The sequence below is a fragment of the Carassius auratus genome, chromosome 29 (assembly GCF_003368295.1).
Source record: "Carassius auratus strain Wakin chromosome 29, ASM336829v1, whole genome shotgun sequence".
Taxonomy (NCBI): domain Eukaryota; kingdom Metazoa; phylum Chordata; class Actinopteri; order Cypriniformes; family Cyprinidae; genus Carassius; species Carassius auratus.
Genome location: NC_039271.1, coordinates 1,811,361 through 1,883,449, shown reverse-complemented (window position 1 = coordinate 1,883,449; position 72,089 = coordinate 1,811,361). Strand labels below are relative to the sequence as shown.

Here is a 72,089-nt window from a genome sequence, read left to right as displayed (position 1 = left end):
AAGATTCCCACCCCTAATAGATGTACAGATTGTATGACAACATTGTGATGCATTGATGCATCAGTAATCATAATTTAAACGAATTGTGGGCCTCTGAATCTCAATCAAATGGTATTAATGAGATACCCATATATTCCCACCCCTAATCTCACACTGTCCAATAGAAAAATTAGATGATCTTACTTTACAAATTGTAATAGCTTGAAATGTTATTACAATGTCTGTATCTACACACACTTTATTCAAATCATTATCTGGTTTAAGAGGACTCTTTACACATACACAACATGGTATATAAGGTCATAGTTGTAATATATACAAATCCACATTATGGTTTATGAGGTCAATTCTAAAATTCTTTGAAATCTTCATACAGGCCTTTTTTTATGCATAAAATAATCATATATTGCCTTTGTTTTATGAGGACACTGATATGTCCTCATAAACCCAAGTGTCCTCATAATGCTGGTGAGTAACCTGACATTTTGTCCTTATAAACCACATATGCCAGTTCACACACGCACACACACACACACACACACACACACACACATATATATATATATATATATATATATATATATATATATATATAAACTGGTAATGTTGTCATTTTTATTGTAATGCATGGTAAAAGTTGGCATTAGCTATTCATGCTACAATTATTTTTACTCTGATATATATGAGGGATTTAGCTGTTTTGGAAAAAGTCACATGAGAAGTCAATGCATTACTTGAAATATGTGCTTGCATTGCACTGTGATAATGCGGGCTGAGGACAAACAACAAAAAAGAAAAAATGTATGTGGTCTGACACAACAAGATCAGCACACCACAGTAAAGCTTGCCATTGAGGCCAGCAATCCTAGTGTTATATATATATAAGGCACACTCTTATTAATTTAATTCATTCATTTTTAATCATCTATAGCACTGATCCTATCCTGGAACAGCTGGTTTGTTGAGTGAGAGGCTTTAAACTTTTACGAGTACTTTGTGTTCTAGGTTTAATGGAATGAGTGGAGACACACACATCTTATTTAGATCAAGACATTTATTAGAAGAACGGACCGTGTTTTGCACTGAGCACAAACAGCACAGGGTTTAATACACCACCTAACTGTGCTCATAACAAACCATCCAGACAAGCTTCTTTTCCATGGATGCCGTTTAAAAACTCTTACACAATACTGCAAATTATTTAAACTGAGAATAACATTAACATTATCAGGACGATCTTATGTTGATGAAGGCACAAATCAAGACAATCATAAGTCAAAAAAAGAGAGGCAAATAGCCATGGCAATGTACAGAATATAATACAAGACACATTAAATAATACAATTTAAATATGTAGTATATCCAGTCAAGCTTTCTCAATGACCTATAGTAGATAACCTAAAGGATAAACACAATCTTTTTCCAGTTAATTTCTTATATATATATATTTAAATGGTTACACTGTACTTCATATATAACTGCACTGATGCTTATGTTGACAGAAATGCGTTGTACTGAACTGTATATCTTGATGCAGATTTAAAAAATTAAGCACATACTTAAAGTTTAAAGCTAGACTATTATATTTCACGCTTAACCCACAGTAAAAATGCCATATGCAACCAATATTTTGAAATGAAAGCCTGTGTGAGCAATTTAGGAAATTAAACTAGAGGAATAAGCAAAAACAAACAGAATGTAACAGAAAAAAATGGCGTAGAAAATTTATTTGATCTTGACATGCCATTGTATACTGAACAATAAAACAATTGCACGGGCACAATACATACCGCATCCTGAACCCATTTTTTAAAGTGAAACCTTTTCATTTTCAGAATACGTGTCTTTTAACACTCCACCTTGTGAAAAGAATAGTTTGGCATCTTTTTCCTGTCTTAAAAAGCATGTGCTGTTGAGACAAGGGTCATTTCTGGACCAGAATTTCACCACAGGTCAAAGCTTGTCTTTCCACACTTTCATGCTTCAGGGAGCTCATATAATTACCCGTGTGCACTAGCATTGTGTGCGTGTCTGTGTGAGAGAGAATGAGAATGTAGGGTATCATAACACTGATGCAACCTTTGCCCTTTGACCTTTGCTGTGCTTTGTGTTGCATTAGTTGCTCTCTAGCTGATCTCAGAGATATGTCAACATTTGCACTGCTCTGTCCCTGCACAGGTTAGAATGAGCTCAGTGTATTTTTGGTACCTTTTATGACATCTTGTTCCTTCCCTTACAAAAAAGTATCATGGTTAAGTGAACGTAATATCATGGTACTTTGATATATACCATAGTAAATACTGAAATGAATTATACTTCAAGGCAGAGTTTTTGTAACTTAGAATTTCTTATTTTATTTTATTTTTACATTTGTTTAGTTTTATATTTTTTAGGTACTTGTAATTATTATTTATTAAATTTTAGGAGTACCAAAGTTTTTTTTTTTTATAAAAATAATAAATTAGCCCCACACCAACAATACCATGATACATGTTCAAAAAGCATGGTGGTACTGTAGTATAGTACCTTTTGCTACTTTTCTGTAAGTGTTGTCAAAACGGTTTACAAAAGACAAAATGCTCTTTTTTTTATATAATAAACCTACAACTTTTCAAACTCTCAAAAAACACTCCTGAACTTTAAATCTTAGCATTACTGATACACTGTTGTGCATGCACTTCATTGAAATTGCTGGTATAATACAATGAAAATGTATTATACAGATGTTTAAATGGCGTTTGTCTAACACTTTTCATAATTCATGACCTGTATTGATAAAAATCGCTCTCCCATAAACTATGAAATGGCCTTGGTGTTTTCAAAGTGTCCAAACCACGAATGACAGATAAATAATTTAAATAACACAATCCCAGATGTCATTGTGCTGCATCTCGGAGAACAGACGCTTTAAAGTGCTTCGGTTGTTCTCCCTCAACTGTCGAGTCTAAGACGAGGATATCATGAGAAATGCTCATCAACACGAGTTGGTGAATGGAGATTTGAAATGTCCCGCTTCTCGACCTGTAAACATTTACCCAGCAGCACTGTGATGAGAAGGACAAGCTGGGAGTCATTCACTCTTCCAGTCTCTCTGTCTTTTTGTCCAAGTCTAGCCTAGCTGGCTGCTGATGTCCAGGGCTTTCTGGTATACCTGGGTAACATCATCCAGATCACCCAGTAATGAGAAGCTGCCATTGTCTCCAGGGGAACCGGGAGGGCTGTGAATGCCCTTTACACTGGTCTGAAGGCCCCTGAACCCAGCCATCTGCAGCAAGTCTTCAGCCGACAGCGAGCCCCGGATGTTGGGTTTGGGAGAGGTGGGAGGCCAGTCCAAACCAATACTGGAGAGACCCGTCTCCTCGTACAAGATGCTAGATGGTCTGCTTTGGCTCCGTGAGATGGTTGATTCTGCCGAGATCTCCCCATGGACTCCCACGGCACTGTGTGTGGAATATTTCCCATTACGCTTCAGTATACCTTTTCTCCCGACAGTCCGTTTGGGCGGTGAGCTGTTCGGAGGCTGCACAGTAGCACCCCCTAACAGTTCGGAGGACTCGCTGCGCTCCGGCGAGGAGTAATATCCAGACTCACGCTGCTGATTATTTTTCAGAATGCCTTTCTTGGGTAACATGGACACTATTTTGGCTGGCGAGCCACCCAGTGTCTCCTCTCGCTCTGGACTGGAGCTGGACTCGATGTCTTGGTAGCAAATGGACCGCCTGAGCTCTACTTCGCACAGACTCTGGGACCGCTGGTCTCCACTGGTCGCCCGAGTCTTCAGGATGCTCTTTGGTCTCTTGAGGCCTGGCTTCTCCTCTGCAACAACCCACATCGCACCATCGTTCTCCTTCATGGACTTTCTCAGACGCCGGGCTGGAGTCAAGGCTGTTGTGACATTGTTAATGTTACCAGGCTCTGGGCATTGAACTTTGCCTGAACTTTTGACCTCGGTGCGGTTCTGCCAGTCAATGAAGCGGGCCAGCATTGGCGAGCTGTTTTCCCTTTGTGTTTGACAGTCGCATACGCTGGTTTTCCAGCCCCAGTTCACCCACCAGTGATTCGCAATGTCCTCAACTGTAGCCCTGCGATCTGGATTAACCATCAACATCCAGCGGATCAAACCACGAGCATCTGAATACAATGGAGAGATTTGAACTCACTCAGGAAACTTGGAGACATGTGGGTTAAGACGAATTTGAAATACCAATCAAGAAGACACATACAGTACCTGATGACTGTGGTGGTTCCCTGTATTCTCCATTGCTGATCTGGCGAATGAGTTTTTGGTGGTCTCCTCCATCGAAGGGCATTGTTCCGTAGACGAGAGTGTAGAGTAATACACCCAACGCCCAACTGTCAACCTGTCAAAACAACCCCACACTGATAAATTTGTCCACTGAAAATGTTTTTTGGAATTCTTTTGTTTGTTTGTCATAGTTTTTGTCTATGAATGTAGTCTATGAATTTAGCAATAGATTAAAAGGTTGTGTTATTTTATTCTCCTGCCTGGTCCATAAAGACAAATCTGCCTATATTTATAAACATCTAATCAAGATGTCATTGTACAGCTAATGTTTGAGAACAATAGGTAATCTCACATATATCTCCACAGAAACTGCCATCATAATTCCTGCTCATTATTTAAGAATTTCTCGTGCCCGACATCGTCTGACCCTGCTGCACCTCTGCTGATTAGCCAAGGGTGCAGGCCTGGAATGAGGAGGTTTTTAGGGGAAACAATGGCTGATTACAGCACAGGAAGCGTCCACTCCCCAAACTCCAGACCTGTCTAACCCTGAGCAGAATGTGAGGAACTCTGTGATTGTTGGCCCTGATCCACTGATCTCTGACCAGCCAGAAGAACGCTGCCTTTCCCATGGTCTCCAGTTATGTAAGGAAGTCTGAGGGACCAGGGGGATCATTTTAGAATCTTGCATGTGTCATCATACATTAGAACCGAGAAAAAGTATGGGAATTTTGATATATTCCTGTGTTCCAGACAGACTTAGTGTTTGGCTATTAAATATGGGAAAAAATGAAGGGGCTATAAGAATGCTTGATATGCTGAAAATAGCTTTGGGATTAGTCCTCCTCCTTTTTGGCAAAGCGTTTGTTTGTCACTGGCTTATGGAGGATGTTGGGTACACTGACTGACTTGGCCTGTGAAGTGATTCCTGTGTGGGGAGTTTGGATGTGGAATGAAGGGTGGTCTTGACTCCTTCAGATATGAGTTGGAAACACCATCTCTTTCTCTTTCTCTTTGTTATCTGTTTTTTGTTCTATCTTATCTTTTGAGACAGGAAATAAGTGATTGTGTTTCCAAGCCCACATTTTTTAAAGGTCAAAAATGAAGTCCTCTTAAATGGCATTGTAGGGTTGCATAACTGGGAAATATTAGTTCATAATGCACCTCTGGGCCTCTATATGGTCGTCCGTTCACAATCTCAGGGGAAGCGTAGAGCGGGCTGCCGCAGAACGTTTGAAGAAGCTTGTCCTTGTGGTAGAGGTTAGACAAACCAAAATCTGCAATCTGGAATATAAAGCAGAGTCAGAAAAGGCTGATATTGAGAAACAAATGACTAGAGGAAAATCATAACAAACCTTAATGTTACCGTTGTCATCCAGGAGAATGTTTTCCAGCTTGAGATCTCGGTGTACTACTCCGTTCTGTAAGACATCATCAAAAACATTGTTTTTAGATCAAATTCTTTCTCATAGGCATCATACTGTATAAATAAATAGCTGGCGGCTAGTTTTGTCATATATAATGTCCTACAAAACGTTGTAATGAACAATAAATACATTATGCTCTTGCTATTCTTTGAAGGCAGCAATATGTTATGTAACGGAAAAGTGACATTTCTCTTCATCCGGTATAAGAACCCGACTGTCAAATGGCCTGATCTGTGTATCTCCTCCCTTCTTCTGGGACGACCTCCTTGGAATCCCCCAGCTGAGTTGATGACATCATCATCCCAGCTGTATAGAAACAAAGGCCAAGCCAAGGCTGAATATCCCCAGGGCGTTTCATTTTCCAGCTGACACGGCCCTGGGTACCGGCTGACCCTTTGTACTGATCTAGGAACGACATCTTCTGCATTAATCCTACACTTAATCTTTATAAAACTAGAAAAATATGCTCTAAAATGTGAAATAAAAGAGAAAACTATGAAGAATGTGCTGTGTGCTGGATCAGTGTGAAAGGCCAATTTGAAGTATATCACTCTTGGAAAGTGGGAAAATTGGAGATGAGGAGAGGGTTTGGCGTAAGGACAGAAGAACACAGCTGCTCTCTGGCTCTGCAACCTTTCGCATCGAGACATTCTTGGAAGTTTAGTTTATCCCTCTCATATCATGTCAAGTCCTCCTTCATCCAGTAAATCATTTTATTTACTCTATAGAGAACTCATGTGCGACTGCACATGAACATTCCACAGATGTCAGTTGTTTAGTTCCAGAGGCTGTGCTATATTGTAACTGTAGTCATGGTTAAAGGCTAAGTAACTTAGCTACATAAGGTTAAAGACAAGAAATGCAGTAGAGGATATATTTACAATATTCCTGTTGAAAACCAGCTAGTTTGCTGGCCTTAGCTGGTTAAAGCTAGTCCCCAAACCTGCCCAAACTTGTTTGGCTAGGGCTAGGGTGGCTAAGTTGATCTGAAAAGTGCAAAAATAATTTTTCCCCTCCATAATACAGAAAATATTTGTATTCATTTTTTCACCTAGTTTGACCTTTATGAATTTTTTTTTAATGAAACACAAACAAAATTATTTAAAAGAATGTTTCAACTGTTTTCGTTTACAATATATATTGAAAGTCAATGGGGTCCAAAATATCACCTTTCATTGTATGGACAACAAAACCCACATATTTCAGAATATCTTCTTTAGTGTTTCCAAGTAGAAAAGGTCAAACCGGTTTGGAATGATATGAAGTTCAGCAAATTAGTTTTTAATTTGCCTCACCACGTAGCTTCACCGGTTCCACCCTCACCTTGTGGCAGTAATGAACAGCAGAGACGATCTGTCTGAAGAAGTGCCTGGTCTCCCTTTCGCTGAGCCTTCGGCGCTCGCTGATGTAATCGTACAGCTCGCCCTTACTGGCATATTCCATCACGATCACAATCTTATCCTTATTCTCGAACACTGTGAATAGAAGCAAATACAGCAGCGGTCGATTAGATTACTCAACATCATTGCATTATAGGCATTTGTATGGTAAAGAGAGATTTCCATTATGTCCAGCTTTCTAGATTAAGCTCTCTGTCACTGACTGTTAACAGTTTGCCTCGAGCTTTTGTTGGGCCGCTGCCAGTACGTAGGAGTCAAAATCTCCAACGAGTCTGGCTTTAGTCAGTGTCAAAGTGATTAGGAGCTGTCTTTGCAAGCGAGACCACAACTGTTAACTGGTGTTAAGTGCAGAGAGGAAGTGAGATTTGGTGTACATGATCTTGGATGGTGGCGTAAACATTCCCGTTCTAAGAAAAGGTATGTGTTTTGCACAACACAGTATTCTTAGTAGCAGCTCTCAGATTAATAGCCATCATTTAAACCAATCAGAGAAGTGTTTATCTTGCAAATCTTGATGGAAAAAATAGGACCTCAGCAAATCTTTGTTTTTATTTTGCAGGGGAGTGAAGCTCTTGCTCCATTCAGATCCTCCTCCACCTTCTGCTGATACAGCAGGAGCATCTCTATAGTGACTCTTCAGTGTTTACTGCCCGGAGGCTGGTTGTCACAGTGATGGCCAGTGGACCAAATAGACAACGAAGGATCCTTCTGATCAGGTGGGTTTCATTTGGCTCTCATGGTGTCACTTTCAACAACATGTGTATTTGGACACCTGCTGAATGTCTAGGACAAACCAAGCTTGTTGAAATAACCTTCGAAAACCAGTTAAGTTCATGTTCAAGACATTGAACCCAATCCCAAACCAGCGCTAGAAGTTAGCACTGAGTAATTACCTCTCTCGGCTAATCCGTATTAGACACAGGAGACTGAACGCTCTATGTTTTGGCACCGCCTCTCAGACCGATCCAGGGTCAGTAACAATGGCCCTTGGCTGACAGTGCGGCATGAGTCCACAGCCGTGGAGTCTCTATCTGTCAGCGTGGAGATAAAGCAGCTTTGTCAAGTCTTTGTTTTGAGTATCACGTTCAAGGCATGCTGCGCTCGGGGCCTAATTTGATGGGTTTTTGATTTATGTTCTGAGAGGCAAAGCTACATGTGTGGGACATTTTAAACATGCTGATTGCTGGACTGTAATGACTTTAATGCATTCGCTTCATCTCCATTAGAGAGTTTATACCCCTAACAACATTGTTGCCTGATCAACACCCTTGGGCTAGCAGGGCGCAGTCAGAATGCATAAATAAAACATGAGGGCAACTGATCGAAAGATGATTGGATGTTGAGAAAAACCACGCTGGGCAGCAAAGGGTATGGAGTTGACACATGTTGAGAATCAAAGTGAAGGGTTTTGTAGACTTTTGATGTGTGCTCGGTTTCTGAATTCATGAAGTGGAGTTGTGGTGTCTCAGTGAGAGTGTTTTAAGATTAGCGGTGAGAAAAAGACCTACCTTCGTATATAGAGATGATGTGTGGATGACGGAGAGAAGACATGATCTCAATCTCTCTGCGAATGTGCACCATGTCTTGTTCATCTTTAATCTTTTCCTTTCGGATGGATTTAATTGCCACCTGAGAACCAACAAACATGTTAAATCAACTCTGAATCCTACTTGAAGGACATCAGCGTTCTGGCAAACTAATATTGATGATTCTTTTGACTGGAGTAACTAGAAAATATTGATGGATTCCTGGTTTAGTTACTCAATTTTTCAGTTTGATTGAGCAGTATTGATGAGGGTCAAAAGTTGCAAAAACTCTGATTGATGATTTTTGTGTTCCAGTGGCATCCTGGCTCGGGGATCATAGATCATAGAAACAGAAGAGCCTACTCCCTTTTATAGTGTCAAGTAGTTCACAGGAAAGTACTTCCTGTCTTAGGTGGTCGGGTGACCCACAACTTTGCTGAACTAACCAATCTAGTAGTAGAGACACTCTTTTTATTTAACCTGCAGAGCAGTTTATTATAGTGGGTTTTAAAATGGACTAGGGTTATAATAGTTAACTAAAACTATTACATGAAATAAAATATAAAAAAAACTTAAACTTATTTTGTGTCAGCTAGTTGCTAAGGCAACATTTCTTATTTCATTTAGTTCAGCTTGTACTAAAATAAACTAAAATCTATATAGATCCATTTAAAAATTTATAAAAACAAAAAATTATAAGCAAATTATAAAAACTGAATTCAACTGAATTCAAAATATTAACAAAAACTATAATAGTGTTTCTTTTATAATACAATATACATTATTTTGGACTAAATTTTGTACATAATGTTGATTACATTATGGACTAAACAACATAGTACCTTCAGAATAATGCGATAAAATACAATAAATGTAATTAAAATGAATAATATAATATTGTACGGTGATAATATGCTTTAATTATTATGAACTACGTTCTGTATATAGTAATTTAAAAGACAGCATAAATCATATAAATTATTTTATTACTTATAGAAAGCATTGCATTTATTACAGTACTTTTTTTTTTTTTTAAGTTCTGGAGAGAGATGTTTTTCTGGTAAGCTGAGGGAGTCTAGATCAGGAGTTAGTCGCTTAACCTTGTGCGAAAATGGGTTTCTGTGGAGGTGAATGGCTTTTTTGGGAGAAGGCGCACCACAGAAGTTATTTTTAAATGTCCCATTTACCAGCTCCCAAACAGGCTCTATCATAGAGATTTGTCAGTGCTCAAAGGCCTGCTTTCAAAGAACCTGTTTTTTCATTTTTACATATTTATTTATTTATTTTTAGATAATGCAATGTTATCTCTAGAATAAACCATTTTTGCTGGTAAATTAATTGTATTTTCTCTATATCTCAAAGTCTTCTCCTTTATATCCATGCTTGAGGATGCTGAGAAGATTTCTGCCTGGCCAAGTCTGAGTGGTCATGAGGAGGGATTAAATTTGCAGGAAGTTTGCAGCCTGTTCCTTCACTGACTCATAAAACACCCAGAAGGGGAAGTGGTGCTGACAGAGCTGACTTCCTGTCCACCTAGTGCAGTTCACAACCCCGATATACTGCCAACCCAAGCCTTTTAGGGGCAAAATTGTGTTCATGCAATGTATTGTTTTATTGTCTGATGACATATAGAATGCATGCATTGCATGTTACAGCCTTATAAACGACTTATGTAATGCTCATAGTACAGAGCTTGTGATAAATGTGTTTAACTTGCCACTTGGATATGATCTGTGTGATTAGAATCTGGTGTCTGTAACTAGGATGGTGGATGGGCTTAAAAAGGCTGTAAGATAGAGATGTGAGTGTTCAGAGACACTTTAGTACCACAATGCGATATAATGTCTTATCCTCTCAAACTTTACCCTAATTACAGTGAAAGCATAAACTCATTAAAACTGCATTGCAGCAGACGGGCACTCAGGTGATTTTTTGATCTAGCAGAAGGAAGAGCACATGGTTGAGTGGTATTGTTACTCAGCCTGTGGCTACAGATCATTAAGCCAACCTGTGTTTGATGCCTCTGCCAGCTGGCTGTAGGCTTTGCTCTTCTCCAACCCCTGGCTAAAACTGAAGCCTTCTTATTGTCTAGACCTAGCCTGAGCCTCACACAACAGCTGTGTTGTTTTACCTGTCTGCCGTTTAAGGGGGAAAAGGGAGCACTTTTACTCACCAGAGCACTCGTGCGGAACAAAGTTTTGGAAAAATGCGCCATAAAAAGTTGAACAATAAAGGAGCAAAAAAAGAAAGCCTGTTGTCACATTTGTTGTTACTTTCCAACTTCCTCTGCCTTTTCCAACTTTCTATGTCTCCAGACGAATACTAGTGTTCTTTCAGTAAAAAAAACACATATTTTTAGATTCCTTGGCATAACCACAAAAATGAATTTCAACTCAACCCTCGTTTTTTTTTTTTTTTTTTTGAATGAGCCAATTCATAAACACTAAAATTCTGTTTCGACAATATAGCCATAAGATATATATATAAAAATATGCATGTGAAAATTATTTTAGTGTGGAAAAAACACTAAAGCTTTCCATTATCCCATTTTACTTTGTTGTCAAGCATGAAGCACATGCAAAGAGTCAAAATAATTGTTCTGGTTCAATTCATCCCACAATGTTAAAAATTCTTTCCTTTGCTAGCCTGAGTCATGCATTCCTAGATTCAGCCATCGGTTCATTCAGACAATGGACTGTGACTCCAAAATTTATCAGTTTGTGCATGCTACTTTATCAGCTGCCCCATCTACAATGTCTACCTGTCTTTTTTTAATCATTGAACCCCCATTAAAATAACAAAGTTCACAAAGCAAACGACTGAAGCTCATTCACAAATGTGTTTTTAAATGTATATGCTGGAACTTATTTTCCTGCTGCCAAAGTCATCACCGTGCAAACACTTGAGTTTATCTGCACCCTTCAGATTTAGAGTTGGTCATTGACACTGAAAACACAACCAGTTGTGTTGGTCTCCACAGAATCACACTGTCTAATGTTTCTGTCTAGTCGGTCGGTGCTAATTCTGAGGATATGCTCTTAAAGTGGTTCCATTATTAGGTTACCATGTCCCGGACGTGACTCTGAGAGCATCCTGCGCTCAAGCAGCTGTTGACATAAGGCCACATTTTTCGCCCACAGCTCTGACCCACTAGGTCTATATCTGCCCCACTCAAGATGCAGACCTGTATAATGGGAATAATGTGCTGACCTAGTTCCAAAACAGAAGTGGTTTATCCTAGTGGTTTTTCTCACTTGCTCTACAGATGTCTTGTCTTGCAATGGTGGTGTATCCAGAGTAATACGAAAAGGAGCTTCGGTTACTTTCAACATAAACATACCTCTCGTGCTTTGAAACCTTTGACCTGCTCAGCTCCTATATGACCTAAATGAGCTGACCCCTGTCACTGAGGAACGGAAGACAGCACTTGCCCTGTGAAATTGCGCATGTAATGATGGTCATTAAGAGCTCATTTACTTTTACCAATGTTTCAAAGGAATGTTTAATTAAGTCGACTGATAGCAAGTGAAACACTCTGTTCTAATATCTCTGTTCAATGTCATAGGACAATGAGACGAAGTGGAAACATTCTCATCTTCTGCTTCGCCATGATGACTCTTAAAAATAAAGGTTCTCTGTTGACATTGATGGTCCTACAAAGAACCTTTAAAATCCATGGAACCTTTCCATTCCACAAAAGGTTCTGTGGAAAGGTTCTTTAGATTATTAACATGTTCTTCTGTGGCATCACTATGAAAACCCCCATTTGGAACCTTTATTTCTAAGAGTGATGGAAAAAAAGACTTCAATTTGACAAGATGCAAAACTCATTTAATTCTTCTAAAACCAAATTAACTGGTTCATGGAACAAAATTAGCATTTTATAGCTCTGTATTTTCATACCAGTTTATCTCAAATAATTTTACAGTAGAATAAACACCTGAAACTAAGTTGGTACCAAGAACTTAATAAGATCTCTTGAGGTTTGAAAGAGCTATCTTGGAGTCATTGCATGTTGGTCAACTCACCACTCGTCCAGTGTGCCTCTCTATGGCTTTCTTCACTTTTCCATATGTTCCTCTCCCGAGCGTCTCGAACAGCTCGTAGCGGTGCTTCAGGTTGTGTTTGTGGTGATGCTTCTTCACGCTGGACCCACTCCGTACACCGATAGAGGCTGGCATCTCTCCTCCGGGATAGTCGACCGGTAGAGGCTCACTTTCACTCCCTCCGTTACTCCCTAACTGGGATGATTCCGTTTCCATGGTTTCCTCGGCGATGTGTCCGTATGCTCGATAGACCTTGAGATCGCCCTTTATAGAAGGTCACAAATATCCCGCACTCGGTGTTTAGTCGTTATTTAAGATAATGAATGGGGTCTGGGATTTGAAGGGGGCGTCTTAGAAGAGCGACCCGTCACTCATTCATCGGTGAAGTGCTCGTCTCAAATCTGCGCCAGAAGACTCCATGCTTTACCCGTCCATCCCACTACCGGCGTGTTTCTCCTCCCCTCCTCTTCCCTTTTCTCCAGAGTAAAGACTACAGGAATAAAGAATGCAGCCTGGATGAAACCAGAGGCGGAGTTAGAATAGAAGTGCAGGTCTCTCTCTCTCTCTCTCTCTCTCCTAATGGAATAATGACATAATGGCGTCACGGAGAACACTTAATTGTATTTTATTAGGTTTTGTCAGTGCTTTCCCTTCACCACCCTCTCTAAATTATTCTTCAATTTAATGTGCTTTATTGGGAAGTAGGCTAACTGTACATTTCTATGACTAAAGCATTTCCAGTTGCATGTAATAGCCTATGTGTTTTGCAGCAATTAATAGTTCAACAAAATATTTACAATATAACAATAATAATAATAATGATAAATGTCTGAACTGAGTAATGAGCAACAGTATAAAAAATGCTTGATATGATTTACATGAAGTGGCCTATAGGCTAAAAAAAGAAAAAAAAGGAAAAAAAGGAAAATAATGTGAAGTGAAAAGAAAAGAAACGAAAGTAAACAGACAAGAGGGGGGATTTTATTAGCATTATTAGCATACAAAATGTAATGTAAGCTCCAATTAAATAAATAATATCACGTGGATTAAAAAAAAATAGCCTACATAAATACAAATAAATAAATAATACATTAATGAACTTTAAGAATATGTACTATAAGTAGGCTAAGCTATTTGTTTGGATCTTTTGTGTAGCTACTTCCTATGCTGATGTTGACTAGGTTTAATGCATTGCAGGGCAGTAATGGCATTTCTAATGAAGAATCTCTGGTATGTATTTCCTTGAAATCCACTAGTCATAGCATCATATCCTTAATGTCGGGTTGTTCTTCTGTAGTCCACCGCTTGTGTTTGTTTGTGTTGCGATCCTAAACTTTGGTAGCTCTCAGGACAGTAGCAAACATTACACACAGTGAGCAAAATATGGCTCAGCAGCGCCCTCTAACAACAGCACGATATTTCTTCGTCTGCCATATAGTGGGATCATTTGGAAGTACTGCCACCATATGGAGGCAATAAAATAGGTTGTGTCCAGAATGCGTTTCTGAAGTGTGTGTATTGTGCACAGGATACTTAAGTTTGGCAAAACGGTTTGTATGCAACCGTTCATCTTGATCTCAAGACTCCTGTGTGACAGTGCGGTCTATGTATACTCTGCCTTATTTAAAAACAGTAGTGGAACTGATGACATTTATACCCTCAACGTTTCAAACAGTAGAATTTGTTGTTATATGGCCTTACTATATTTGTCACATGACCTCATTACAAGATATGATGTCCTTCATCCATTATATACTACAAATTGAAGGTCAAGTTCTTAAGGATTGTTTTGCATTTTAACAAATAAGTCATCCTGATATTATAAGCATGCAATAGCATTGGCATACTTTACTACATTCGCTAGCAATAATTAGAGTATAATAGCCACAGATTTTCATGGAATTTGATTTGTCACTAGAGGTGGCTGTGGGGTAAAGAAAAAAACGTGTATTTCAACAATTCAGCTAAGGGTAATAAACAATAAGTGCATTAAAGATAAACATCATAACTGAAAAAGCTCTAGTTTGATAGTTTAGGGCCTATACAGTAAATGTTTACACAGTCTTTAGTATGTCACAGAAGTGGATCATTGTCCTCTGGTATTCCGGGCTAGGTTTTGATGGACAGCCCCTATAAAATCAGATATGATGGCTAATGTATAGCTGATGTTACCAACCAGAGTCAGTCTGAGAGTTGAGCATTCTGGGATTTCTCAGTCAGATGACAAGTAGGCAATACCTCTTCTACCCTAAAAGATTAAAAAGGTCCTGATTTGATCGCTAGAAGACCTTGGGTGTCATTAGCTGTTATTACATCAGTCAGATCTGCATTAATTTAATCCTTGTGGTGTACAGGAAATTAATAATCATGGTTTCTGAATGTACTGTGACTGGTGCTTACTGTCTTGCCTGTGACACGTCACGTGTTGTACATTACTATAACATTCTTGATGTTCCTGTATATTTCCATTTCTGTCATCCTAGATTAGTGGTTTGTCTCAAGGGTTTGTGTCATACACACTAGCCACAAATACAGGCAGTCTGGAGATTCAACATTTTGTTAGACTTCACATGAAAGCTGTAGTATTGAGTTGCATATTAGTGTAAATTACAATAGCAAATATATACAGTCTATCCATATATTATCTCTGACAGAGCTATGAATGGGAATGCAATCTATGGTAGTGACTTTCAGATTTCCTACACTACCAGTCAAAAGATGTGCATATACTGTACTTGTTTCTAATTCTGAATGTTTCTAATTCTGAAAAATGTGTCAAGAGTGTTTGAAATATTAGTTTAGTAGAAAAATATATCAATAAATAATATATTATTATTATATTATACATTTTGTTTTAATCAAAATACAGTAAAAAAAACAGTAATATTGTGAAATCGTTTTAGTGCAATAACTGTTTTGAATATTTTATTTTGTATGTTTATATATAAAAACAATTATATATTTCATAAATGTAATATATAAATAATATATTTCATATTTCAATGTATTTAAAAACTATCATTCTTTTTCTGATGAATAGAAAATTCATAACAGAATATTTTTGAAATAGAAATACAAAGAAGTTTCTCTGTCTTACTATCACTTTTGATTTGATGAATTTTTTTTTTTATATAAAATAACATGTATTTATTTTAAATACATTTATTAAATACATATTTTAAATAAATATATATTTTTTATAAATATATACACACATTACACCCCAGTGGAATTCGTCAAGCAATGTATATAACCTCAACTATTGTTAAAATTTGGGTGCAATTTCATATTTTAATTGAAATTTTTATGAGAGTAACAAAGGCAATCATTATATTTATGCTTGATATCAAATTTATCAGTACAAAGTCATGTCATACTGTATAACAGCATCATTATTCTAGTGTTAGTGTATGGCAATGGCCTCACCCTTAAAAATAAACTTTGTTTTGCCCTCTGACAGAGTCTCTTAGTTCCAGAGACTGGCGAGACCTGAGCAGTCTGACATGTAGATGAATGGATGAGCATTGTGCAACACACACAGGCCTTCCTCAGTGTCCAAACATACTCACACACCCTGCAGGCACCCAGAAATGTCCAGATATGCTGATCTACATTTTTCTATTCTTACATTTAAAATGATTTCTTACATCATTTAAATACGTCAGCAATCTTGTGTCTTGATTTTAAAGTCCACATGAAATGGCTTGTCAGATGCAGTTTTCTTTCATATTTCCTGTTGAAATGTGGGCGGGGAATATCAAAAATATTTTTTTTATAGATGGCCAACAGTCTCGAGTCACGTCACAGCCACAGCCACAGCCACAAACCATCATGTGTCGAGTCGGTTGCAGATAATATTAGAAAGCATTTAATATGACAAAATGTCCAAGATTTATGAATACCTTTTATCCAAGAAGAGAACATCTATAAATTTGGCAAATTTTTATGCATGTATGATCATAAAACTAAAAGACATGGACTAAAAGCTACAAAAGTCAAATTTTGGGTTCTTGCGGTCCTTACTATGGTTTACAAATAATGCAGTTTTTCAAAACAGAACTAGACTTTTTCCTCCTTGAACATGACAGTGCACCTGAATCTGTGACACATGGTCTGGTAAAATGGTAGAGTTCAGGCATAAGCACAGGCTCCAGTAGTGTAACTCTAGTGTAATTCAATGCCTTTCTGTCCTACTGTATGAAGATTAAGCTGTCATTTACATGCAGAGAGAACACACAACTCCCATCCAGATTTAATTAAATAATTATTAATCCCAAATGCACGTGCAGGTTTGCCTAGCCCAAATTAGTGATGAGGGAAATGTTTGTTCAGCACATTACGTGTTTTTTTTTTTTATTATTATTTTCTTTTGGCAAAGTAGATAAAATAAGAGATAATGAAATCAAATGAAAATGTAAAATATGTATTAAAATATGACTTATCCATAAATACTAATAAAATGCAACAAAATATGCAACATAATACATTGACAATTATAAAATGATTTAACATTCGACGCACACACACACACACATATATATATATATATATATATATATATATATATATATATACATATATATATATTACAGAATTATTTTCAAGCTCCAGTGTTGTGTAGTGGGAAGTGTGGTTGCAATACCATTTTAATGTTTCATTCAAATTCTTTAATAAATACAGTAAACATTGTGTCTGTGCTGAAGAATGTACAGTTTTAATGTCTTTTTTTTTTTCTCAGTTCATTCAACGAAAATTTGCTTTCTCACTGATCAAATTTGAAATCATAAAATAACAACATGATTAAGAGGAGTTTGACTTATTTGGAATTATAAATATTAAGCACTTGGTACATAGAAAAATATTTTAAAGAATGAATTGACTTTACAGGAAATTTCCTGTAAAGAGGCTAAACAATTTCTCCCTCTCCTACTATATATGTTTTTGATAATTATAGCAATACATTGGTCTGGAGTACTAGAGTATGAAGCGATGCAGAAAGTCAGGTTTATTGACTGGGATCTGGTGAAGTCTTAACGGATGGTGCAGAGTCGAAAATGCTTGATATGTTGGGACCAGCATTTGTCCATTGTGCTGTCCATTAGTGCAGGTGAAAGGCCATTGTTTTTTTTATTTGTTGTTTTTTAATCTAACAGTCGTGCTCAGGTACGATTCTGCACTTAAGAATCTTTAGATAGTTCTGGACTTTGTTCGAATCACGGCGAAAGCAGTACAGGAGCTCATAGTTGCTCATGGCCTCTCCGCTGTCAGATATAGGAAGCATGGTTTCTGCTGCAGACAGCCCTGTCACAGAGTTGCCAAGCATTCCCAGTACTCTCATCTGACAGAGGATGAGACAGAAAAAACAATGAATGAATCACAGCGTTCTTCACAAACAGGGTACAGAAAGTTCACTAAATGTTTATTGTCAACCACAGCAGGTCTAAATATTTTTTTTTTTTCAAACCCTGTTCCAATGTTTGATTAATTGGGATAGTTAATTAATTTGTCATAAAAATATCACTTAGTATGAACCTAAGAGTTTGAGACCAAATGTTGGTTTTGTCATTGGTTAAACATTTCCCACTAAGTAAAGAAAATATTTAGTATATTAACATTTTTTTTTGCCTGCAAATGGAGAAAATTCATATATAAATTACATATAAATAAACATTACATTTTAATGTAATTTCTACTATAATAAATGAAATATTTTGAGAAATGCAATTTTCTCTCCCCTTAGATTCTGGTAATATTCATAATTTGCAAGTCATATAGTATGGATTATATAATATGATCATACTTATTTTTATATATGACAAATATGAGGAAAATGCATATTTACATTACCAAATTGAGATATAATACTGCACTTTAAACCTAATACCTATCTAACAGATAAGCATATAAAAGTTCATTTGAAATTGTTTTAACTATAAAAAATAAATATTATACTACTAAAATTATATATATATATATATATATATATATATATATATATATATATTACAATATTTATTTCTTGAATATTGTCATAATGATCACTTTCAATGTATCATTTAACTGTTAGATGCATTAAAAAAATTAAGATAAAATGTGCTTGATTCTAGCTACTCTTCACTAATTTTTATAATTTTATATTTAGTGATAGTTGATCCAACATACCTAATACTCACAACAGAAAACATCTCTTATGCTGAGTATGAATAGTATGAAAACCAAAGATCTTGTGGAAAGTGCCTGCAGTAACTTATGACACATCATACTCATAACTGCAATCGGTGTCTCACACCTTTTCTTATTTCCTGCTTTGATGTGACTCACCTTCTCAGCTACTTTCTCCACTCCTTTCCTCAGCTCATGGGCCATGTCACCCATCTCCAGGGCTTTGTTACTGCTGAAGCTGTTGAAGTCCTGCTGGTGAGCCATGCTCTGGTGCAGCTGGAACAGGGGGTCCCTCCAAGCCATCAGCAGTTTAAGAATCACCTCTGTTAACTCTTCACGCTGACACACAAGAATTAGAACCACAGTTATGACAAGAACAGTATTTGATGTCTCATTTCTACATGTTATACAGATTTGTCTGAAATTATATAACATATTAATGAGGCTTGAGAGTTTGAGGAGATGGTTGCTGTGTTACTTAATTTAGCAGGTGTGACTTTAAGTGCATTAATTGATGGGACAGTTCTCTTGGGGCGGGCTGCAGTTAAGTGCTTTGCTCAAGGGTACAGAGGTGATATGACAGCAGTGGGATCAGAGAACACAGTCCATTAATGACAAGCAATGGCAGCAGAATCACGTGATGAATTTTTAGGCTGATTCGAATGTTATACTCACAGCTAGTTTCTGTGCATTCTCTTTGCCGTTTGGAGTCAGTATGCTGGAGGTGTGACACTTGCGGTAGATCTTTCCAATAGAATTTTTGCTGGGAAGGAAATACTGTTCCTTCAGAAAAAAGAAAAAGAGAGAAGATGGGTGGGGGGGGGGGGTTGGGGGATGCATTCAGTTTGCAGATAGTTATTTAGTTTATTAATTTTAAAATTTTATATAAATATAGTTGTATATAAATGTTAGAATAAAATAATAATTTATCAATTCAGTCAACCTTTAAATTGTATATAATTGATCAAATTGATTTGTGTACTTTTAAAATATCTACAATATCGATTATTATTTAAGTTCAAATTGTATTAGCAAAAGCTGTTAATTTCGAGTTTTCATTATGTATTTTAAATATCTAAAAAGGCTAATATTATTTTAATTCACACTAGATGTTACGAAAATTTTACATTCTGTTGTTATGCATTTTATTATGCATATCTAAAAAATTGTCAGATGCACTTAAAATATTTTTTAAATGTCTATTCTTATTTAAACTAATATTTTATATTAACAAAAAGTTAATTTTGCTGTTATGATTTTATGAATGTTTTGATGCATTTTTAAACATCTAAAGTGTCTATTATTTTAATTAAAACTTGATATTAACAAAAAGAGTTTTTGAATTGAAATTTGTTGCTATGCATTCTATTATGATAAATATCAAAAAAATCACATGATATTAGCAAAAATAGATTATTTTATCCGTGATATATATATATATATATATATATATATATATATATATATATATATATATATATATATATATATATTTATATATATAAATATTTCAGTCAATTTATGCAATTTATGCTTTTTTTGTATATAGTTTTTTTTTTTTTTTTATAGATAAGTAGATTATTTAGTTTAGATAATTACTTTAACCTGTTAAATGTCACCCCGTCCCGTATACGGGACACCTACGTTGACTATACTATATTACAATCAAATCTAATCTAATCTTGACAAACTATATATCGTTGGAAAGGTCTAAGACTCCCAAATATATATTTTACCAATATTTTTTGTTAAAAATTATGTAGGAAAAGTAATAGATGAATTTATGACAAGAGTGCACCCTCAGAAATCTACATTACAAAAGGAGCTTTGACCTTTGTTTTAAAAAAAGACTTCCTCGTTGCCTTTTTCTCTATCACATTTTAGAAATCATCAGAAGTTATATATCACTTGAAAACATAAAATCTCAAAATTCATCCTTCAAAACCCATTTTAAAATCAGACATTGCATTACCATGTAAATGGTACATTAAAATCATGTTACAAAATGTTTTCAGTCATGAATTATAAAAATTTAGGTTTGTATCATGCACATTCATGTCTATCTTCAAAAACGTGAGTGACAGTTAACAGGTTAAGTAATAGTTATACAAATTTACAATTCATATACTGTGCATTTTGATATACAGGTACATTATAATTTTTTCTAAAATGCATTCTTGCATTACAAAATTTGGATATAACACTGTAGCATCTGGACAACATTTTACAGCCTCCTCACTTTACAAAGACTGTTGCATTAGAACATTTAGTAGAAGAGACAGATGTGACTCACAAACTCTGAGTGCAGATCGTTGGAGAGGCTGTGCATTCTGGCAGAGTGCTGAATGACCCTGTCGAAGAGATCTGCCAGGGACGGGACGTGACATCCTGATGGACCGTGTGTGCAGATGGGCGCGGAGCTGACCCGGCTGTGAGGATCCAGGCACAGAAGTGCCACAAGCAGCACAGCCACTGCCCACAGAGACAAACCAAAAGAGAGAGAGAAATAGAGACATAGAGTAAGGGAGCACAGGGTTAGAGAAATTCAAAGTTCCTCCGAGAAAAACAGGAGAGTACATCCACAGATTGAAAAAGAGTTTCTGATTTCTAACTGTAGTCAGCCCTGATGGGCTTCAAAAGCTAGCGGGTCTCCTTGAATCAGAGCCTCTGTCAGTTCATAGAAATACCTTGCTTCAGGCTCCTAGACATTCTGAGAGGAGAGGAGAGGAGAGGAGTGGAGAGGTTGTGGAAAAGCAAGGGTCGGACTGCTATTTAAAGTGCCCAGAGTTTAGATGATGAGGGATGAATCTGCCCATTAAAAAGAAGGGAAGAACGAAGGGGGCGGGCATGAAAGTGTGCGTGCAGATGATGGCGTGATTGTCATAGTCCATCGTGTCCGTTCCTTCAATCAGATGGTGACTAATGTAGCTTTCCCCCACCAAAGTCCCTGAAGGCTGCACACTTCAATTTTGTGTTCTTACCTCTTTAACTCTCTCTTTCATCTGTCCTGTCATCTGACCCATGAGAGTAACCCGGGTGACTGGCATGCTTGCCTTCTGACATCCAAAACATCAAAACTTGAAATAGTTATTGTAAGGAATAAATAGTAAGAGACAGAGATGGACTGGGTTGTCTTTAGAGTTTATAATTAATTCAGCTCTGTTAGTGTTCAGTAATGCACTGGAATAATTCCAAAAACTGGAAAAAGTCATACATTAAAGTAAATATATATAGTAAATAAAAAATATGCATTTTTTCTTGCATCGTAACATTAAATGGTGGTTAGAAATAAAGGAATTATTTATATTAACATGCATAAAATATTATGTTATTATCCTATAATTTTTGCATTTGTACCATTAAGTTCTTAGAAAAAATTATATTATATTATATTATATTATATTATATTATATTATATTATATTATATTATATTATATTATATTATATTATATTATATTATATTATATTATATTATATTATATTATAAATATTGAGGAGGATTCAATTAAAATGTTTGGAGAAGATAATATTTTTAAAATATAAAAATATTTGTATGAGGTATGAAATAGGAAGAGAGTGAAAATGTGATATTTTTGAGTGTTTTTTTTTTTTTTTTTTTGAGAGTCACTTAAGTTGAACACAGTGTTCACTGCTTCTGTTTTTTTAAGACTCAGTTCACTCAGGGTGAACACACTGATCTGACAAAAGCCAACAATCATTGCAATTTGATGTTTGATTTTGCAAATAATTTTTTAATTCAACATGTCTTGCTGCATGTGCTCTGTAAGAGACACTTGACCCTCAGACATTTGTGTTCGTGTGGTTGGATGTTCAGTACCACGGTGACGACCATCATACGCCACCCAACCCTCAAGACACGATATGTGTGTCTATGACAGGTTGACTTTAAACAGGATGGAAATATGACGTCGGACAGCTGGATAGGCTGTGGGACTATTATTAGAAACAAAATCTTACAAACTGTCATAAAACAGTGAAGTGTTCTCTCAAATGTTCAGGGATGAAAATAGTATACAGACAGAATGCCACTTCATATGATGATATGTGTGAAGCAAGCTGACAGAAGGGATAGGGATCAGGTGAATGGATATAACTCTGTAGATGAACCTTATCTACAACTAAATATAGTTTTCCTTTGTTGCTGAAGTATTACTCTTCCATTCAAAAGTTTGGGGTTAGTAAGAATTTTTTTTTTTTTTAAGATTTATTTTTGGCTTTATTATAATAGGACAGCATAGAGCTGACATGTAATGAAGTGGGATCGGGAAAGTTCCTTTCAAAAGTATGAATTATTATATGAATTTAAACAATTATCATCAATTAGTTATATATTTTTAGTAACATACAAATATATCTTAATGCCTTCATTGTTTAGGTTTTTATAATGCATTAGCTTCTTGTTTTCTGCATAAAAATAAGGGTCAATTTTCGCTTTTGTCTAAGTCAGGGGTGTAAAATTTAATTCTTGGAAGGCCAGAGCCCTGTAAAGTTTAGATTTAACCTAATTAAACACACCTGATCCAACTAACCAAGTCCTTATTTGAAAACTACATGGTATGTGTGTTGGAGCAGGGTTGGAACAAAAATCTGCAGGGCTCCAGCCCTCCGGGAATTAAGTTTGACACCACTGGTCTAAACAAAAATAGCAGAAGGGGTTATTGAAATATCTAATTCTTTCTATATCAGCAGGTGGCTGATATAGAAATATATATATAAATTAATTAATTAATATATATATAAATTAATATATATTTTGACTTATATACAGACAAGTCCCTTTTAGTATGGCCTGAGTATTTAGTTTAGTTTAGCTTATCCCATGACTCTACATATAGTAGGACAAATGGTTTGGAGGTTGAATGAATGTTATTTAATATAAAAAGGTTTGGTTGTATATCAAACAGTTTGCTAAATAAAATGGGACGCAGAAAGCTAAAAGGATTCAGCACCACGGACAGCAACTTCTTCAAAGCAGGACATTTGAACCCTTCTTTTGAAAACATGCAGGAAGGTTAAGAGTTTAAAACATGAATCATGTCCATGTGATGACTTTTACTCTTTAAAAGTCTAAATGGGAAGTTCAGGCATAAAGAAAGAACTTAAAAGAAAAAAAAAAGCTATTTTGAATCATACTGTACACTGAGTGGCTAAATGCCAGAGTGACATTTTCACCCATTAACAAACAAAAAGTTGGACAAATGCACTCTCAAGAGCACTTTAGACAATATAGTACATAAATGTACAAAAATAGAATCAGTATGTTTTTAAACCTTTTAAAAATGAAAGCATTCCAAAAACTACTTGGAAAGATTTCTTAGAAATGTCCAGATACGCAATGTTGTTTCCTGACCTCTTGGAAACTTTACATGTAACGAAGGCCAGGCTCATGTCAAATGTATTTAATCAAATTGGACATCACTATTTATTTTATAGTAAAATACTGTTACATTAACAATCTTTGGAAGTGAAAGATCAAGTCCTCTTATAATTTCAGTGAAAAACTGTAAATTGACATTCTCAGAATTTTTTTTTTTAAATATATTTTTCTTAGTTTTTTTGTTTTTCTTATTAGTTATGCAAGTTAGGGTTTGATGTCATCTTAGTTTTAGTATAATGTTTGTTACTATGATGGAGTTTGATATTTTTTGCATTTGTTTATTGTTTATTTTTTACAGTGTATTATGATGCTTTTTTTTTTTTACTTATTTAGAAAAAAAAAAAATATATATATATATATATATATTCCAGTCATCAACAATATTGTAACATGAAAATAATGGACATTTCAAAATGTTAATTTTGGAATCTGTAAATCCGTAGTTAAAATAATTTTTAAACTTCAGTTTTTGTGAAATGCTTTGTTTGAAAGATTATAATTCTTTCAAATTAATGCCACTCCCTTAGATAATTTATCTAATGTGATGACATTTTACTAAATTTCTAATTCATATTTAATAGTGTCTAAATGCTTTTACAAATGGTGTGTATTGCTCAGCTGATTATCAAAGCAAGGTTGTGGGTGGACAGTCCAGCATAGCACAGTTCAGATTTATTTGGCAACATTGCTTTTTAGAGGTTCTGCATTAAGACTCCTCTGGTGGGCCACATGCACTTAGCTGCATTTGTGTTTTGGTTCAGATGGGTTGTTATGTTAACTGGCAGGCTGCATATGCATACATGGCATGACACGGGTTGGCAGAGGTTTTCACATTTGGCTGCATGTTAGTGTGCAGCACTTAAACCCGCATGCTATTGAATCACGCTTATGTTTTGGCAGCAAGGAGACCTACCTTTGACCGCTTGCACTGGCTCACATGGCTCATCATGATGGCGTAAAGTGGACTGATGTAAGCTAATTTTTTATTTTGTGCAATGAGTAGTCATTGCTGAGGTTGTGTACAGTACATGTGAATCATTTTGGACTATAATTACCTTATGCTTTTTTATTTTATTTTTTATTTGTAACTTACTTAACAAGATGGAAAATTATGCAAACTACAGTATATGCTTTGCTACTGAATTGTTTTGCAAAAATCAGTCATTTTTAAGGTATTTCACAGGTGTTTCACATGTGTTTTTTTTCCCTTTTTTTCTTTTCTCCAGCAGTGTTACACCTTGTACTGGCACTTTTGTCTGTTTTTTTTTTTTTTTTCTTGGTCAGTTGCACAGAACAGCTGGTCCTGTGAATGCAGAGTGCACCTTAACAAAAAAATGTCTATATTTCTACATTATACACAGTATATGCAGTAAACAAATATGTTATATTAATCTATCTATTAAATATCTAAAATGTAATTGCTTTTAAATAGAATTTTTATGCACGTTCATTTTTAAGAATGAAATATGTATATATTATATATATTAATGTATATGATGTATATATTAATACAGTTTTATATTTTATATGTTGTGTGCGTATACAATAAACAAATATACTGTATATACTTATATAATATTAAATATATAAAAATACACTATATTAAAAAAACTATAATGTTTGTGAAAATGACCTTTAGAGTTATAGAGTGTATTTAAATACATTTATATTTTCAAAATTTATATTTACAAGCACGCACGCACACACACACACACACACATAGTCATACAGACAAATATACCTTTAGATATCTGAGAAACTGTGTCTGTTTGTTCCACTAGATGTCAGCATTGTATATCTATACTGTATATTGTTGCTCAGCCAACTTTGCTTCCTTTTTACTTGTTGCTTATCTACATATTGTTTATTATTACTGTAATATGTTTAATTATTATGGTTGTAATTATGTGGGTATTGCTTGCATTCAAAACGTTTTATAATTTATTGCAATGTATGACAATGTCAAGTCTTAAATAGTGTACAGTTCAACTACTTTTTATATGTTCTTATGCTGTACTCTTTATGAATGCTTTTAAAACAGGCTGCATTGTAACAGTCACAATTTTATATATATATATATATATATATATATATATATATATATATATATATATATATATATATATATATATATATATATATATATATATATATATATATATATATTAAGAATGTGCACTATAAGCTTTAGAAGATGAGAAATACTACTTCCTGTTATATCATGATAAAACTCCACCTTAATAATTGTACTTCTGCATTAGATAAGTGTTTTCATGGTGCACTTGCAGAGGTTTAGAGAGTATAATTTTTTAAGGGTAAATGACAGTTTATGTGCACTTGAAGCCTCTTCTGTCAAAAATACAAATTCCTACTCAGAAAAGAAAAAACCCTAAATGGGCCTAAGCTGGAAGAATTAATGTTACTGGAAAAAACGTCTGCTCATAACTTTGAGAGAACCTCAGAAATGTCCCTTTTAGCTGCGTATCAGAAAAAATACATATTGAATGACCAACTAACATACCGCCACCATCCAAAGGGGACTTGAAGAGGTTAAAAAGCTCAAAATAAAAAATATTATCCTTAACCATGGGGGATCTTAAAGAGGAGTATACTAAAAAACACTCTCTGTCTCACTCAATCAAATACAGTGTGGTTTTTATTATTCTCTCTAGTGAAGAGAATTATTGCAGCACTCATACTGCAGTCCCCAACTGCTACTTTTATTGGAGGCCACAAAAATTGTCATGTAGACAGGCTGTTGTCTGAAACACTTGTTGTTATGTAGTGCCCAAACTGATAAGGAGGACAGCTACCTCCCTGTGGATTGCTTTCTAAGCTGCCTTCTGTCTCACTGATGCCTTGAGCTGTCATTGTGGAAACTGAAAGGTGTGTGCAAAGACATCCAGCAGTTTCTCTCTCACTTTCTTTCTGTTTTCACCACAGGTTTCTGGTTTATATGCATTTAGATTAATATCATGTATATTGCATACAGTGGTCTAATAAATAATAAGTGATGGTGGGATCTTGTAATCAGATTTATAGGTTCACCATCCAAATGATTCATTAATAATGCATGTTTTTTTGTTTATTTATTTATTTTATTTTTTTATGCAAAGCATTGAAACCACATTCTCATGGACACAAAACAGATGCAAGAAGCATTTTTTGGAAAGCCAGCCATTTAAAAACAGTGCTCTGCTACATGTATCACTAGTGCAAGTCTGACGCGCATCATAAAATGCCTGTTTGATTGGTCCTGCAATTATTAATTATGCCTCACATGACCTTCTTCTTTGACCCTTCTCCATATGCAAATACACAGCAGATGCCATGGCAACGTGTCTGAGTTATTTCAGTGAAACAACGCTGGATATCCAAGCAACAAAATCTCTCCCATGCTTTTAGTAGATGAATATTTAATCAGTTCATCTCCACTGATTTACATTAGTTATTTTAGGTCATTTGCATGTTGGGGATCATCATCATCAGATTTTTTGTAAATAAATGAGCCAACAGTAATTATACATTTCATAAAATGATCACAGTAATTTTAAGAACCCTCAATATCTTATAACTTTAATACCTGTTTTAACATAAGTGCGTCCATTTGTATCTTGACTGTCCAAGACTTCCGCTGACATTCGCTGAACAGAAACAGTTATGCTGCTTAAATTTTACAAACTGGTATTTGTTATTGTATTATTTTTTATTTATCACTGTAACACACTGGTTCTTAGCGCATATTACTGCACTTTGTTACTCTTCTTGTTATTTACCTTTATTGGAATATTAATCGGAAGTCTCGCACATATGTTTACTTAAATGGTGTATAGCCTAATTCCATACATTTCAGGTGAAATTCCACACAATTCATACATTTCAGGTGAAATTTGTTTATATTCAAAATAAAAATAGATTTTATGGATTTTTAGCAAAATGTAAACCGTTAAACAATTGAAAGAATAGGCCTAATAAAAAAAAAAAAAATCACGAAACAACCACAAATTTGAAACAAGCTCTTTTCCCCCATGTAGAAAAATTCATTAATGACAGGTTTTTAAGTATTTGAGCTTGTAAAAATGTTGACTTTTAATAAAAGCTATTATTGTGGTATTGTATGCGTAATGTGTGTATCTGCAAACTTTAAAATGTTATATGAATTTTTATAGGCTGAACCATGTGCATGACCAGCAGGTGGCAGGATTTATGAGCTGCAGGTGCGTGTGTTCAATCTCTCTCTCTCTCTCTCTCTCTGGTCGTGAGGGAGGACAGAGGCACCTGCATCTTTCCACTGACAGCTCATTCACAGAAGGACATTGCCTCCCCAGAAGCTGAATTTTCGCCTCATGGAGTTTTCATTCTTGCTTTATTTCCCCGTGTTTATTTGCTAAAGTTCTGGCGAAGTGTAATGAGGGTCTGAGGATGCGTTTATTGGAGATGCATCACTGAAGCCCATCTCGCTCAGTATCCAGCAGAACATCAGCATGATGGAATAGGCGTTTCTCTCCCCTCCTTCACAATGGGATTATTCAAACTTTATTTTGCGTTTTGCAATCTCGGACTTTTCTGTGGTAAGCTTGGTATTTGTCCGATGTTTTATCGCTAGTTAATTTAGGCAACAGGATGGGTGCTGCTATGAGATAGTTATTTTTTGCTTAGTGGATGGTCACACTAAATACTAACAGTGTTTGAGAAACCGAAATGTTGAGACATATGTAGCTACAGATATTTAAGCATTCTGTATAAATGTGTTCTAACTTATTTAAAATGGGTATAGCAAATAATAAACATTTAAAAGAATAATAATGCAACTGTGAAATACCTGTAAACTGTAAATTAGCTTACCATAAAAAAAAAAAAAGTTATGCATGTAATACTGTAAAATACTGTTTTTTTGGGGGGGTATTATTTAATTTATTCAAGGCTACATATTTTAATATATGTAAAAATATTAAATGTGTATTAAATTTAGATTTTCTGTGAGTAGAACTGAGCATTTGTTTATTATGCTCAGTGTTAATTAACTTGAATATATATATATATATATATATATATATATATATATATATATATATATAATGAGGTCTTCTATTTTACCAGATGTATTATTATGGTGGTCATCTGTATATGTAATGATACTATTTTTTTTTTAAGTTTTATTTTCTATACACAACATTATCACTAAACACTATTATTATATTAATTGCTTTTATTCAATTCTGTTTGTAAGTGATTCCTTATGTTTATGTTCCTTAGTTTCAGGTTTTGGGGTTGATCCAGCATTACATGTGGATATCTTCGAGGAGTTTGATAATGTGAAGACAAGTGATGGAGTTTCCCAGGTCCAGGGGTTCCACAATGAGACCAGAGCGTATCTGTTTGAAGGTGCGTATAACTGGTATTTAACAAGTCAATCGAACTGGCATGTTATTCTTTGCTTTGGTTTTAGTATCAGAGTGTAACTGACATAACAGCAGCTTTCACAGTGAGCTTCATCAATTTAGAGGAATTGGAATCTATTGTCAACATCTGGTGAGAGGAAACAGCCAAGCAGACAGCTGGTTTAGAACGGCATAATTCCAGATCCCACTTAATCTCTCATGAAAAATGGATCAACCCAACAGTGAAGCATCAATCCCAGGAGTAAACAGGCTCCTGTGTTGAGCAGAAAGTTCTTGCCCATTTAAAGAATTGTCATCCCATTCAGGAGATGTGGTTAATGAGGACGGCGAGTAGAGAAGGGAATAACATCTGGCTCCACTGCTCACTCTGAATGCCAGGATGATGCTGTTTATGGCTCTAGAGTTACAGTATGATAAATAGAACCAGTTACCAAAGAAGTCGGTTTCTAGGGCTCTTAAAATTAAGTTTTCCATGTCATTGACTGCTGCCCTTTCCAGTCTTGCGTACTCTTTTCTTCTCTTTTCTACTGTGCTCTTTCTATAACTATGATGAATAGATAAGTTACCAACCAAAGTATTCAGCTAGGTTTTGAAAACAGATATGTGAATGTTCTATTTGTTTATTCTCTATTAAATCGTTATTCTATTTCCGATCTACTGTATTTTATTTATTTATTGTCTATTCCTTGCTTTGTTCTGTTCTGTCCTTGTCTTCTCTTGCATTATCATATTATAGTCTTTGTTTATTCAATTACATTTCAGATCTAATATATTCTGTTTTATTGAATGTCTGGTCTACTGTATTATTTTCCATTTAGTTTCATTCTATTCTTTGCCTGTTCTATTATACATAATCTTATGTGTATTCTGTCTCCTTTATTTTATTCATATCTGCTGTATTTAATTTTTTATGCTCTATTTGTGTAGTTTAATTTATTTGGTTCTGTGTCTGCTCTTCTATTCTATTCTATTCTATTCTCCTTTTTTTGCACTATTCTGCTATTTCTGTCCTTTGTTCTTTTCTATTCTATTCCACTGTTTATTTGGAGGGCTGTTTTAGCAGACCTTCCTATAGCATCGGTGTCCCTCTGGTGATTTATAGCTGGTTGTTTATTCAGATTGATATCCCGCTTTGAGCAGTTTGGGGTTAAGTGTCTTGCTCAAGGGCAAAATGGTGATGGCCATTCTCTGCTTTCTGGCTCAACCACTCTTAAACACCTTAGGACAAACCACCAACCTTTTAGTTACTAAAAGGGTAAAACGCTATGCTGTCACCACTCCCGTGACCTACGATGATGACAGATTTTTATGCATGCAGTAATGTTCTAAGTTTGCAATTAGCCAGCATCTGTGTCATCACTTCTGTTCCGCACTGCAGTATGAATGGTGTATGAGATGTTGCTGCTCAGGGGAATGTATTCATATTGTATACGTTGTGCATGTGCAACTGTACACCCATAAATACACACACAAACATTGCATTAGACAGACTTAGGATGCATGCATATTTGGTAGAAAAAAAGTCTGACATTCTGGGATAAGCAGAAGCATTTGATATGAGTGGAGGCAATAGTCTTGTTCTAATTTGGGAAGATGGCACCTCAACAGTATTGATTGGCACTCCAGTAAATGCCAGTGGGATTGTGGAATTGGGATCTAAGAGACAGGCTTCAAGACAAGGTCATAAATGTGCAGAATGCAGATGAGAGACCTATCAATGTCCATTAATGACATCCATGCTGTGCTGTTTATACAGGAGAAGAAAGAAGAAAATAGAAGAGGGGAGGAGGAGGAGGAGATATTAAAGATAATTCAAGGATAAACACATTATAATGTCCCTGTAGACAGATATTGTTGTATTGAGTAGGTGCAAGTGGGTGGTATGAACAAAATCTTGTATCATGGTATGAGTAATTTTCTATCACAGTTATATATTTGTCACAGTACGCTCACAGAAAAAAGCTGTACCACAAAAGGCACTGATTTGTACTTGTAAAGTAATAAAATGGTACTAATATGTACTGTACAATTAACTGGTAAATTAGGTACAAAAATGTACATTTTCATCTTTTGTACTTTAAGGGAACATTTCAAAGAAAGCTTTGCCCCTTTTAACTGAGAGTGTAGTTATATATGTTGGAAAATAGTATATGTATTACATAAAAAATAAAATCTTGGAGAATGGATTGAAAGGTATAGACCCAAAATGAAAAATCTGTCGGTATTTACTCATTGAATGCAAAACATGAATTTTGAAATATTCTGTATACTATATTCAATATGATGAAAGCGAATGAGAAATGAGGCTGTCAAGCTCCAAAATGTCAAATTAAGCTCCAAAAATAATCATAAAATTGGTCCATATGTCTTGTAGAAGTCAGTTGATGGCAAAGACAGAAAAATGGCAATAACTGAGTAGATTCTTTTTAATGAATCTGTTGATTCAGTTCACAAATCCTGAATGATTCATTCATGAATTAAACTAACCAGCTGACTGAATCAGTTACTGGATGGGAAGATTATCAGTGAATAATGACTTAAATGTTGGTCATATGAGACATTTGGACCACTATTAATATGTTAATGTGATTTTACATTAAAAATGTCACCTTTTATGTTTGGAATGACATGAGACTGAGTTCATAATGACAGAACTTACATTTTTGGATTAACTATCCCTTTAAAAACTTTATTAAGCTTACTTTGTTATTTCTATTTCTATACTATTTCAAACAAAAATTATCTTATGGACACAAACACAAACTGATCCTATAGTTGAATCTATACCCTTGAACTGTTGTAACTTCATGTTAAACATCAGAATGCGTAAAATACATCTGCAAGTCTGAGTGTAGCTGTGTTTCATTAAATAACTTGTCCTGACTGAATGAATTAATGAGTCAATGGATGGAGCAGTGCGGAAGCAATCAATAAAAGAAAGAAGTTTGGCTCAGTTGTACCTCTTCTGTCAGACCTGTGCTTGCTGGATCTTTTAAGTGCCAGGTTCAGATTCCTGCTCATTCATGCGCTATTTGAGCATGCAGCAGCCAAGAGGGACATCTGCTAAGTGCACTGATGCAGTCTGGACCAGACAAATACTATATTTCACTTGTATCACTCATCCTGCATTCCCCAGCTGAGATTCCATGTCTCGACTTTGTGTCTGCAGCAGGTCGATGAGATATTTCGCAGGGACTTAAATGAATACTTCACCCTCATGTTATTTCAAACCTAACTTTTTTTCTTATGTAGTACGCAAATTGAGATGCTTATCAAATTAAAATGGCACAAGTGTGAGTAAATTAATTTTCATTTTTGTGAAAACTATTCCCTTAATACATGCATCTGTGGCATTTCAACAAACCAAACCACTGCTTTGAGTCACAGAATAATAGACCTCTGTCTTCTGATTAATGCAATGTTAACTTGAGGAGAGTAGCTTGCTTGTTTTGTCATTATAACAGGCCTTGAATAATTCATCAGTTGTAAATTATTTATTTATTGCATTGACTTAAAAAAAGAAAACTTAAGATACGTTGGACACACTTTTAAGTGCTTGCATCATAAGTAGCCTGACTTGTGATCAATTTAAGCGCTTTTTACATGTAATTGATCATATTATTGGTGGCACGGATACTCAGCATCATTAGGAAAACTCACCAGCAATCTTCTTAAAGGTTTTTTATTTCAATTCTGCCAGAATGGTGTCACCCGAGTTACATAATTTGCATCACAGTGTGTTTCTTGCTCCCAGGAGCCCGTTTCTCATTTATCAGTATTGAAGTTATTGGTTCTCTTGAGGCGTAGCAGGGCTGTGGTGGTTGATCATTTAGAGAGATTGATTACAGATTCAGAATATTTTTGTGCTCAGTGGTGACTGTGTACTCATGGCCTGGAATTTAGATAGTCTAATGTTCCTTAAATGAGATAACTAGAACTAGATAAACTAGAATCTTTAATGTTTATTTAAAAACTGACTGATAGATAAAATAATATTTTTTGTTATTAAATGTATTTGATATGCATTTTTTAAAATGTTTTAATTTATTATTTATATTTATATTTAAATATTTAGCTCACTAACTTTATTTATTAAAATTCAATATTTTGCTGACTTTGTACAAATTTTTACAGATTTGTAACAGATTTGTTTTTATTTAATTAATTATTTATATTTATTTATAATATTTAGCTCCTTTATATATTTAAAAATTTGTACAGATTTTATATTCATATTTTGCTAACTGTCTGCACAGATTTGCAACATTTATTTGTGTAATGTTTTGCTGACTAGTCTATCTGTACAGATTTGTAGCCATTTATTTAATTATATATATATATATATATATATATATATATATATATATATATATATATATATATATATAATTTGATAACTCTCTGCACATTTTTATTTATTTATTTAGAGCTAACTCTTTATCTGTACAGATTTGTAATTATTATTATTATTTATTTAATTATTTAATTATTTTTAAATATATTTATTTAGAGAGTCATTACTGGTAATCTGCATAATTTCCTTCCAGAAAGCCATCAACGATTTCCAGCTGCTCTCTGACCCTTAAATGCTGCAATCAAACGACTTGCCTTTGATTTACAGCACTTTATTACAACCCTCAATGATGAGTGGGATAGAAGAATAGTGCATCTGAGACGAAGTGTCGATCCAAGGGCAATCAATTCAGAGAGGTTTCCAAAATAAAGGTGTTTGTTTTCCTAGCCCTTCCCCAGAGGACTTTAATTTGATACTTGTGAACTGTCCTAGAATCCATTAGATCAGCTGCGGTGTCCTCTGTGGATTGTTGAGGTTACCAGGTTAGCTTCAGCTCACTGTCGTACAGTGTATTTGATTAATGAAGGTTCTGAAACTCCGCCTCATTCCTGGTGTACAATAGGCTCATGGCTGGGGCTTACAGCTCCCCTGAGCTTTACTTGACAATAGCTAACAGTTGGCCTTTATGTGTGATCGAGTGTGTGTGGGTTGCATGTTTAGTTTTTTTTCCCTGTGAGAGGATCAGACCCAGACATTTTTTATATTTTGACAGGACTGATTTAAACATTCATCCCTGAGGAGACAGTCAACTTCCTGTCTCCTTCTCATCCAACTCATCAGCTTTCCCAATGTGTTTCCTTTCTTTCTGCTTTTTCTATTTCCATTCCATTGCAACTCTCATCGGTGTTAGAACATGACCTGCAAGTCATCTTTAATGAAAAGATGATGCAAATCATCTTTTCCTTAAAATTGTCCTTTGTATGCTCCAAGTATAGCTTTATTACCTTGAGAAAGTTATCTTCTAGAATTCCCATTCATCTCAATGGTTGTTGCTCAGCGACCACCAACTTTGGCCTTTAGTTCTTGAACTGGTAAATATACAGTATATATTCTTTTCATTGTCCTAAACCCGTAGCAACAATGCTGGTCTGTGATGTCACAAGGCAGCAATTAATATATGTAATTATATAAAATATATGTTATTTATATCTTGTTTTAGCACAAAATGACATTAATGGCAATAAATGCTGTTTGAGATGGCAAAGTTGTTTTTACCTGCTGGCACTAACCGGACTATACTAACCAACCAAACTTTAACCTCTTGGTATTTATCATGCTCACTTATTCCGTTTAGTTCAGTGTTCACACTGGCTCCAGAGTGGATATTTTAACTTAAATATCACCAGTTGGCCTCATTGGCTTAAAACACCCATCTTAGTTCCATAGCTACATCATGGTCAGGAAACTAAAGGCTGTTTCTGCCTCTAAGCCACTTTGCTTGATACCAGTAGCCTAAATGTTTAACAAATTCAATTACATGCTGATGGTTGTGTTGAATACGTACTGTAGCTTGGCCACACAGAGTTGAATGGATCAAACACATCTGTGTGACCTGTTCTGGGATCTATAATATATAAAGCATGTAATATATTCTTTAATATATAATGCATGTAAATTGATTCAAGTTGAATGAGAAATTAATGTCTCCTTCACTGATTTTGTCACTCTCTCCATCAGGCACATTAAGGAATGCAAGAGTGTCCCTCAAGGCAGCAGAGAGAATTCTTCAGAAGCTGAGAGGAAGAACTGAGTTCACTCTTCTATTGACCCTTAAACAGGAGAAGTTCAGCTCCGGAGTGCTGCTGTCTATCCACTATGGAGATCAGAGGTGTCTTATCTATCTCTATCTGTCTGTCTGTCTGTCCATCCATCCCTCCATCTTTCAATCAGTCTGCCTGGCTGTCTGTCTCTCCATCCATTCCATCTCTCTCTCTCTCTCTCTCTCTCTCTCTCTCTCTCTCTCCCTTCCTCTATCTATCTATCTATCTATCTATCTATCTATCTATCTATCTATCTGTCTATCTATCTGTCTGTCTGTCTGTCTGTCTGTCTGTCTGTCTGTCTGTCTGTACCTCTGTCTGTACGTCTGTCTGTCTGTACATCTGTACGTCTGTCTGTCTGTCTGTCTGTACGTTTGTACGTCTGTCTGTACATCTGTACATCTGTCTGTCTGTCTGTACGTCTGTCTGTCCATCTATCTGTCTGTACGTCTGTCCATCTGTCCATCTATTCCTTCTGTTGGTTGATCAGTCTGTCTTTCTGTCCACCATCCATCCATCCATCCATCCATCCACCTCTCTTTCCATCCCTCCTTCCTTCATTCCTTCCTTCCTTCCTTCCTTCCATCCATCATCCATCCATCCATCCGTCATCCCCTCTTTCCATCCCTCCTTCCTTCCATCCATCTGTCCACCCCTCTTTCCCTCCCTCTTTCCTTCCTTCCATCCATACCTCCATCATCCCTGCATCCCTCCATCCATCTCTCCCTCCCTCCCCCCTCACTCCCTCCCTCCATTGATCCATCCCTCTGCTTGTCTATCTATTTGGCTGTTTGTGCTTTCATTCTTCCGGTAGGCTTTTGCTCCTGTAAAACCTTTGTCCTTTTTTTTCTGTTTTGATTTACTGTTCCTCAGAGGAACACATAATCTGTTTTCATGATGGGATGTCTGTAACACTTCTGATTGGGGTGTCCACTGACATTTCTTAAACACACACAGTATTGATTTTACCACATCTCTAAGGTCAGCACTCAGAGTCCAGGCCAAGAGATTCACGGATCACTGCTCCTCTTCACATTCATTCAAAACTATACATTCCCTTGGGCAGCATTATTCCCTGCGGCTTTGCCACATTCCAGAATTTAATAATGACTTCTTGGCAGCTTAACCTGCTGAAGTCTTGTGCATGGGAACATTAGGGCTAACAGAAATCATTTTGGCAGCAGTTATTTCCTGGAGTTCTTAGATTTTAAGCTTGATTATGACTTTTCACAAGGGTAAATCTGTTTTCTTGGCTTCCTCCTCAGGTTTCTGGAGGTAGAGAGCAGCGGTCTGCGTAATGAGATCCGTCTCTTCTTCCAAACCTCAGACCAGCGGCAGCAGAGAGAGGTCTTCCCCTATGGTCTAGCAGATGGACACTGGCACAAAGTCTCCCTGGCATTCAGCGCCACCCAAGTGGTGCTCCATATTGACTGCAACAGGTGAATGGCTTGAGAACCACCAGAGATAGATTTGAATGCCTTGTAGTAGTCCTTATTATTGGCCACTCATGTGTTGCTTTTTATTTTGGCTTGCTTTTCAGAATTTACGAAAGGATTGTGGAGATGCCATCTATGGACTTTCCCAGAGGAACAAACATCTGGCTTGGTCAAAGAAACGACGCCCATGGGTTTTTCAGGGTACAACATAATCTTGTACATTGAAAACAGACCATAGAATATGTAATACTGTTCATTTATCTTGTCTACATCTCTAACTTTCTTTCTGTCTTTCTCTCAGGGAGTGATGCAAGATGTTCAGTTGGTAGTCGTACCCCATGGATACATCATCCAGTGTCCAGATCTCAACCGTAGTAAGTGCATACTCTCAGAAAAAAAATAACTATTCACTTTGTTTACTTGCTGGTTATGCACTCCCTCCACTTTTGCAGCTTGTCCCACTTGTAATGATTTCCATGGGCTGGTTCAGAAGATCATGGAACTTCAAGATATTTTGGCTAAAACATCAAGCAAGGTACTGTAAGCTTTTAAAAAATGTACTCTTTTAAAATCTTTAACTTGATTTTGCTGCTTGCTCAATTTTTATTATTCTGTACTAATGCAAAACAGTTGTTCTTTTTTGTCACAGTTACCTTGATTTCATTCTGTGCAATGAATTTAAATTTGTAATATAGAAGTTTATTTAATCAATTTGCATTGGGGCTACATGAATAATAAATAAATCATTTGAGCAGGAAAATTCCAGTTTTCAGCATGAATTGTATGGGACTGGATTAGAAGTGTATATGTTAAAATTAAGTGTTATTTTTTAGTTTTTGAGCAAAATGACAAAAGAGTTTAAATGACTTTAAATGAGGGCTATTATGTCAATTCTATTTCACTACTAGTACTTATACTACAACTTCTTGAAAAATTTACATTTAATTCAGTGTGTTTCATTATATTTAATTCTAAAATGTAAAATTGTTTTTGTTTAATCTGTCTCATTTTATTGGTGCTTACTCGATTCTCTTTCCACTATGCAATGTTTATAGTACTGGTTTGAATGTCACTAGTTTTATGTGCTATATAGTCTGTTTATAGTGAACACCACCAAAGCTGCCTTTATCATAAATCTCTTATTTCCCTCTCCTTCTTAAATATTTTTTTTTTTGCTTGCTTGTCATTTTTTTTTATCGCCTCCCTCTATTGATTCATCATTCAGTCTCACCCTCTCTTCTTTCTCATGTCTTCATTGTCCTGTAGTTGGCACTTGCCGAAGAGAAGATGAAGTACTTGGATGGCTGTTACTGTGAGAGGACATGCACCCTAAATCGAGAGATATACAGGGACGATGATGCTTGGATAGATGGATGCAGAAACTGTACATGCTCAGTAAGTTCATGCATTGCCTGGATGGGGTGAATTAGGAATTTAAACAACAGATGGCTCTCCAAATTACAAACACAAGAACCGTTCACAATGAAAGCAATTTTCAGTGACAAAGCAACTGGAAGTCATTCCTTTTATTAATAGCTGCGACGACATGAGTGACAGTACAAATTATGCAAATTAGTAGTGATGTGATCTGACTACTTCTGCTGTTACTACTGTGGGAGCTTGTTTCCACAATATCCTACAGAGCCTCTAAGAGGCCAATGCCTTTGCATTCTCTTACAAAAGTATTGCATTTCCTCAAGAAACTTTGTTTTCATATGCAAAACATTTGTAATTCTCACAAAACTATTACATTCTCTTGACAAACATTTGCATTCTCTTGACAAACATTTGCATTCTCCTGCTAAATGATTATGTCCCCTCAAAAAACTTTGCATTCTCTCACAAAACAATTCATTACCAATTCCTTCCCATTAGCAGCTCTATGATATCCAAACGCATTATACATTCACTAGATATGTTAAGATCAGTTTTCATGTATGAGAATCATAAGATTTCAGTTCATACTTTAATGTTTATTTTTTATAATTATATGCATATATCAATATAGATATATTAATATCTATATGTATTAATCATATTTATTTACAGTATCAAGTTTATCAGTGTTTATTTAAAAAAAAAATCTTTATTTTTCTTACACCATTGGCTTTTTCGTAAATATTTTTTACTAGAAAACTAGACAAAAAATACTAAATATGTATCAATAAACAGTACAGGAAATTGGCAAGCCAAACTGTCAAGATTAGTTGCTTCATACCTTAGTATTTGTTGAGCTTTGTTTTAGTTTAGTTTAGGATTTTGAAGACTTAGCTTTGTGATTTGCCATCAGCATTCTGTCAGTTTATGTTGCAGAATCGTGTGATTATGAAGCTCTTTTACTGATGATGATAGTGTGTGTGTTTTCCACCTACAGAATGGCACAGTGGAGTGCGAGAGTATTTTCTGCCCACCACCTCAGTGTCCCCCTGATACAGCTCCTATCTACATGCCTGGAGCTTGCTGTAAAGAATGCCAGCGTGAGTGTACACACAAACACACACAAACAAAATTGAGGCCATGCGTCTATAAAGGTGCATATTTCTCTTCTCTGTCCCTTTGTTTCATGTTTGCTCCTTTATATCTCCATCATCTCTCTTTGCTATCTTTCTTTCCACCAAAATCGTTTATATAATCAAGCTGCGGTCTTGATAACAAAGTGACCACATCCCTGTGTTGCTAGGATACCGCTGCCACAAATGCGAATGTCAACACACACAACACATTCACACGTTTTCGCTGGTATCATTAATAATTCAAAACCAGTGTGCGGTGTGTAGTGTTTGAGTGAGCGGAGCTAATGTGCAGAAGCTAATAGCAGTTTGACTGATAACCAGGGCTTTATTTAACACTGTGCTCTGCTAGGCTTAATCTAACATGCTTGTCTGATCGATGCTTTACATTCTAAAGCACTTTGTTTTGGCTCTTTCCTCTTAATTTCTTGTCTGGATCTTATTTTTGCTCTTTTCTTCTCTGTATATCTTTTTCTGCTTTAGCCGTGTGTCTGTTCAGAGGAAGAGTTTACGTGGAAGGTGATCGCAAGAGCGTACATGACTCTAAGGGAAACTGTCTGCTGTTTGAATGCAGGGTAAGAATTAGTGGAACTGCAGGCCAGTGATCTGAAATTTTCAACAGACCCAGACAAATCAGACTTATTCCATAATTTTTTTTTTTAAAACAAAATTCCTAGTTCTCTTGCCTGGATATGCTAATTGGAATCCCATGAATAATCGGAATTCAGATTCTGCTGAAATCTGAATTCTGCTGTGAAGATTGTGCCTAGGCCTGGTTATGATTTGCAATCCCAAGCAGCATTTCAACCAGAATTTGAATTCTCCCTCGGCCTGGTTATGAATTTGAATTTCAGGCGGAATTTGAATTCTCTCTTGGCCTGGTTATGAATTTGAATTCCAAACAGCGGTTGAATTTAAATTCTGTCTGTGCCTGGTCATGAATTTGAATTCCAAGCAGCATTGGAATTCAATATCTGTCTGTTCCTGGTTATGAATTAGAATCTCAGGCAGAATATTAAATCCGTCTCAGCCTGGTTATGGATTCAGGCAAAATTCCAGGCAAAATTCAAATGTAAAATTTGTATAAACCTGGTTATAAATTGGATTACCTGGAGAATTAGAATTCTGACTGAGCTTTTCTATAAATTTGAAATCCAAGCAACATTTGATTTTGAAAATTTGAAAATCAAGCTGGTCATTAACTGGTTTATCCAAATGTTCCAAAAGCCATCTAGACTATCATGGAAGTTGGTATGTTGATTGAACCATCTTAGTCCAGCTTAAAAGCAGCTACCATGTTTCAAAACTAGCATCTAGCATTAGAAGTTGGATTTTCCCAGTTTTCAGTTTTATTTGCAGGATAAATTGAATAAAAACGTTGTTTGTGTGTTTGCAGGATCGAAGTATGCGTAGGGTTGAGATCACTTCTTGTCCAGAGCTAAACTGCCCGGAGTCAGAGCAGATCACACTCACAGACCGCTGCTGTAAAGTGTGCAGAGGTGGGACACACTAACACACGCAGGAACAACACACACCCTCCACGCTCAACTGATTGGATTCATATTAAGGGCAGCCACCTTTGACCAGTGCACACACAAACTAGATTTGTGCTCAATAACAAGCCTTGACTGTGCATGACACCACTCATCTATTTTTGCAGTCTTCACACATATAATTGCACACACATGACACCTAGTTTAACAGTGACTTTAAAGGGCAGCATATTCTCAACTTTTCAACACCTTTCATAGTTCACAGAGCATGTTTTCTACAAAAAAATGTCTGACATGTTTGTGTTTTATGTGGCTTGAGAAAGTGAAAGAGCTATGCCAAGTCTTAGCGGTCAGACTGAGACATATTTCCAGAAATGCAATTTGAATAAGATTTCAAACCACATATGAATGTAGTTCCAAACAGATTTGTACAATTTGAATTTCATGTGATTTTTTTTTTTTTTTGCTGTTCCTATGCTAAATATGATCGAATTCCAGTCGGATTTGCACAAAAATTGGATTTAGACTGACAATCTGAACAAGGCTTAACACCTCTGAACTGTTTTGTAAAATTGTTTTGTTAGGGTTGCTTTTTGTTTAGTTTTTGCTTTTTGTGTTTAATTTTAATTGTTTAATTGTGTAATTTATATGAATATATCAGTGAATGTACATCTTTTTTTTATTACTTCACTATCTATTTTTAAAGGGTCCTGCTGTATGACAGGTTGCTAAAACGACAAACAGACCATTTATTAATTTGAGATCATATAATCAAAATATACTACTCTTAATAATGATTTTTATCAAATGTTCAAGTTAGAATATCTAAATCCCTAAAAACAAGATCAGCTTATTTGTGCAAGCAACACTGTAAAAATCCTCATATTAATTTTGTTCACTTGTTTTAAGTATAAACAAGTTAACAAATAAGTCCAATAGTACAAAATACATTTATGTTTAATAAATAATTTCTGAAAACAAACCTTAATATCTTAAATGCAAAGTTGCATCTCAAGTAAACTGATTTTGTTTAATGGAGATTTGTTGAGACAAGTTAAAAAGACCAATTAAAAGCTCATTAAGAAGTCATTTATTAACAATTATAAAATAATTGGTAAAATGCTATTTAAAATTATTTTAGATAATTTAGTATATTGCCTGTCACACCACAGGATATGCAATATGCATATCTACTAAAATCTAATAGCCAGGTGTATGTGAACAAAAAAATCCTCCCAGTTGAATGTAAAGTGTGTATTAACCACAATACATAGGGTCAATTGTGTAAATATAATGCATAAATTATAAATATCAGATTATGCATTGCATAGCACTTCTAATCTATCTATCTCACTTTTAGGGCACGATTTTTGTGCTGAGGATCACAGCCGCAGTTGCGTGGAGAATTCGGACTGCATTAACCTAGAAGCAGGAGCTTTCTGCAGCTGTAAAGAAGGTTACCATGCACTCAGGGACGACAGCGCCTACTGCCAAGGTATTAAACTCCCAAAGATTGTTTCTTAACACTATACAAACAAATAAAACTCTAAATCCATCAAAACCGTCATAGCTGTTATTTGACCCCCCACAGATTTGCTTGCTAGTAATTTCTGTTTTGTATAAGCAAATAACGGCTTTCACAAATCACTAAATTGCCTGCAATCACAGATGGAGGAGTTGCCGACGAAAGCTGTTGACTGGTGATTACTTAGTGTCTCGCAGAATTAATATTTCAGCACCGCTATTATCCTTACAGCTGTAATTAATGCATTGTGAACCCTAGAGTTCATGCTGTGCGAGTGGGTGTACAGATGTGAAGGAGGGTTCCTGTGGCTCGCTGGCTTTTAATAGGATGTACCCTTGTCTTAACATACATGGAAGCCCAGCGAGAATGAGACGGATATCTCTTTTCACACATAAATCCAATGACTATTTATAGTTTTACCTTGGTGTTGCTTGAAAACATGCAAGAGATTTTCTTTTGGTTAGGTTTTTAAGTCCTGTTATAGGAATAATTCACCTGAAAATGTACTCACCCTTAGGCCATCCAAATGTAGATGAGTTTGTTTCCTCATCAGACCGGTTTTAAAGGAATGTAGCATCATATCACTTGCTCACCAATGGATCCTCTGCAGTGAATGGGTGCCGTCAGAATGAGAGTTTAAACAGCTGATAAAAACATCACAATAATCCACAAGTAATCCACACAACTTCAATCCATCAATTAACATGTTGTGAAGCAGAAAGTCTGTTATAAACAGTTTTGACTTCCCCTTTAGGATTTCAAGGAAGTTATTTGAAAGCAGTTTAATTGAAAACCTTAAGCTGTGAAAAATCTATTGAGATGACTGCACTTTTTGATGTGGAGGCGAATAGCTTACTTTGTCTTCATGTGACTTTCACCTTTATCATTGTGAGTCACAGTAGGATGCTTCCAGCATAGACAGTCAATAGACAATTTTGGGGGAAGTGACATTAGAAAAACTTTTGGTCACCAGAAATGCACAGAAAGCTTCTGTAAATGTCTGAGAGAATATACACAACACTGTTGTTACAGTAATGTGGCTCAAAGGCCAGCCTCAGTGTGACCTGCTGGGTCATAGTAGCACTCTTTATCAAGCACTGTTTGACTCGTTTAGCATTTGGAAATATGCTGATCTTGCCTGTTTTGATACCAGGTCAGGAAAGATCCACAGAAACAGGGAAAAACCTATTTATGTGTTTTTGCTTTCTGCTGCAGTTAATCAGTGGTTTATATTTGTCTCACACATTAAGCTGGGATAAAATAACGTTTTTTAACATCAGAATTACATAACTGACAATGGCCTCTATATGAAAGACTTTTTATCTTGTTAGTTTGTGGAACAATTCTGACTGTTGCAGTCTGTAGTTGGTAGCAGCCTCAGGCTTATAAATGATAACAGTGCTAGCACTGAAATAAACTTTAAATTATTAATTTGGGATTCATGTCTTCTAGAACAAAAGTGGCCAAAAAAGGCATTGCATTTTCAATTACAGAATAGAAGAGTGAATTTATTCTCCTAATTTTAAGTACTGAATTCTCCTTAGAAGACACATTGAGACAGATAAGACTTTAAACATATTCTCCCCACTATTCACTTTTAATCCAAACACACTGCTCTGATGGACTGATATTATGTTTTCACCATCTTAAAAAGAAAAATCGACTTTAACAGTCCATTGCTAAAGCTACTGGTGTGCAAAGGCTATTATTATAATTATTATTTCTCAAAAAAAAAAAAATGTAATGCCTCTCCATTAATAAGACTTGTTTTCAGAGAATATATTTTTATTTTATTTTATTTTACTTATTTTTTTAATTTGATTTGCCTGCAGCCAAAAATGGACCCTAGATGGGACAAGTTGGTTGATTGCTTGGATGAATGGGTGGATTTTTTATTTTAAGAATAATCTTAGAAAAAACTGATGATGAAAATGATATTTTCTATTAAAGAAAAAAAGAGACAATATGCTGATTAAGAGCATGAGTTTGTGCTTTAAACAGAGAAAAAATTGTGAGGAAGATTATATAAAGTGTTCTTGAGGAGAAGAGAGTGGGTGGACCGAAAGACAAGTGTGTGTCTATGAAAAGTATAAGAGAAAAAGCTGGAGGCTGAGAAAGTGAAGGGGGTGGAGGAAAGGGACAGAACGTGAAAGGTCTAGAAGTGTTCTGTGTTTTATTAATGCACTTTAAGGACTTGACTGAGTCACACATACTATGCATTATTTTCAAAAGATATTCAAACCACTTTCTCTTTATTATAGATGGATTTGTTTTCTTTCTATCATCAAGGCTGTTGAAGTTTCAGGTAGATTTACAAGAAGTTTAAAGCAGTGGTTTATTTACTTGTTTTCATGGAAGACAGGGGGTCAAATAAAATTTGAGGCGACAAATGTATAATATGGCATAATTTAATTATTTGTGCTTCCCTTTAAATATTCATCAAACAATTCAAACATGGTGTTGATGTTCCTGCTACATTACAGTCTTAACAGTTTCCTGCAGTAGTGTGAAGAGTAATGTTCTTTGTACAACAGAAGACTGGATCTTTCAGCACTCTAGACAAATGCTGCTAATTGATCGCAGCTGCAGTGTGAATGGTGGATTTTGGCATTGCTTCTTCCCAAATGTTTTGCAAACCGTGTTGTGTCCGGGTCATAGTACAGAGTGTGTCTTGTGTTCTGCTGTGCTTGCAGATATCGATGAGTGTGCAGAGGGGAAACACTACTGCAGGGAGAACACAATGTGTATGAACACACCCGGCTCCTTTATGTGTGTCTGCAACAGCGGCTATGTCCGCATTGATGATTACTCCTGCACAGGTGAGTACAGAAATCATTCAGATGGGCTTTTTCTCCATGGAATTATTAACTTGAATCTCTTAGATGAGATCCATGGCATAATGTGTCTGGAGTGTTTATAATTAGGTCATGGTTCCAGGCCATTAAAATATGATTAAAGAACCCATAAATTCATCTAATATGCCACATTTGGCACTCGTTCACTCATTTTTATTCACTCATTAAAGAAATATGAGCATTTGTTAAGGAGTAGATCGATTTTTAAAAATATTGTAAGTAAAATCATGGAAGAATCTTAATTAAGTGAATTAATATTTTATTAAATGGATGCAGCTACTATGTTTAATATTTTAATATAATAAATATTTTACTATGTAGTATTCCAAAAGTTTTTGAATAATTCATGCATATTTTAAAACTGTTTTTGAAAGTAGTCACTTAAATACATCAGGACTGTTTTTATTTGATAAAAAATACAGTAATATTGTAAACTATAATTACAATTACATTCTTATATATTTTTTTAGTTTTCTAGTTTTGAAACATAAATCTTTTTAATAAACTTTTGCTGTTATCTTTTCTCTCTTTTTTGTGCTTTTTTAATGTGAGTAAAAACTCAAATTTCATTTCATTTTCATTTAATTTAATTGATTTTAATATTTAAATAAATAAAATGGTTGATATATATATATATATATATATATATATATATATATATATATATATATATATATATATATACATATCAACATACAGAAAAAATATAGTTTTGTTTTTTTGTTTTGTTCTAATGATGTTTGTTTTATGCATCTTATCGAGCATTGTTTAACGTTGCTTTAATAGTGCATGCATTAGTGGAATAATGAGAATTAAACAGAGGGAGAAAGAAAAAAAGGGTTGAGAAAGTGAATTTGGGGGGGATAAAAGACAGCATATGTGAAATTTTTCACTGATGGAAAGTACAGATGGTTTGTGCTCCTGATCTTTAACTTAAAAAAAGCTATTAAATCTCTTCAGGAGTGCAGGATAAGGAAGCAAAACATGATGCAAGGGAACAACTATGCGATAAATGAGCCTTAGTCCTTCTGTGACCTACTTTAAAACTGAATTAATTACAATGAAGAGGCCAGGAATGTTTCTGTCTCAATAAATACACAAAAGCACAAAAAAACTGCACCTGGGCTGCAAGGTGCAATCATGGGCAACAACAGTTCAGCTTTTATTTTGGAAACTGTTCAAGGTTTCTTTCTGCTGATCATCTCAGAAAGTCATGTGTTTTCAAGGCCAGCTGCGTTGTTGTTATTTATTCTCATTATTTTTCATGTAGTCTGCATACCACAGACCTCGCTATCAAGTTCTGGTTAGATGACGACTTCTGTTCGTTATAATGCTGCATGTTGTTGTTTTGTAATGGAAAGAGCTGGACTGATGTACGAAGGCACAAGTGGAAAAGCTTTCTCTGAGCAAGCCTCTAATGACCTGGTAATGTGGTTGTGCTCAGCAGTTGATGAAAAAGCTTACAGAAATTGAACAGCATTGAGCCTCAAACTTATGTAGAGTTATGGAGTCAATTATTGTATGGTTAAATTTGCCTATCTAGAGCATTATTTGGATACTGATCCATAAATGGTGTTCACAATGGCTGAAACTCTATTAATGCTATTCTAGAATCAAAGAATTGTTGCAGAATCATATTTGGGTTGTCATTTTGAATTGATCCTCTGAATGTGTGTTGTCATCTCAAAATGTACAGGTGAGAGATTTATTTTTTAATTAATGTAAATGCACACTGTGCTGCTTTTATATCCATTGAATGAAACCATTACTTGCAGCAGTTATAAGTTTAACTCTATTTGTTGAATATCTCATTTTTCCCTCTGGATCTGTTCCCCAGTGATGATTGGTTGAAATCTTTGTGTCTATTGTTGATTGGCTCAGGGAGGCTGGCTTTCTGATGGCAAAACATTTTTATTTTCAATTATTCATGTGTGCAGTCACACAGAGAAAAATATTGCATATTTTGCCTATGGGATTATTATGAGATAATCTTCAGCCTGCAGTCGCATCAGTTGAAACTGTGATTCATTTAATATGAAGTTGCAATAGACGTTACCTGGTTTGAAACAAAAGCCCTTTTAATCAGTTGATCGTATTTTAATTTAAAACATCAGAAGTTATTGGAATTACTGTAATTATTTTAATTGCGCTCCACTGTTTCCATATCTGTTCATTAAAGCTCTGTCTTGCCTTCATGATTGACTCACTGACTAATTACATCCTTTAAACTAAGCAATGAACAAACTTGTAGGCATGACTAAGAGTCTTCAATTTTTTAGCATGATTTGAGAGCTTTGTAAGTCAAAGTCAGTTAATGAGGTGTTTTATGCATCATTCCATCTACATAATATTTTTTTCTGCAGCTTAATTAGTTCTGGAAGCTTATTTTCATCAATGAATATAAAGAATGTAATTCTGTTGTTTTCTTTTGCAATTCTAATTCGCAATTCCAAAGTAAAAAAGAAATTGAATGTTAAAAATGTTTGTTGAAAAAGAGATATTAACTTGTAGTTCTGCGAAAAGTCAAATTGTGATATTTAAAATCAATAATAGTATCAGATAAAAATATGCAATTGCCTTATTTTATTTTTCCATTCCATTGTGAAAATAAACAACAGCATTGCAAGGTTTGTGAGATAAACTCTCAGATCTGAAAAAAAAGTTGTAAGATGTAATTGGCTTTTTTATTTTTATTCCGTAGCGAAAAAAAAAGAAAAAAAAAGAATTGCGAGATGTAAATTTAAATTTGAGGAAAGTCATAATTCCTAGAAAAACTAAAGTTAGAATTGCAAGATTTTAATTATGAGTTTGTGTTTAAAACTTGCTATTGCAAGATACAAACTTTCAGTTATGATGGAAAAAAATCTAAATTGTGAGTAATAAGATTACGATTGTGGGATAAGTCACAATTACCTTTAGTTATAATTTTTCACACTAATATTAATAAAAGATTTTTCACTGTTTGAAAAGGAATGGTGTTTTTAATATCAGTGTAGTCACAAAGTCTGCACATTTCATTGAATTTAAATTATAATCAGCACCTCCCCAGTGTTAAATACGGTAGATGCAAATGTATTGTAGAAGGAAATAATGTCAGATTCTGTCAGCATTACAGAGTCAATTAGATCAGAATTATTAGGGTGCGTGAGGAAACCAGAGGCAATCAGAGGTCCTGTTTTTCTCATGCATTGAACTCTGTGTGGTGTGGGATTTCTAGCCCAGCATGGCTGGATCTGGGCCAAACCCATCCACAGAAGAAGGACATTAAACAAATTCCACAACAGATAAAAATAGAGCATTGATTGTAAGTCCAGTGTCAGGTCAGTGTTTCCAGCCCTGTGCTTCACCAGAGGACTTCCAGACACCATGCTGTGGTTTCTATTTGTGATTTGCTGATCATGGGAAATGGGAGAATATTGATATTCTGTGTGATCTTTGCCTGTTTGTTTGTTTACAGGCTAATTAACCCATTAGTGTTTGGGTGAATCTCATGAAAACAGGTTTGACCCAAAATTAAAATACATTATTTGCATAAGTGAAGCCATTTCACTGCTTTAGAACATTTGTTCATTCTCTAATTCATTCATTTATTGCATCTTTCATGTTCGCATTTTGCATGTGCATTTTAGTTATTTTAGTTTATTTTTTTTTTCATTTTTTGTTCTTTTTTTTATTTTAATAATGCACATTTAAAAAAAATCAGTTTCACTGTTTAGAACCATAACTTACTTACTTACTTACTTTCTTCTTTCTTTCTTTTCTTTCTTTCTTCTTAAATCTCATGAAAACAGGTTCACCAGAAATTTGAAGTTTTATTTATTTTACTTTATTTATCTGATTTATTTATCTATCCATCCATCCATCAATCTATCCATTAATGGTAAGGTGAATCTCATGAAAATTATTTCACCCTGAAAAAAGAAAAAAGAAAAAGTGAAGCTAGTTTATTTTATTGATTTGATTTATTGATTTTATTTCATTATATGAATATATGAATTTCCTCAATTTCCTCAATTTGCATACAATAATATACTCAAATGAATATGATACATTCTGGATTTTTTTTTATTATTGAAAATGTGCCCTTGTATAAATCTTAAATACACAGATAATGTTTTATTTATTAAAAAGGATGTGTGTGTGTGTGTACATAATTTATGAGAATTTGTTGTCATAAAATAATATCTAGATGCAAAAGAATAAGCTTTGTATTATTTATTTATTTATTTTGGGGGTGAAAACAAATTTTGACACTTTTCACAAGATTCACATATTTAGATAAAATCCCACTGGAAAAGCTGCCGTCCACCTGTTTGTGACACTGATGTGACAAAATAGATTCTGACTTTCCCTGTTTCTGAGGCTTGAGTGTGCAGAATATGTGTTTGAGAGCACAAACATGTTGTGTGGATGAAGGCTGGCTGTCTCACCTCACCTGCAAGGAACTGCCATTATGTAGCTGGATATCTGTCACACACAACACACCTGTGCAGAAATGTAGACATTTAGTTAGAATATATATATATATATATATATATATATATATATATATATATATATATATATATATATATATATACATATATATATATATATATATATATATATATATATATATATATATATATATATATATATATATAAAATATTGTTGTTGCCATTTGTACTGTGTTTGAGCTCTGTCACTATATTCTTTTTATTGACTATTTTTTATCTTAAAATACATTTTATTCACCATAATTTCCCTTTCTATAACGTGTGAATATATCCTCTATCGTATTCTACAGCAAAAACAATCAGAGCACCTTGTTGTCACTAGTTTTATTTTGATCTCCCGGGTCCGCTATTAGCTTGTAGCCCGTTAACATCGGCTACGAGGTTGCGGCTAACCGTACTTGCATTGCTAATATTCTATTCACACACATTACCATTGCTTTACTCACTGTTACTTGCTTTAATGGCAGATGTATGTCTATCTTTGATTGCAGGTGAGGACACAGAGCTGCACTGAATGCAGCTCGAGCTGGAGGCTGTGGATTTGCAGATTTGCGACCTGGAGGTGAGGCATGCCCAGCTGAGAGAGCAGAGAGCCGTGCTGGAAACCTCCCGGGCTGATGCTCACGAGTCCGGAGTAAGTATACAGCATGCTGTTAACAGTCCCACCACGTCTACTCCGTGTGTTTCTCTGCACAGGTCCAGTGCACCCAGGACGCAATCTTCCCAGATGTCCTTCACTTCAACGCCAAGACACCACGGACCCTGGGTGCATCTACAGCGGAGGACGCGAGCCAGGCCCCAGGCGACGACTTCTCCCCCTCCGGTTCTCCCCCTCCGCAAGACGGGACGTAACGCTGTGATCATCGGAGTCTGTGCTACGTTAGCCGAAGGTAAAGTGCACACTCATTGTTTCCCTTGTGTTCGTGTTCTCAGGTTCAGTAGACTTGTTGCTTTAAATTAATGGTTGTGGTCATGGTGTAAAGAACAGAAACTGGTATTTGTTAATAACTGAAATCTTTTCTGGGAGCATCCTAGGCTTTTTCGCACTAATGGCCTGCACCCCAGCTGACGACATCTCCAGAACACTTCGCTCCATATGACTAGTAAGCCAATTCTCAAATAGCTATTATGATGATTTTTGTTTTACACGTTCAAATGATAGAAGTACTTGCTCTGTCCAATCTATTAAGACAGTGTCTGTTCCCCGAATAGTGAGGTCAAAATATAAATTTAATTTAGGATCTAGAGAAAATAGTATCGTGATTAAACCCAAAATTTTTAAATAAAAGTTTGGGCTCATAAATATTAGACCACTCACACCCAAAGAAGTTATTGTAAATGAAATTATCACAGATAATAGTTTTGATGTACTGTGCTTGACTGAAACCTGGTTAAAACCAAATGATTATATTGGTCTAAATGAGTCTACTCCACCAAACTACTGTTATAAGCATGAGCCCCATCAGACTGGTCATGGCGGAGGTGTTGCAACAATATATAGCGAAATTCTCAGTCTTACCCAGAAAACAGAATACAGGTTTGACTCATTCGAAATACTTCTGCTAAATGTTACAGTATCAGACATGGAAAATAAATCTATTGTATCTCTTGCTCTGGCTACTGTGTATAGACCACCAGGGCCATATACAGAATTCCTAAAAGAATTTGCAGATTTCCTCTCAGACCTTCTAGTTACAGTTGAAAAGGCGCTAATCATGGGAGATTTTAATATTCACATTGATAATACAAATGATGCATTAGGACTTGCGTTTACTGACCTAATAAACCCTTTTGTAGTCAAACAAAATGTCACCGGGCCACTCATTGTTTTAATCATACTAGACTGAAAGAGTTGTTACCTGTAGGCGAAGAACCGCTTCTCAGTATTATCAAATCATTGTTATCTTTAGGTCATGTCCCAAAACAATTTAAGCTGGCGGTTATTAAGCCTCTTATTAAGAAACCAAAACCTGATCTTAGTGAAATGGCAAATTATAGGCCTATTTAAAATTTTCCATTTATGTCAAAAAATTTAGAAAAAGTTGTGTCTGCTCAATTGAGCTCTATCCTACAAAAAAAAAAAAAAAAAAAAACAATTGTATGAAGATTTTTCAGGTTTCAGGCCCAACCATAGCACAGAAACTGCACTTGTTAAAATTACAAATGACCTGCTTCTTGCGTCAGATCAAGGCTGCATCTCATTTCTAGTCTTACTTGATCTTAGTGCTGCGTTCAACACCATAGATCATGACATACTCATAGACAGATTACAAAACTATACAGGTATTCAAGGGGAGGCTCTAATGTGGTTTAGATCCTACCTGTCTGATTGCTACCATTTTGTTTACTTAAATGCCATTTATCACCAGTAAAATATGGTGTGCCACAAGGATCCGTCCTAGGTCACCTTCTATTTTCAGTATACATGTTGCCCCTTGGTAATATTATTAGAAAATACGGGATTAGTTTCCACTGTTATGCTGATGATACTCAGCTATATATCTCAACGAGACCAGATAAAACTTCTAAATTATCTAAGCTAACAGAATGTGTTAAAAATTTAAAAGATTGGATGACCAATAATTTTCTCCTATTAAATTAGTAAAAGACAGAGATGTTAATTATTGGACCAAAAAACAGTACACAGAATCTTGTAGATTACAATTTGCAATTGGATGGATGTACTGTTACTTCATCTACAGGCAAAAATCTGGGTTTTATATTAGACATCAACTTTTCTTTTGAAAACCATGTTTCCCATGTTACAAAAACTGCAGTCTTCCATCTTAGAAACATTGCCAAGCTATGAAGCATGTTATCTGTTTCTGATGCAGAAAATCTAGTTCATGCATTCATGACCTCTAGACTGGACTATTGTAATGCACTTCTAGGTGGTTGTCTTGCATCTTCAATAAACAAGCTACAGGTAGTCCAAAATACAGCAGCTAGAGTCCTTACCAGGTCAAGAAAATATGATCATATTACCCCAATTTTACAGTCTCTGCACTGGCTACCTGTTAAGTTCCGTATCAGTTACAAATTATCATTACTTACCTATAAGGCCCTAAATAGTTTAGCTCCTGCGTACCTAACTAGTCTTCTACGAGGTTACAATCCATCACGCACCCTAAGGTCACAAAACGCTGGACTTTTGGTAGTTCCTAGGATAGCAAAGTCCACTAAAGGAGGTAGAGCTTTTTCACATTTGGCTCCCAAACTCTGGAATAGCCTTCCTGATAATGGTCGGGGTTCAGACACACTCTTTCGGTTTAAATCTAGATTAAAAACGCATCTCTTTCGCCAAGCATTCGATTAATGTATCTCTTAAATTGTGACTGCAGTTGCATCTGATCAAATGTGCATTATTATTCTTTAGCTTGGGTTAAACTAATTAATTTTACTTAGTTGGAACCGCAGCTATGCTAATGAGGTCTCTATTTGTTTCTATGTTTTGCCACGATTTACACAAGCTCCAGTCTGGATCCAGAACACCTGAGAAGAGATGATGCTGACCCCTCAGAGGACCCCAGATGATGCTAACCCTGAATCAACAAACAGAACTAACAAATATTGCTACAAGTGTGACTGCATCATATAATAATTGCTGTTAATAATGTTAATCGTCTGGCTTACTACGTCTTGTATTTTTTTTTTTTTTCTTTCAATTAATAAAATAAATACAAATAAAAATATTTTAAGTCCAAACTGTGGACAAAAACTAGAAAGTGTCAATCGGATTTTCTTTCTTTTTTTTTTTTTTCTTAGTTAATGCATCTTACAGTGTTGAAATTAACAAAGCATGTGTTCAACTTATTTGACGCTCGCACTGCATTAAAAGATCCTGTTTTAACTCTAATGTAATGATAATCAAACTTTTTTTTGCATCACTTGAGCATTCTTCTTGACATTTCCACATGCAGTGCATTCCAGTGAGGTTGGATTATGGTTTTATGTGGCCCCATGTGTGCTCAAGAAACATTTCCTATGATTATCAAGGTTGAAAACAGTTGTGCTGCTTCATATTTGTGTGGAAAACATGGTATACTATCATTCAAAAGTTTGCAATAATATTTCTAACAAAATATTTCTATTTCAAATAAGTGCTGTTTCTTTGGACTTTGTTTTATCAAAAAATCCTGAAAAAACAACTGTCACATTCCACTCAAATATTAAGCAACAAAAACTGTTTCCAACATTAATAATAATAAATACCATTATTATTAACTGAGCACCAAAAATAAATGATGACAACTGAGCTCCAAATCAGCAAATCAGAATGATCACGTGACACTGAAAACAATAATGGCTACTGAAGATTCAGCTTTGCTTCACAGGAATAAACTATATTTTAAAACACTGTAAGTATGTAATGTCCAAATGACAAGAGAAATAAAGCAACTGAGAAATAAAGTCACAATTAAAAGAATAAACACACAATTTGTTTTATACATTAGATGTGTGACCATGATAACACAATTAAACATGTAACACATGTGTGGGATGAGTTATAATTAATTTACACTCTGCATGCCAGCAGTCATTCAATCACTGTTTGCCAATCAATATCAATTTTACTCTTACAGATTTTTATGTTTTGCTGTCATATGGCCTTGTTCATAATCCATCCATTGCATTCTGCTTGATGGAGCTGTTGTGAGCTATCCATTGCATTAATGCAATTTAAGCATGAACTTTCACATCGATCTACATTTATAGCAGACTGTTATTTGTTTGTTTGTTTTACAATAGGGATATTTTACTTTTCTTTAACCTTTTTTGACAGCATGAACCAAGCTGTTTTGGTTGTGAAGGGTGATAACAGTGGTTTCGGGAAAGTAGTATATTGCATCTCTTTTTTTAACAGCGTTTTTAAGATAAAACCTCTTAAGCAGCCGCTCCTGCTTGAATGCAGGAATATCCTGTCTGGCTTTAGATTAAGATACAAATATGATGGATTGCAATGTGTATGAATCAGCCTTATTTTAGGTTTATCATTCTTGAATTAGAAACCAGCCTTCTCTGTGTGTATGTGTGTGTGTGTGTGTGTGTGTGTGCGTGTGTTATCAACAAGTCATTTTTGGTTTCTCATAGTCAATAAGAGCTTTTAATAGAGTCATGGCAAAGGTGATTTAGCTTTTTTTTTTTTTTTTTTTTTTTTGCTTATGGAGGATCAGATGCTGAGATCCTTGAGGCATTACACATTTCCCACATACAGAAGAGACCGGGGTTAGTTATATTTCTTTATACTGAAATAAAAGTTTAGGCACACATCTTAAAATGTGGAGTATCAAAGCTATTGAACATTTGCACAATTATTTTCCAGGAAAAAAATAGAAGACCATTAATAACAATGCTGAGGTGTCATGCTATGTGGGGTAAGCCATCACTCCATTAAATAACTTATTAAGGCTTTTCAGCCTAATGTAAACAGTAAACAATTCCTGAAAGCAAAAATGTGCAAGGTAAGATATAAAAATATATTATTTTGGGCAGCAAAGATTGTGACAACTTGCCCTGACCTTCAACTCTTGACTTGAGAACACAATTCACACCTTGTTTTATTGTTACATTTAAATGTATACTAATTTAAGGCAGATGTTTAGGATCAACTATTATGGTTGGCCCTTTGGCACAAAACATCACAGACAGTGAGATATAGCCCTTGGGACGGACAACTAGCCCCGGCCTCTTTAACAACATTCTCTAAATAGGATTTTTAATACTGTCACGACATATTCTGAACACAAACAATTCCTTATATAGTAACAATCTTCCCACCTTGTACTAATGCATCAGACACTTCCATTTTAATAAACACTTTACCAGTATTACTCCCAAAACTAGGATTCATAAATTCTGTCATTTGGCGTTTATAGTCTGGAATGTACAGTATATAGAAGTCTAAGTTGTATTGAAAATATACAGTACAGTATATAATATAATATTTAATCATTTTTGTTTACATTTATACATTTTATATTATTTGAGAGTGTTGACACTGTGGTGACATGGAAGTCAAATATTTCTTATTTAATATATACAAACAATATGTACATCAGAGGCCCTAAGTCACACTAGAGTCACTTTTTAAAATGTTGGAATGTCATTGGATTAGTAAACAGAGAGAGAGAGAGAGAGAGAGCACAAGCATATTTTGTTGGATTTTAAATGATAAAACAATGGAAATGAAAGCTGACTTTGCTACATACAAAATCACCAAAACACAGCACCGTGGTATCTTACAAGAAGATACTAGTCAGTTTTTCATCTCTAAATTTCATGTTCATGTCATGTTTATGTGTGACATGCCATGTCTTTGTATTTGCTAAATTTACTAAAAACGTTTCTGAGTGGAAATTCAAAGTAAATCCTACACCATTTCTTTTCAGTGCAACTGATTTTGTTTCTTCACTATAAACATGTTTGGCCATGTGGTCCTTTTAACACTTTAGATGACAAACTTCCTTAAAACACACTTTTCACACTCCTTTAACTTCTCCATTAACAAGTAAACAAAGTGCATATGCATCACAGTACAATTCTGTCAATTTCATATAGCATTTTGTGGTGGAATTGACATCTGAAACAGTAAAAATATATCACTAAATACCTGGAAATGGTGTGACGTGATAGCTCATATAATGAAAAACATGCAATGTCTGTTGTTTTATGTAATTTTTTTTCTCTTTCTTTTTTTAGTTTTTTTACATACTTTTAATTTGTATATACATTGAAAGGCATTTGAAAAGTAGAAAAAAAAAATTGGGCATGACAGTTAATGAGAGTGCTATGCAAAAGGACATAATTAGTTTGCAGATTCCTCTTGGTTTAAATTCTGATGACATTCAGGCATTTTAATCTTGACTTAAAGAGTCGAAATACGAGTCTCTTAGGTGCGCTGCGCAGTCAAGCAAACGATTTTCTTAAAAGCCTTTCTGAAGTCCCTGTTGAAAATCGTGTAAATGATGGGATTCACTGAGCTGTTGCAGTAACCAATCCAAAAGAAGAGTTTGAAAAGCGCCTCAGGCGGCTTGCAGCTGTGCCCGCAGATGGCCTGGAGACTGTAGGTGAAGAAAAAAGGAAACCAGCAGAGAACAAACACCCCCATGACCACAGCCAGAACGAAGGTGAAGCGTTTCTCCCGCATCTGTGCCAGTTTGGTTTTCGACGCCACCTCGAGCTGTTTGCTGCTCTGCTCCTGACTGGAAACCCAGGAGATCCGGCAGGTCCTCTGCGCGCAGGTGCGCGCGCCGTCCACCCGCCTGTGCTTGGAGAACCGCGAGCTATTTGGTTTGTTGTCGGACGTCGCGCTCTCCTCCAGGTCGATATCATCCAGCTCCTCCTGTCTCTGGTTGCTTTCCGAGCTGTTGCTGCTCGGAGACACTTTCTCAAACTTATCTTTCCTCACAAAGCACGTCTCGGACTGGGAAGGCTGCCTCTCCAACCCGTTCTTGGCCACGAATACTGTGGACGAACGCTGTTTGGCGACGCGGTAGATTTTGCAGTAGACTGTGATCATGATAAACCCCGGCGCGAAAAACGACACCAGGCACGAGGAGAGGATGTACCAGGTCTTGTCGTTTATTAAACACTCCTTCTCGTTGTGCTTGGTCATGATGAGTGGTGGGAACGAGATGATGGCTGAAATGACCCACACCACCGCGATCATAGACTTGATGCGCTTCGGGGTTCTTTTCAAGTTGTAGCTCACCGCTTTGGTGACGGACCAGTACCTATCCAAACTGATGGCGCACAGATGCACGATGGACGACGTGCAGAACAGAACGTCCAGAGCCAGGTAAAACGCGCACCAGGTGCTGCCGAAGTACCAGTGTCCCATGATCTCGTTGGCGAGGGAGAAAGGAATGACTAGCGTGGCCACGAGGATGTCCGCGCACGCAAGCGACACGAGGAAGAGGTTCTGTGGCGCAAGGAGAGCGCGGCTGGTCAGAACCGCCACGATGACCAGAACGTTCCCAACGATGGTGACCAGAATGATTACGGTAACCACGAGGATGATGAACGCGGCGGCCGTCTCCGTGTACGGCCATGAGGTGATGGTGATGTTTGCATCCTCCTTCGTTGCATTGGACTGAGTTACACCCATTCTGAGTTCATCTTTCTGACAGCCAGGTTAGTTTTTCCAGACTTGACGCGTTAGGTGGTGTCAGCCATGCACTGAAACACTTGAGCTGTCAGTGCGCTCTGGGGACGCGACCGTCTCATGCTTGCAGCGTGACAGCTTTTCATCGTGCACGCAGATATTCATAAAATCACAAACTGTTTCGATTCTGACAAGCTGACGCGCAAAAAGAACTCAAGAACAGTTGCGCTGCGCGCGTTCTGTCAGGCGCGCTTCGTAGAGGCGCGCGCAGCTCTCCACACAAGCGCTCCACACCGCCGGACTGAATGTGCAGATGTGTGAGCTCGAGCTGGAGATAATCACATGACGTCATGCACTAGTCCAACCCATCGCTAAACACACACCAACAGGCCTAGGGTATATTGTGAATGTATATATTTTGCATGACAACTATAATCACAAAGAAAGAAATTGCAAAGAATATTCCAAAATGTAACATAAATTTTTGCTAGAAGTTTAATCCCGCATAAATCCTTAATACTCATTAACAAAAAGACGACATTTATGCACATTTAATACTAATAATAAACCTTATACATGGTTTCCGAAGGTTTTATGAAGGTAAATTTAACACTTTTTAAGTCCAAGTTCATGCAGGTTAATATAAAATGTCACAAGAAATTGGATTCATTATTAAAACAAGAACAATCATCTGCCAATGGTCTCAGAAAAATTGTAAACATGTAACTGAAAACAAGATTTAATTCACAAATGGCAACTATTTGGTCTTGTTTTAATAATAAATTCACCTCATTTTGTTCAGTGTCCATATTATTATTATTATTATTTTAATAAATAAAATAAAATTCTTAATTATGCATTTTAAGTAAATGTATCTTGATTTAAGGATGTTGAGATATTTGTGTTGGAAAACAAGACAAATATACAGGGGAAGATATTCATTTTTGCAGTGCATGAAACATTTAATGCCTTGACTTCCTGCTTTGATTTAAGACCAGTTTAAGTCCTTGGTATTAAGATATTTTAAGTCCTTTTTTAAGGAAAATAACGTCCCCTCCCCTAATTATTATGGATTTTTAATTTGCTTTTGGAAAAAGGAATATATATATATATATATATATATATATATATATATATATATATATATATATATATATATATATGTTGTCTTAGATCAGCCCATGTGATTTTTATCTTTGTTTTGATTTCTGGGTCATTTCGTGTAAAAATAACCTGAACAATAAATAGCTGAAGTAGCTTTTAATGTGTCCGTTTAGACAGCAACAAACAAAATCCAGTGACTAATTAATTAATTAATTTTTTTATTTATTTTTTTATAATTTATAAAGATCTATTCATTTAAGATTTCACAATGCAATGTATTAACAAAAAGGCAATATTTATCTGATTGAATGTTTAAAATACAGAAAAGTATTTTAAAACTCACCTGTTCAAACTTAGAGCCCTGTTCTAAATCTAAATACTGACTGGCCTTCAAAACCAGGCCACAGTTCTGCTGAGTTTAGACATTTTATGTCCTGAATATTAAATAAAATTGCCCTGGTTATGAATACAACAGAGAGTCTCTGATTAAAACTGATTATTCAAACAATACATGAGTGTATTCAAGGTACCTTTCAGTGTTATTCTATCAACTTATGATGTTCATCTGTGCTTTATTTTATTTTCACAATACTTACATAAATGTGGTAACTCAGTTTTTTTATACTGTTTATATATATGTACACTTTAGAATAGGTAACACTTGTTAACTGTTAACTATGACATTTCCCTGAATAAATTCTTAATTTGCTGCTTAGTTAGTAAGGTAGTTGTTAGGTTTAGGTATTGGGTAGGATTAGGGATGTATAATAAGGTCAAGTAGAATAAGGCATTAATATGTTTTTATATAAGCACTAATACAAGAATAATAATCTAGTAATATGCATGCTATAGCAACTAATAGGTGTTACCTATTCTAAAGTGTTACCATTAATTCTCTCCTTGACATAAATATGTATAAATGTATATATTTTCAGACATACTCATAAATAACTAAATCCATGGCGTAATAAGACAGAAACAGAGGCTCATAAAACCAGTCATGACTTTACAAGACACATTTCACATAATCAAAAGAAAGCAGAAATAAATGATATTTTGCTTAAAGTTAATGAAGCAGATTCTGACCATAACATTGTTTCACGTAGCCATGTTTTCCATAGTTCCAAGTATATTTTTAGTGTGCAAAACAGTAACAAACGTATGTGATTGATTGATTGACTGATTGATGATCCAGATCATCATTTCAGACTAGTCTAGCTCTATAGTCTCTTCAGACGTGATATTTCTGAGCCTTGTCTTTCATTTTGATATTTTCTGCGTACTTTCCAGAAAAAAAAAAAAAAAATCTAATTATGAAGAAATCTTATTATGCAGTGCACCAGATGAGCCAATTAGTTTGTGTGGTTTGAAGACTCAAATGAACCGGCGGTTGAGTGTCACGACTGAAATCAAGTGCCACTATTCTCTTCAAATCTGCTCAAAGCTTTCATAGCTGCCAAAGAGTCTTCTAGATCTTTAAGCATTCCTCTGATTCCCCTGCGGTGTCTAGACACTGACTTATAGCCCTAAGATGTAAAAGAAATACCTGCTGCACATCCTCCTGGAACAAATGTGCTTTGGAGGGCTTTCATGTGTGGGTGTTGTGAGGCAGACCACGCCACAGAGGTGGATCTGTTTATGACAGGGAATGACTGCCAACGCTGTCATTATTTGGCAGGGTTCAGCCGAAGAGCAGGACTGACTGCTGGGCGCATGTGTGTCTGACCAATTTCAGGGTGAGCGAGAGATGTGCTTCTTTCTTTCATTCAGCCAGGAAAACAGCAGGATTGGTTTCCTGCTTCATGGCTTTGATTTGGTAAAACGCCATAAAGAGATTTAGAGAGAGAACTTTGATGACAAACAGAGACAAAAGCGCACTTATAACATATTTCGTCACTGCCATCTGCAGTCTAGGTTTGCATGAATGAGTTTTTTTGTTTCCATTTTCCTGTCATTAGGAATAAATTATGTACGTCTTTATTCAGACACCGACAGTGTGTTTATCTGGAACCACAGATTTGATCATCTGATCGGATAAAAAATGCAACTAAATATATAATCATGTATCGTTAGGATTAAAAAAGGGGCTTTTAGGAATAACACCCATATCTTTTATGGCTTACATCAAATGCTGTGCGTCTTCAAACTCGGTGGTGTGGGTTGATGGCATTAAATTACTGCATACATCTTTATGAAGCAAATTTACAATGTGCTTTAGATAACTATTGCAAACATGCAACTCACATTTCTTTAGAAAAAATGAAAAAAAAAAAAAAACTCATACAATAAAGCTCAATGAAACCTTAATAAATCTCCAATAAGCAATGATTGGTGACAATGCAGATGCATAGTTTTTCTAGCAAGCTGTTAATTGCTGCAATTACAACACACTCATTGAAAAAGTGTGGAAGCCCATTTCTACCACAGAATAAAATATGCAAAGGATAATTAAACCCTTTTCCTCAATTCTGACCTTTTTCTTGCAATTCTGAAAAAAAAGTATCATTGTAAGATATGAACTCAAAACTCCAATTTGCAAGTCAAAAACTCAAATTGCTGGATATATACTCAAAATTCCGAGATGCAAACTTAAAATTGCAAGATATAAATATATATATAATAGTGAGACAAACTCACATTTGTAAGATATAAGCTCAAAGTTACAATATAAAAGAATTTCAACATACAAAGTCAGAATTGTGAGACAACCTCAAAAAAGTGAGATACAAACTCAAAAAACAGCAAGAAATATATATATATATATATATATATATATATATATATATATATATATATATATATATATATATATATATATATATATATATAATTTTTTTTTTTTTTTTTTTTTTTTTTTCACGGCAGGGAGAAGCTTCCATAAAAAGTGCTGCAGTATAAGTATTGAGCATTGAAATATGCTCACTTTTTTAAGCTTCAATGCATTGGCAGACTTCCCAATTCTGATAATGTTGTTAATGTTGAGCTCTCTGCGGATCTCTGGTGGCCTGTGGACATGCTGTTCCTGTTGTTTTTGGTTTTGAGAGGGGTTTTGTTGTTGTTGTTTTCCAACCCACTGGCGGATACACATGCACATCTGACAGGAGGTGGGTGTAAAGATTTTCTGCATCCTCATACATCCACAACTTCCCCTTCCCTCCTCAGCCCTCAGACAGAAATCTCTCTGAAACAGCTTCCCAACTCCAAAACTAAACAATGCATAACGTCCTGACTGGCAACACATTACTTCCTTGTAATGCCAAATCAACACCACAGTCTGTCAGTTTGATGTCGGCCAGCATGTTCATATTTGTTTCATTCAGATTTTGTCTTACTTTAAGTAAACTTATGAAAAAGATTTACAAAATTTATTTAGTATATTAATTGCAGTGAAAAATGAATAAAATATCAACTCAGTGTTCTTAATTCTCATTATGCAGAGATTTAAGGAAGCGATCATATGCTCAGATGATCATCCCTTCATCTGCTGTCAGGCTCAGGAATTCGTAAGTCAGTGAGTAAATCAGTGTAAGCGCTAATGTTTGTGTTTTGTGTGATCTGGATTCTCTGGGTCACTAGAATATTTTTTTAATTCATTTTAATAAATCAGAATTGTAGCTGTACATTAATGGATGGATTAGGAGTGGGGAGACATTTGTTTGCATTTGCATTTGCATATGTTATGTTATGTTATGTTGAAATGTTTTATTATTATTTCAGCATATACATACTAATTTCACTACATAACTGTTTTAATTTATTCCTAATTGTTTAATGTTTCCAAATCCTCTGTTTAATTTTAGATCAAAACTGCAGCAGTACATATATGGATAGAGTTGGGAGACATTTTATTTTATTTTATTTTATTTTGTTTTAGTTCGGTGCAATAACTAATTATACATCACAACTAATAATTAAATAGATAATTATAATCATATTATTATTAATTTATTTAATTTATTTTATTTTATTTTTTTGTCTTGCCAAATCTCTTTGGTCTGATTTTCTGATTTTAGTGTGGACTTTTTATATTGTATTTTTGCAGGAGTGCATGTCTGATTGTTGAAATTGCATCATATTTTTTTAGCTGGGCTAATTGCTTTTACTGAGCTTCAACCACAGTTTTAAATTAGAAATGACAATAAACCTTTCATTACAGCTGTAGTGATTTGTCTTGTGTGAGAGGATGTTAGAAATCAGTCCTGAGATGAAACAGCCTTTGTTATGACTTCAATCTCAGAGGGAACATACACCTCATAAATGTAGAGGGAAAATTTCAGTACAGCTTCACTATTCCTCACTAAAGCTCTCCATTTCTCTCTGTCTATCTTCACTCACTCACTTGTTCTTTCTGTCTGGCCAGGCCTGGGGTAGAAAAATGTAGCACGGCTTTGACAGATCTCCCTGGTGGCTATTTTTGTATTCCAGGAGAAGCACTAAATGTTGTAAGAGAGATAGAGAGAGATATGGACTGTGTGGAGACTGGAATTATATCTATCTATCTATCTATATGTCTGTCTGTCTGTCTGTCTGTCTGTCCCTCCATCTGTCCTATTTTCTGGATTAGTTTTTTTTTTTTTTTCAGTTCAGTTTTTGCTTTTATTTGCTATAGAAATGTCTTATGTTTCCTTTAGTTACACAAGTTGTTGGCACCACTACTTTTAATATGTTTCTCATCAACACTGCTGGTGTATTTCAGTGTAGGAATGATTGAGATGGGCCATTTGTTCAGTTGTGTTGCTTTGTACATGTGTCTCCATGTGTGTGTGTCCTGGAAGACCACCGTGGAGCCGGAGTGACTGAGGATGGAGGTGGAACCAGAGGGAAGGAGGAGCCTGACAGAGCTGGAGGGATGGAGTGACAAGGTGAAGCCAGAGGAATGGAGTCCCGAGGCGGTGGATGGTCGACGACTGACCAAGGTGGAGCCGGAGGGATGAGGGAGCCCGGTGGAGCAGGTGGGATGCCAGGCCACGGTGGAGATGAGGGAGCTAAGAGCCAAGGCGGATCCGTTGGGTCAAAGGACCGAGGAGGAGTCCAGGGCTCGGAGGCTGGAGGCGGAGACAGGGCCTTAACACGCCAAGGCGGAGCTGGAGACTGGCAGTCCAGCGGCGAACCATCACTCCCAGATGGCGCGGACTGAGGATGAGCTGCGGGACAGACTGGCACCAGCAGAGATGACGTCTAGGAACTGACTGTCTAGGAGGAGAAGAGAGAGGGGGGATGGGAGGAAACACAGGAGGATCAGGGACCAGCGGAAGTAGAGCAGGGGAACTGGCAGTTCTAGGAGGAGGTGGGAGACGGAGGCTGGGAGGGAATGCAGGAGACACAGGAAATTCAGAGCTGGGCGGGACCAGCGGAGACACAGAAAATTCAGAGCTGGGCGAAACCAGCGCTGAAACAGAAGATTCAGAGCTGGCAGGAACCAGCGGACAAACAGAAAATTCAGGGCTGGACGGAACCAGCGGAAATGGAGCATAGGAACTGACTGGAGGAGGTAGGAGTAGGACACTGAGAGGGTATACAGGGGGATCAGGGCTGGACAGAACCAGCGGAAAAACAGGGGATTCAGGCTCCATATTTCCCGAGACCGCATACAGCTCACCCTCAGTCGCGGAAGTGTGGGCAGGGCTTTCCTCCACGCCCTCGATCTCCACTAAGACTCCCACGACACACGGTGTTGCCAGCTCACACACCTGGTCAGTCGCGCTCTCGAGGTCCTGCTCCCTGTCGGTGATTGGCTCGGGCTCTGCGGCTGCGGTGGGCGTGTGGCATGATGGTCTCTGGGTCGGGAGTGGGGCTGGAGATATCCTCTTCGGCGATGCTGATGGTCCATGAAGATCCATTTTTCTCCAGCACCCACTCCTCGAAAGCGGCCAAATCCTCTCGGGGACCGTTCGCTGGTAGGCGTGCCTTACACCGGGGAAGGGGGTAAGGCACGCCAGATCTAAAAAGTCCCTGGTATGGTCCTCCAGCGAACGGTCCAAGAAAAAATGCCACTAAATAAACTATACTGTTTAGGTCCGTGATTCTGTTACAAGTGAAAGATGTTCTAAACGTAAGACAAAGTGCTCGAGGAGGATAGTGATCAAAATGAGGAGTTTACTGGATGACGACGGAGAATACAGTAACTAAGTAACTAACTAAAATTTAAATGAAAACTGAATAAAAAATAGTAGGCCTGTCTGAATGATATTAAACATTGTTCTTTCATCAACACATATACAGTTTATCTTACACATTTTCAAGCAAAGCATATAAGATTCTTACATAATTTGATGATATTTTTTTGCCATATGGCAGAATTAATGAAGCTACTGTAGGTTAGATAAATTAGTCTTTTAAATAACACTTTTTGACAGTTCTGCAGCTCTCTAATTTCTTGTTTTCGTGACCTGACCTGCTGACACGAGGCACATGGACAGTCATTAGCATGAATTGGGGTTAAATATCTTGCTCGAGGCCACGATGACTAACCGTCGACATCACATTTAAATAGCACTTTACATATTTCAAATGATAAAACGTGTGATATTCTGTATAAGCCTGGTCTCTATACTGAGTAATGGTGAGTTTCTGTTTTTCACAGCTCGGCTTTGAGCAAATGGGTTTTCATTCATTTCCAGATTTCACTGATGTATTCTGTCATTTTATGCTTAGAACAAATAAAGAAACTCTGAGTTTTGAAATTGACTTTGGATTTCAGTTTTTTAATGATAATATATTTATTTTTCAAATAAATGCTGATCTTTTGAAAATTATATTAATGAAAAATCCTGAAAAGAATATATTAGGGTTTCCACTAAAATATGAAGTAGCACAACTGATTTCACCATTGATCATAATAAGAAATGTTTTTAAGCAGCAAATCGTCACATCAAAATGATTTCTGAAGGTTCATGTGACACTGAAGACTGGAGGAATGATGCTGAAAATTCATATTTGATACAGAGGAGTTATGTTTTAAATGTTTTAAATTAGATATAACACAACAAACAGTTCCTTCAAATTATAAAAATATTTTACAACATTGCATTGTATTTTTTATTAAACAAATGCATCCCTGGTGACCTCAAACTTTTGAACGGAAATGCACATTTTTGATTGAATTGCATTCATTATTTATATTATAAAAACATTCTCCTGTTGCATCGAAGAGCGGGTCGTGATGTTTTAAGTGTCTTAATGAGGCTGTAACCTGCCTTATCTCCAAGGAGTAAATTGCATCTCAGAAGGAAACAATCTCAGGCATCATTAGTTCACTAAACACATAGATCGGTCTGCTAGATCGAAGGGGAAGATGAGTCACTCAAATCCAGAATGGTATACAGTAACTTGCTCCACCTCTCAAATAATTTTCTTTTACTGACAGAAGTGACAGTTTAAAGTTAAAATACTGTTAAAATTGTGATGTTTTTATCAGCTGTTTGGACTCATTCTGACGGCACCCATTCACTGCAGAGGGTATATTGGTGAGAAAGTGATGTATTGTTAAATTTCTTTAAATCTATCCCCATGAAGAAACAAACTCATCTACATCTTGGATGGCCTGAGGGTGAGTACAATTTCACCACATTTTCATTTCTGGGTTTAAGAGATGCTGTTGTTTCAAAAGCCACAACTTAAGCCCCATGAGATCCAAGTGGCCTCACGCAATAAATCACCTCCAGTCTTGCATGCAGCTGTAAATTCACTTTGTGATTGTTTATCATGTGGGTTTGAAATCCTGCAGCCTGTGTTCAGTTCAGTTAGCAGGTCAGTGGGACGCCCAGCCGGACTTCCTACAGATTCAGAGCCAGACCGGCGTGAGTTTACTAACCTCCTCTCACTTTTATCCAGGCTGGGAAATTGGCTGGACTCCCTGTTCTCCATGCATCTAATCCTGGCTTTGGTTGCTGCTGTAAACTCTGAACAATTACTCTGGATGTATATTTAGCTGGGCTTTTATTCAAAGTCTTTTTATAGGAGTGCATCTTTTAAAGAAGGAAAGAGAAAAATAACTTGGCTGTTTGGATTCATTTATTAGCTTTGTTTAATTTTCGGTTTGTTTAAAGTGTGATTTATGTTCAGTCTTCTGGAATTATACATTCAGAACAGATTGAGTAATGGTTGAAAAGCATCAGCATGTTCTAAATAAATAAATTACAGAAGCCCCCAAAGCCAAAAGCTTATAGAATTTTTTTTTTCTGCTTTAGTTTGGAGATTTCAGAAATATTTAGTTGCACCCATGAAGATATGTCATAATAAAGGCTCCAGCCAAAATAATTGTCTCCTATGTGGATATAGAAAAGAATAAACCCTCTTTAAAATAATCGCATTGCAGCCTGAAAGGAAGACGGACAGGTTTATTTATTTATTTAAATCTAGCTGTATTTACTAAGCGCAAATTATGACATGCAAGTGAAAGATATAACAACAACTTAAATAATGAAATAAAAAAACAGAATCACTGAGTTGGAAAAAGGATCTCCCCCTTGTGTCAGTATTTTGTTGAACCGCCTTTTGCTTTAATTACAGCCTTTATTCTGTTGGGATAAGTCTATAAGTTTACACATCTAGTCTTTGCAGTATTTTGCCCACTCTTCTTTACAGAACTGCTCAATTTCAGTTCAATTTGATGGCATTTGTGGACTGCAGTAATCAATGTAATCAGTAAACTGCATTCATTCCATTGATTTTCAATGGGGTTTAAGGGTATCTGCTTGTAAAGAAAAAATATATTCTAGCTTCATGCATTCTTTTTTATAAACAATTGAATGTGGGTTTCATTTAAAAAAAACAATAAACATTTTGTACAAAAACCTGAAAAAAGCCTATGAATTAGATTCAGAATAATAATTAAAATGTACATGGAGTCCATCAAGACCCTAAAGCTTGACAGTCATTACCTCTTTATTGTTCAACATTTTATTCTATAACGTTGTACAGTTTTGATTCTGTTTTATGTCTAATAGTAGTGTTAGATTACATATGGAAGCATCTGTTGTTTTGGTTTCTCCTTCATTTGTGTTTTGGATATTATGTACAGAAGGTGTGTAATAGCGCCCCCAACAATATAACAATGAAAACATGGATTCCTGGAGCACAAGTATAGTTGAAATATAATTAAAGACTTATTCTACCTATAAGGCAAGTATACTTAAATGTCATTTTATTTGGATGGTGAGCTGGATTGGATTTCAGCAGACATATAATCTGATGTTGAGGCCGAATAATTCAATTTTAGTCTTATCTGCCTCAGAATCTTTTTTCGTTTTGGCAAGGCTCAGTTGTGACTTCTTGAGGAGTGGCTTTTTCTTGCAGCTCTCCCATACAAGGCACATTTGTGATATTGTTGTCACATGCACAGAACTCAAATTCCTGCAGCTGCTTTAGAGTTGCATCTTGTTGCCTCTCTGAACAGTTTATTTCCTCCGGCTCTTTCTTCCTGTTTGGACAGACTTTGAATTATTATAATTTTTTTTTTTTTTATCCATCTCCTGATTGTGCCTGTCCTGAACTTTATCCCAGAGGTCTTTGGACAGTTTTTGCCACCCATAGATGATTGTTTGCTTCAGTTGTACTACCAAGAACTGAAAAGCTAAATAACAATCAGAATGACCTCAGCTGATCACAGTTGAAAGTCAAATGGCTTTGTGTGTCATTGAGAATGCAATTATCAACACATGATTGCGTATATAAGACATTTCTAGGTGGGGGTTGATCCTTTCTCCAACTTAGTGTTTCGGTTTTATTTATTTATTTAATTTTCTGACATGTTGGTGTTATATTTCACTTGGATGTTATAAGTTTCACTGAATAACTACAGCTGGAGAAAACAAAACTGCTTCCGTCTTCATTTCAGGCTGCAAAGCAACAAAGTGTGATTATTTTAAAGAGGGGTGATTCTCTTCTCTACCGACTGTAACTCATTAGACATCGTGAGACACTATCAGAACTTTTATGAGATGAAAAATTAAACATGCATGTGTGCATCACCTCTGTCAGCAGGGCTAATTGTCATCTGATAGGTTTGAAGACTAATATAACCGCCTCTGATCTGCCATTGCTGCACTCTTTACACATTTCAACCAATGCACAACAATTCCGTAATAATTTGTCACTTTTTGTGTTATATTCATGTAACATTAATGTTTAATTTTGATTGATTGTACAGTCAGTTCCATGGGTAAATGGCTAAGTAAATTATGAAAGAATTGTCATTTTTGGGTGAACTATCACCTTAATCACCCGCTCTGATTAGATTTTCCCTCCGTCGCATCTTGCATATAGTATTTCTCCTCTGGATGTTGATTGATGTGCATGCAGGGCCAGTGAGGGAATGAGAGCTTCAGTGGAGGAAATCCTGCCACCATCTGAGTCCCAGTCACCCATGAGAAATGATTCCTGGCATGCTTGCTGGGACCAGAGGCTGGAGATATACGCTCATACTGCAATTACGGGTTATATGGAGCTTGACCTGCCAGACTGATGATAAAAAATGGAGGGAAGGTATAAATCGATTAATGGCAGAATGTGAGGGAGGGAAAATGGAGTTCTAGAGAGTTAAAGAAAAATTGTTAAATTTGCATACAGTTTTAAATGTGTGTGTGTTTGTTCAGAGTTGAATACACACCAACCCATGTGGATTCATGTTACTGTGGGGACCTAAACTGAGGTCAACATGTGGAAAAAAGCTTATAAATCATGCAGAATGAGTAAAAACATGCCAAAGGTTATAAGGGATAGGGTAACAGACAATATGGTTTGCACAGTATAAAAACAATTACGTCTATGGAGAGTCCTTTCAAGGATCGTTTTTGCGACTGTCTTTGGTAGACTGCAGTTTTAATGCTCAGCAATCTTCTGTCTGATATTCTGCACATGGCTTGCCTTTAACCAAATTAAGAATGCCTTATAGACATTTAAACAATCAATACAGGGGGTCTTTAACTCTAAATCTTAAACTTTGATTCCTAATTTGTGTTATGCTTTTGAAAGATGTCATGTGGCCTGTTGCCCTTAGCAACACCCTACCAACCACTTAGAACTCTGTAGCAAGTGCATAGCAACCCTGACTACCCACAACACATTGTGGCACAGACAAAAACAACTCACTTTTACATATTCTTTTTTTCAAGAAATTAAAAAGATATATATATATATATATTTGCAACTTCTTGAAATCTCCCTGATCTTCTGTTCTTCTTTCCTCCAATGCCTCCCTCCTTCATCCTACTCTCATTCCCTCCACACTGATGTGTGTCCACGGCCCACTCTTGAACCATCTGGAGGTGTGTGTGTCAAGCGCTGCTGCCTGTGTGTGTGGCGTGTGTGTGTGTGTGTGTGTTGTATTGAGGGTGACAGGCGCTCTGACTCTCGCTGTGGGTCACTGTCAGAGAGGCAGCAGGTGTTACACAGATTCTTCAGCCAGACGAATTCACTTTCTCATGCCCGTTTGCTCATTTGAACAACATTCTCTGGTCACTTTCTGATTCAAATTCTGAATATTAAAATCAGGTCTCAAGAAGTCATAGGTTGTAACGTGTCTGTATCAATGTTATGAAGTGCAATTAAAAAAAACAAAAAAAACAATTGTATACAATTGTATTAACAATTCATAGTTTTACATCAGCATTTTGCCCTCTTTCTCTGACCCTTACATTTAAATATGCCCTTTTTTTGGCTACTGTGCCTTTTAGACTTCTGTGCAAATGCCCTTTACACATGTGTGTGTGAAATGAGCTACTGCGCTCTGCTGTCGGATCTAATATAGTGTTTAACTGCTCCATCCTTCAATAACAAGCTCTTTGCAAAGCCTGAAATTACATTGTGACGCTGGATCTGTTGAGGTCACACCCATGTGATTATTGTAACGACAGATAAAAGAGGAGGAAGCAATTGCAGGCGATCAGATGTAGTTTATTGAGAAAGAGAGTCCAGGATGTTGGCAATGGCAAGGAAGGTCTACGGTGGCGTGAGAAGAGCTGGGGGGTGAAGTCGGCGGTGCAGGTGAAGGTGGTCAATGGTTGAAACCAGGAACAGACCGGAACACTGACACGAGGACGACAACACTTAATCCACTCCAGCACACGAACACGGAAGACGGTAATCCAACTAGGACACGAAGACATGAGAGAGGATCTGACAACAGAGAGAGAGCGAGGTGAGTATAAGTAGCTGAGGTGTGATGAAGATCAGCTGGAGCGAGACAATCAACACCCAGGTGATGACAATCAACTAAACGAGCACATGGAGACAACGTAAGTACAAAAACAATCACAAAACATGACACGGAGGAAACACTGGATTTCCTACCGTGACAGTACCCTCTCCCCTAGGACGTCACCTGACGTTCCCAGCCTGCTTTACCTGTAGATTGTAATCATCTATAAGGTGGTGATCCAATATGTCCCGAGCAGGAACCCAGCTTCTCTCCTCCGGACCGTAACCTTCCCAATCCACCAAGTACTGAAAACCGCGTCCCCTCCGTCTAGAGTCCAGAATACGATTAACCGAATAGGTGGTCTCCCCATTAACGAGACGAGGCGGGGGGGGAACCGGAGCAGGCGGATTAAGACGGGAAGAAATCACCGATTTAATTTTGGACACGTGGAACACGGGATGAATCCTCCTGTACGCCGGAGGAAGGCTAAGACGCACGGTTACCGGATTAATAATCTTGGTAATAGAAAACGGGCCAATAAATTTGGGAGCAAGTTTGTTAGAAACGGAACGCATAGGAATATTCTGGGTAGAAAGCCACACTCTTTGACCGACGACGTAACGGGGAGGCTTCGACCGGTGGCGATCGGCCTTAGCCTTGGTGCGCGACCTAGCCTGGAGCAGAGCTCTGCGAGCTCTGGTCCA

At 36.1% G+C, this 72,089-nt stretch overlaps 4 protein-coding genes across 4 annotated transcripts; 1 reads left to right on the top strand and 3 right to left on the bottom strand.

Annotated features, from left to right (window-relative positions):
- Positions 1-2,528: 2,528 nt before the first annotated feature.
- Positions 2,529-13,128, bottom strand: LOC113047824 (NUAK family SNF1-like kinase 1). The gene is made up of 7 exons (XM_026209146.1): positions 12,628-13,128; positions 8,582-8,702; positions 6,997-7,148; positions 5,602-5,667; positions 5,411-5,530; positions 4,229-4,361; positions 2,529-4,131 (listed from the first exon to the last, which is right to left on the bottom strand). The coding sequence occupies exons 1-7, from the start codon at positions 12,859-12,861 to the stop codon at positions 3,110-3,112; spliced, it is 1,848 nt and encodes a 615-aa protein (XP_026064931.1). The 5' UTR covers positions 12,862-13,128; the 3' UTR covers positions 2,529-3,109.
- Positions 13,129-17,578: 4,450 nt separating this feature from the next.
- LOC113048591 (prolactin-like) lies at positions 17,579-21,516 on the bottom strand. Its single transcript, XM_026210462.1, has 5 exons — positions 21,495-21,516; positions 21,101-21,279; positions 19,483-19,590; positions 18,967-19,146; positions 17,579-17,983 (listed from the first exon to the last, which is right to left on the bottom strand). Exons 1-5 carry the CDS (start codon positions 21,514-21,516, stop codon positions 17,792-17,794), a joined length of 681 nt encoding a protein of 226 aa, XP_026066247.1. The 3' UTR covers positions 17,579-17,791.
- Positions 21,517-28,439: 6,923 nt separating this feature from the next.
- Positions 28,440-46,557, top strand: LOC113048647 (protein kinase C-binding protein NELL2-like). The gene is made up of 14 exons (XM_026210508.1): positions 28,440-28,777; positions 29,463-29,591; positions 35,640-35,790; positions 36,988-37,161; positions 37,263-37,359; positions 37,460-37,532; positions 37,611-37,693; positions 38,425-38,553; positions 39,533-39,635; positions 40,152-40,243; positions 41,065-41,167; positions 42,522-42,656; positions 45,380-45,505; positions 46,502-46,557. Exons 1-14 carry the CDS (start codon positions 28,726-28,728, stop codon positions 46,555-46,557), a joined length of 1,503 nt encoding a protein of 500 aa, XP_026066293.1. The 5' UTR covers positions 28,440-28,725.
- Positions 46,558-56,737: 10,180 nt separating this feature from the next.
- Positions 56,738-58,673, bottom strand: LOC113047823 (alpha-2 adrenergic receptor-like). Its single transcript, XM_026209145.1, has one exon. It carries the CDS (start codon positions 58,143-58,145, stop codon positions 56,928-56,930), a length of 1,218 nt encoding a protein of 405 aa, XP_026064930.1. The 5' UTR covers positions 58,146-58,673; the 3' UTR covers positions 56,738-56,927.
- Positions 58,674-72,089: the final 13,416 nt, after the last annotated feature.

Coding starts and splice junctions, on each gene's coding strand:
- LOC113047824 (XM_026209146.1), bottom strand. CDS start 12,861: ATGGAAACGGAATCATCCCAGTTAGGGAGTAACGGAGGGAGTGAAAGT. Junction 8,703..12,627: donor AGAGGCACACTGGACGAGTG/GTGAGTTGACCA, acceptor GTTGGTTCTCAG/GTGGCAATTAAATCCATCCG. Junction 5,531..5,601: donor ATGACAACGGTAACATTAAG/GTTTGTTATGAT, acceptor TTTATATTCCAG/ATTGCAGATTTTGGTTTGTC.
- LOC113048591 (XM_026210462.1), bottom strand. CDS start 21,516: ATGTCTAGGAGCCTGAAGCAAG. Junction 21,280..21,494: donor GTCTAGGAGCCTGAAGCAAG/GTATTTCTATGA, acceptor CTCTGTGGGCAG/TGGCTGTGCTGCTTGTGGCA. Junction 19,147..19,482: donor AGAATGCACAGAAACTAGCT/GTGAGTATAACA, acceptor CTTGTGTGTCAG/CGTGAAGAGTTAACAGAGGT.
- LOC113048647 (XM_026210508.1), top strand. CDS start 28,726: ATGGGATTATTCAAACTTTATTTTGCGTTTTGCAATCTCGGACTTTTC. Junction 37,360..37,459: donor ACGCCCATGGGTTTTTCAGG/GTACAACATAAT, acceptor TCTTTCTCTCAG/GGAGTGATGCAAGATGTTCA. Junction 39,636..40,151: donor TTGCTGTAAAGAATGCCAGC/GTGAGTGTACAC, acceptor TTTCTGCTTTAG/CCGTGTGTCTGTTCAGAGGA.
- LOC113047823 (XM_026209145.1), bottom strand. CDS start 58,145: ATGGGTGTAACTCAGTCCAATGCAACGAAGGAGGATGCAAACATCACC.